The following is a 72,089-nucleotide window of genomic DNA, read 5'->3' as shown; positions in this document are numbered from 1 at the left end:
AAAAATAGAAAAAGTAGAAAAAAGTAGAAAAGTTGACATAAATCACTACATGACAGAAAAATATAAATAGTCAACAACAAATAGCATCTTTCGGATTGAAATCTATTAAGGAAACATACAGACAACTTTTAAAATAATTATCACAAATATCAAGAATACCTGAATCTATTAATTTGAATATATTAATTTGTGTGAAACGTTGTACGTATTTTGAATGGATTATCGTACTAATCAAGTTAAGCATAATATGCTGCTTAAGCTGGAGAAAAATCTTTAAATTATATTATTATTTATCGATACCTGTGCCGATATGAAATATCTTTCATAAGATATTCACTTTGAAATTGCTGCTTTTGTTTTAAAATATTAAAGTAAAAACACTAGATTTGTCTTACCTTTACATAAAATGCCATAGACATTCCGTGAAGTCTTATCACAAACTATTTTTAAATTCTTTGCTGTGATGACTTGGATTATCCTTCCTTTTGCTCACTGGTCATAAGTCCATTTATTAAGTTTTAAGAAATATATGTGGCAGGCTGAAAACAAGCTTTATCAAATTATAGAAAATTCTTCCATCTTAATAAAATGTTTAAACACAACTCAGATTTGGATCACTTATCATCATTTCAAACTAAATTATTTTCTTTTATGTGTTGCATAACCTGGTTCTTATGATCATGAAGTTTTAGTATCGCATGATAGCTTGTAAAGGAGGGATGAAAGATACCAAAGGGACAGTCAAACTAAAAGATCAAAAATAAACTGGTAGTTACGACATAAGGAACATATCCGATATCATCTGTTAATTTACGCTCAATCCCGACCGTATGGTGTTCTCTTTTTTATCAACCACCCCCTTTCCATCTCAATCAGTACACAGTTATAACGTATATTACTATATGAACGTTTTGCTCCTCCGCTTAGCAAGAATAAATACGGAGAAGGATATCTCCAGAAAAACTAATCTAACCCTGCATCATATGTAATCGTGTCTGTCCTTAGTCATAAGCCTAGTCTGTTTACTATCACATATCATACATGTAAAGTTGGGTGTTTGTTATATTTATATTTGGTGTTGATGATAGATCTTTGATATATGTTGTTCGATTAATGCACATATTTTTTTGGCTTCATATTTCAAAGATTTAGATATTGACATATGTTATTGACCTGTATATGTGTGTCCCGAATGCACATGTCATATGCAACTTAATTTTTTTTTAACATAAAAACTTAATTATTGCATTTCTTATAATTCTAAATAAAGATCATCCTAAATTATATGTCTACTCGTAGTATAAAAAAAACTTCTTATAAAAACGATCGGGTTTTTACTCTGAATAGATAAAGGTAACAGTAGAAAAACCGCTGTTCAAAAGTCTTACTAGCATATCGATTGAGACAAACATATCGGGGTTACAAAAAAAACCAAGGAAACACATCAACTATAAGATGAAAACAACGGAACAACATAAACACTGAAGTGCAACAAAAATAAAGCGCCAATGCAACATACATAGAAACGAATTATTTGATAACAACTGCCATATTTCTGACAGAGAAATACATGATAAGTCATTCAACAGAACATGTCGACATGTTAACCTCATAATAACAACGAAAATCTCAATTCAAATTACAGTACACTAAAACAGTGTAATCGAATTACGAACTGTACGTCATACGAAAGTATCAACGCCACAAATAGTGATACGTCATATTCAAATCTCTAAAAATTGTATATAAATAGGGATTAAATTTGTAATGGTATTATTTGGTGTATCTTAAAACAGTTATAAGAATATCAATAAAGAATTGTATAAGAAAAGTGTAATTACTTGTATTATATAACTATAGATATAAGAAGTGGTATGAGTGCCAATTAGACAACTATCCATCCATCACAATTTGTAAAAGTAAACCATTATAGGTCAAAGTAATTCAAAAAGAGGCATTTTACCCACCAAACAGCAAGCCATAAAGGGCTCCAAAGTTATTACTAGTATAAAACCTTTCAAACGGGACTACCAACGGTCTGATATATTATAAAAAAAAAACAGAAAACACTTACAAACCACATCAATAAACGTCATCTACTGAACATCAATATTCTGATATAAAACTGGTGCAAACAAATAGAAAGACTAGATTTAAACTAAAAAAGTAAACATAAGGTAAATAACAGCATTACAAATTGCATCAAACAGGTCAAATTAAGACGAAATTACGATTTGAGAGTACTCAAAGTTACTGAAAGCTATTCAAAAACCAGAAACAGTGAATGATAAAAAAAAAATCATGAACCAAAGACTAAAATCAACTTAAACACATTCCAGGGTTTTGGTATTCTAATGTCATGGACAGTGAAAGAATACATTACTTGTGCAATGCCGAAATAAAAAGCATCGATAAGTAGTAGCATAGATATGAGTTAACCTTTATATAAAAAAAAATGAACTAAATACATGAATGTCATGTCTTATAGTAATGCGAATTCACAAACAGTAATATTCTGATATAGGTCATGTTCAGTTCTTAAAAGACCAGACGACGTAGATGGTAAACCACAATTGAAAACGTGGTAAAAATGTCCTTAGTTAGTTTTTACAGATACATTGTATAGTTCGTTCAATTTGTGACGGTATCCATATAATTTACGGAGTGTCATTTTTAATATTCCATCCACATAACTTTGTTGAATCAGTTTCTGCGCACTCCTGTACATGAAGTCCGTATAGAGTGAACATGAACGATCATAACGCATCATCTGAGATATGTAAGCAACATACGATGGGGCAATTGGTATGTTACTGCTGAAAAATATTGATACCATTCCGTTTGTCATGTATATTAGTGTGAAGTCGTCATTACAAAAAAGAAGAAAAATCACTCCGACAATCTTCGAATCCTTTTGAAACAAATTTGTTTTATAATACCAACCAAATCATTCAATTCATACAGTGACATATGGTTTTTTGCTTTAGTCATAGTGTTGCACTGATATCATTCAAAGAATATGCCTTTTCTGCCTGTAGGTGTATCATATTTATCTTTTCTAATAGTTTAAATTAAAAATTGTTTTGCTATAACAAAGCTGATATACGCTTGATGAAGTACGTGCTGATTTACACTATTTAATTATTGCAAATGCGTATGTATTATTCAGCGATTGAGTGTTTCACTAAGTATTGATGAATTATTTGGTATTACAATCAATGCAATATTAATTTCAATAAATTAACAATTGATTAATCCATCGCGTTTAATATTTTATAGTGTTTGAAAAGTGATATAGACATATCTGCCTGGAGTTTTAATTAGTTTTTGAAATTTTAAGCTATAAAATCATCGATTTCATCCATGTTCATTCGACTTTGGATATAGGATATTTTAACATGGAATCGATATCAAATGTGCGTAAATTGAAACATGATGCCAGCTGCCATATATAAAAACTTGAGCTGAATTCAACATTTCCTTAAAACGCTGTATTCAGGAACTTACTTCCTAAATGTATCCATAAAGTATGGTAATGAAACCTGACACATATTACGTAATTATATATTTCATGTAGTTCAACACCATTAGTCTTTTCTTTTTTTTTTTGTTAGAAAATATGCTTGTACGATTAAATCTATGCAGTGTTGATATTGATATCAACGGAAATAAACTCATATTATTCCCCTTAACAACATATTCTGCTCTGTTAAGGATGTCCTGTTTGGTCTACTGTAGACGAAACGCACATATCATGCACAAAATTATAAGCCCTAATACTTAATGAGTTTAAGTTTGCAATTAACAATTCAAGTTTTATGAGTTTGTTGAGTATATTCGGATAGTGTAGTCGACATATAAAACAGTTGGTGCTGGGATGCACCTGTGTTACTTAGTGCATCCGAGAGAGGAAACATATTAAAAGGCTTTCAAAATCACAAGTCGAAAAAAGACTGACAACATCAAGGCTAAATAGGAAAATGACAAACAGACAAACCACGTTACACAAAACACATTGCAGAGAACTCTAAACTGAGCAAAACGAACATCACCATAAACTGAATAAAAATAGTTAGAAAAGAGGACACTTCAAAGCACAAAAGAATACTCTTTTAGTATATTTTGCCTCTCTTATGCATTAGGTAACACAATTAAAAATCTGCTATTTACGACTTCAAATATCATTGGATTGCGATGGAAATTTGAATGACAGAAACACATATGGTGTACACGATAGAAGAACATACCTACACTATAGATTAAACAATTGTTTAAAATGAACATAAATAACACATATCCTTTTGTATTGACTATAATGCAGTCGGTTATAAGGTCAGTTACCGTTTACCTCTCATTTTTTCTTTAGTCTTGAAACTGACAGTAAGGATGGTTGCCTTCGAATATCCTCTTTTGAACTATTTGTATTCAACACTTTTATCAGCGCTGCAGTATATATATCTCTTAGATGGTATCCTAGAGCTTATGTTTTTCTATCAGGTGTTTATTATCACGTCTTAATGTTAAATCTTTTGAATTAAACAGACGTCTTCATGACTATTGACATTTGTTGAATATCTGTGTCACATATTCCCACAGATATCTGTTTCAGTTATTGGTAGTTAACATGATTTTCCAGACAACACAAATCATTTGTGGTTCTATCTTAAAACTACTATATTCATCTTAATCTATATAAGCTTTCTCAAGATGTAATATCACATTTCTATACTGTATTCTTATAGTATGGTAACTGAATATTGAAACAATAATAATAGTTCTTTGCATAAAGCTCGAAAGCAATCATGTATGTCATTATCTTTCGGACAACCATTTGATTTTCAGGGGGATAAATGAATATATTGGAAAATAAAGCAGTGACAAGTTCAGAAAATAAAGAATCTTAAATAAAAAAAGGAAAATGAATATTCTGCAACACAAAATGCAGGAATCAATTGTGTACAAAGTTCAAATTATTTTTCGCTATTGGAAAAAATGAACATGCGTATATACGTAGCAACAGATGAAAATGTATAGTCAATCTGCAATACAAAAAACATTCCTTCTTCTCCACAAAAAACATAAAAATAAATTATTGTTCCCTTATGAGCTATCACCAAATAAAACTTATTCAAAGAATCATGTTCCTCATAAATATCTGTGTAGGAACTGCTTGCTCATTTGGAAGGATTCTTGTTTCATTAATGTTCTTTGTCTGTTGTTTTTCTATTTTTTCGTCAAATTTTTAACTGGCCGATTACTGCTTTTGATTTCTTTTCCTGATAGACTGTTTGTGAAAACTAATTCTCAGCTTCTAAAACTCAAAATGTGTGTTTCTTGCTACAGTCCATTCAAATATTTTTTTTTATTTAGAAAAAATGTTTCGGATTAACAAATGTTGGTATTTTGTTGTTGATCTAATATTTTTATTTACCATTTGTAAAAGAAGAGAGGGACGAAAGATACCAAAGGGACAGTCAAACTCATAAATCCAAAACTAACTGACAACGTCATGGCTAAAAATGAAAAAGACAAACAGAAAAACAATAGTACACATGACACAACATAGAAAACTAAAGAATAAACAACACGAACCCCAACAAAAACTAAAGGTGATCTCAGGTTCTCTGGAAGGGTAAGCAGATCCTGCTCCACATGTGGCACCCGTCGTGTTGCTTATGTGATTACAAATCCGGTAAATAGTCTAATTCGGTAGGTGTAAAATAAGAAGGGACAAATAAAAGTACGCAAAACAAACATATATAAAAAAAAAATGGCTCAGAAACAAGAAAACTTCCAAAAACATAATAAAAATAAATCAAAAAGAGGATACTCCAAGGCATACAAGAATCTTCATTTGGTATAGTTTGCCTGTATACTGCACAAGGTAAGGCAACTAAAAAAACGGCTTTTCACGATTGCGTTTGCTTTGTGTTGCGGTGGCAACCGGAATGACAAACACACACATATACTGTTCACGATCGAACACCATACTCATGTTTGACACCATTCTATTTCTGATTTGAATTTACTTCTGACTAGCACCCTGGAATCCTGCAAAAGTTGCATATCCATTACAAGAATCCACAACAACTAATTAAATTACTTAAGCCAATTTCCTTTTGAATGTAATGTTATTATAGACTTTTTTTCTTTATTTATATGAATTTTGATCAAGTTTATATGTACATAGCACACACGTTCTGGAAGGTTTTACACTCTTTCCTGGGAGTGTACTTCCGCATTCGGAAGAAGAAGAAAAAGAAGCTAACAAAACATATACATAACTTTATTGTAGAAAGTTCTATTAAATCATTATCAATTATAGAATTTTTTTTCTATTATCCATAAATATTCTTATAGTTTTAACACAATTTGGTCTGGCTAAATAGCACTAGCTGGTTAGACGTTTTAAGAAACCAAGTTAAAATCTCAATTGATCGGATATATCTTAAAGATAATTATAAAATCAAAGAAGAAAAAAAATTCAAAAAACAACAAAAGTACACGACCAATAAAAGGCGTATATGTAATGGTATTGATCATCATTGCGGATTTCCCGGACAAACTATTAAAAACAACCTTGTTTGTGTAATCGACTTTCTTTCTGAAATTGTTTGGTGATCAGACTAACAGCTAAGTAAATATATAACGGATGATTAAGGTACTGTGGTTGAAGGTGAAGAACAAACATTAGAAAATAGTATGGTCGAGGAAGCTAATATTGATTCAAATTAGAATAGTTTCAAGATCTGAGCAACAAATGAAGTTAACTGTGTATAACAATGCGTTTAATTTGTGTCAACATTGCTTGCTGGTTTTCAAATCAAATCTTACTTCCTCGTAAAGACAGATGTTATACTTTAAATCGAAAAAAGGATACCATGGTTTGAATTGATTCATAACATGGAAATAAACTAATTTTATTAGAATGTAAGGTCGATAAAATGATTTTACCAATGAGCAAATTGTATAGATTGTGTGAGAATTATACTTTGACACGAAAAGCGGAAAGTATACCATACGAAAACTTAACCGGGATAATTTTCGAAAACGTTACCGAAATGTACGAGAATACAACCTCAACAGAAAAAGAGGGAGACTTAGGAGCTGTGTCTTATATAATAGTTGTTTTACTTTTCTATTCAACAGGAATAATAGTTATGATAATAAAGTATTCAAAAACAAGTTCAAAAGAGGTGGAAGAAGAATTGGCTTTGGATATTTTCTTTAAAGGGATGCCTATGGGTAAAAGTACTAAGGAGCACAATGTTAATAATGTTGCCATACGTGCTTTCAATGCTCTGACTGTGGTGGATTATAATCATAAAAATGGCATACTACCTCGGACTATTCTAGAAACGGACGTTTGAGATGAAAGTAGATGTTTTAGTTGACATTTTTTAGTACTTTTTGAAATTTACTCAACAGTAAGTAATGCAATTGTTATATCACGTTTATTATTGTATGTTTGCAGCGCCAAGTCCTATTGTATCTTCATTAATGTTTTGTCATGATTGCAAAGTATTTTTCACTTTTTACATCTAGTTTAATTTCTTTGAGATGTATAAAAAATGTTATTTATTTATAATGTTAGTCTTATCTTTCATAAGTTAGCATTAGTTTATCAATTGGAATCTCAAGGAAAACCATCACGCTTTTATCTAATTTCAATGTTGCTTACCATATCGCGCATTTGTAAGGTTATGTACTACATGGCAAAATACTGATTTGTCTTTTAAAACACTACAGGCGTTGCAAGTCATGCATTAGTCGTCAGTTTTGCATTTAAATATGCCTTGGTAAATTTGGAAATTTTTTCTATAAAACACAATGTACTTTCTGACACAGCCCTTTTAATAATCCGGCATACATATTGGAAACTCGTTATAAAAGTTTGATAAACATAAATTGAAATATGGCAGAAGATTCCCGATTGGCAATGCTCGGGTGAATACGCCACTCTCCTTCTAAGGTACGGAATTGGCCGAGTTGTGAAAAATGGGAAGCTACCAAAAGGACATTCGGAAATCGTAAGTGGGAGGGAAACGCCATTGCAAAAATCGAGAGACGACGAAAATACAAACAAGTTCACAAAACAGTAACATAAAAACTAAAAACAGAGCAACACGATACCATTCAAAAACTTAGTGATTTCCTGTGTTTTTTTTAGTACACATTGAGTGATAAGTCTTATTCAGTAGTTTCACAATCTAGGAAAGAGGACATCATTGTGGTGGTTACGACAATGGGAACACATTGTGGAAGATACTAGTATATAACGTTCAACCAACTCTAGATAGCTTCATTGAAACAAGAGATAACTTGTTTATATGACTGTTTGAAGATAAGATGACTCATATTGTTCTCAAAATTATTTGACAACCTACTGCAGTGTTTGCTACTTATTTTCATTGTATAGTGTATAACTGAATAGGTTTGTGAAATCTTTAGTTGTCATAATTTCTTACTTTGAAACAAACTCGAATAAGTGAATGAAAATGAATCACTGAGGGAAGTATACATCCAAAAACTGTCACATACACAACTTTTTAATGAAATGCAAGAGAAAGGAGATCTGGAAGTGGAGCTTTGGTGGATTCCAGCTACACATTGTATGGATGTTAAACTCAAGTCTTAATTTAAAAACAGGAAATGCGGTCACGTTTTTGAAGTATTTATCAAATCTGCAAAAACCGAACCTAAAAAACTTTACTTAAAACTTATAATCCATAACATTGTGTACAAATCAATTATTATCGTTCGGAAACCTTATGTTACACAGACTGACGCATACAAGAATGCAAACGCAAAAAGTATAACCACCAAAAATACTGAACTCCGAGGAAAATTCAAAACGAAAAATGCCTAATCAAATAGCAAAGTCCAAAACGCTCATCATTCAAAACGGAAAGTCCCTAATCAAATGGCAAAATCCAAAGCTCAAAATTCAAAACGGAAAGTTCCTATTCAAATGGGAAAAATCAAAAGCTCAAACTTCTAAACGGAAAGTTCTTTATCAAAAGGCAAATGGACATGGCGACCACTGTTATCTTATGAAAAGGAGTGTTCAAATTTATATACAAGTTTTTTTTTTTTTTACCAAGAGCTGATTTTTAATAACTTTAACATTTAGTGTCAGCTAATATCGCAAAATTTAAAAAAAAATTGTATCTTGAAGAAAATATAGAATTTAAAATCAAAGAACCCATCAAAAATTAAAATAGTATCATGAAACCAATAGATAATATATCAAATAAACGGATACACAAGTTCATTGATCTTTATTCCTGGATTTCCTGGACAAACTATATACAACCTTGTGTGTGTAATCGACTTTCTATCTGAAATTGTTTGGTGATCAGGCTAACAGCTAAGTAAATATATAACGGAAAAATAATTAAGGTACTGAGGATAAAGGTGGAAAGCAAACACTTAATAAATAACATGGTTGAGGAAGCTTGTATTGATCCAAATTACACTAGTTTTAAAAACTAAGCAACAAATGATTTTAGTTGTTTGGAAAATTGTGTTTAATTTGTGTCAACCTTGTTTGCTGGTTGTATAATCCAATTTCATTGGCTTGAAAAGACAGATGGTTTGCATCACATTGAAATTATTTAGTGTAGACTGACTTCAAGAATGGAATATATAATAATCATTTTTGGATTGGAAAGTAAATAAAATGTTTTTACCGATGAAGATTTTTTATAAATTGTGTGAGAATTATACTTTAAACCTAAAAGCGGAAAGTTTTCCATACGAAAACGTAACTGGGATAATTTTAGAAAACGTAACCGAAATGTACGAAAACACAACTTCTACAGAAAAAGAGGGAGATTTAGGAGCTGTTTCATATATAATAGTTGTTTTACTGTTTTATTCAACAGGAATAATAGTTATGATATTGAAATATTCTAAAACAAGTTCGAAAGAGGTGGAAGAAGAAATGGCTTTAGATATTTTCTTTAAAGGAATGCCTATGGGCAAAAGTGCCGAAGAACACAATGTTAATAATGTTGCCATACGTGCTTTCAATGCGTTGACTGTTGTGGATTACAATCATAAAAATGGGATACTGCCTCGGACTGTACTAGAAACTGATGTTTGAGATAATATTGGTATTTTTACTTAGATATTTTTAGCACTTTTCGTAATTGACTCAAAAGTCAGGAATGCAATTGTTATATCACCTTTTACCATTATTCATATTTTTGCAGCGCCTTATTCTATTGTAGTTTTAATAAATGTTTGTCATATGAAATCAAAGTAAATATTTTCCACATTTTACATCTAGCTTGATTACTTTAAAATCGATGAATATAATATATTCTGTTTTTGTTTTATATTATCGCTTAAGGACGAATAGTTTAATATTTACCTTTGCGTGGATATATTGAAGTTATTTTTTCAATAACGCAAAACTACACAACTTATGAGTTTTCTCAATTTAAGGTACAATTAGAAGTCACATGTGCAAAATCAATGCTAACAAGAAAAGTAAGACGCTTACAATTGCATTTCATTGCTCTCCATCGGTTTTGCAAATCCATCTTCTCCCCCTTTTGAAAGGTAAATGACTGACGATCATTGCAAAACATGTTTTACTTAAAATTGGTAATAATCCTTAAAAAGCCATACAATTTAACAGGAGGGTACATTTTGCCTGTTCTAAGATCTTAAGTATTTGGGTTTTTATTACTTTTACTTTCTTAGTATCGGGAACGAAACACTATGAATGCATGAAATTGAATAATTTAACATACGAAACAATGGACTAAGAAAAATATGATGGCTTTGTTTGGGGGAAAACACCGAAATGTCTACTGGAACTATTCTTTATCACGCTACGCTAAACGAAAATGAAGCATGATTGCTCGGTTTGGAATCTAGATAACGCAAGACTTTCAACTTAATAAATACATAGTTCAGTTCTATTTAAAAAAAAAGAATGTTGGAAAAAATGAATGCAATAGGTCATCGTTGTCAGGTCAAACCGGACTTTCAATATTGTATTGTGCAGTTACCATTTAGGAGTAAAAACAAAAGTTGCATGATTCTAAATTAACTGAAAATTTCAGGAAAGTGCGAATTGACATCACCGGTCTATTATATTTACCAAGGACACTACAACGTGAAAGTTTTAAGTCAGTGTGTAGATGTAAACGCACTTCTTTTATCATATAATCGATCTTATCATCCATGTAAGACTCACCACTGAACATTCTTATATCAGTCATCAATAAATTTGATTAAACTTCATACCACCACTATATCAAGCCTGTGAACTGATTTGATTGCCTGGAAACATGCTAAGAGACTAATGTATCAAACCGAACTCATTTTACAACGATTAAAAAGTTGTTTATATCTTCATGTATGCATGTCAAACTTTGTATTATATTAACAGATAATACTGATAATATGAGACTATTCGAGTTCATTTGATAAACGTTATCTATTAAAATATAATATAAATTAAAGTCTATCTGTTTTAAAAAAAAATCTACTTAACTACCATTCGAGCTAAGCTCCAGAAGCTTCATAAGCCTTAAAACTATGCCGTTGAAATTACATTCAAGCTATGCCACATAAAACAGAAAATAAATATCTCGAAAAATTTATTTGAGTTAAAGTCCATAACGCTGATTAAATATAGGGAATTGATCATCGAGGACCTCCGACAACAATGTATACCCAATTTAAAAATACCATTGAAAGTTATTTAAATTCCAATTTGAATGGGTTTCTATCGTAGTTAATTAACTGACAGATTTTGATATGTTCTTTCGAGCTCGCTGGATACAGAATGTATCTAATTTTTTTTCCTTTAAATCTCAGAACTCATTGGCCAAGGGCATATAAAGTTTTCTATGATGTATCATATATTTGAAGAGATATGTTTTCAAGACAGTACATTTTCTAGAATTATTATCACGATCGCTAAATAAATAATTGTAGTATAGTCATCATAAGATAAATAACGAAAGCAGGTACAGTTAGCGGTAATTATAAGATTGGTTTGTCGCTAAAGATGACGAAATGCTTTTTCATATTTCTTATTAATGCAAAAAAAAGTTGCAAGCTTTAGATGAGGAATACGATGTTCATTCCAAAAGATACCAGATTCTTCCAGTCAAACTCTGGTGACAGATGGACACAATTAACACAAATAAAAATAATTTCTGGCATTTTGCCAAACGATAACCTTCTTGTACTGTCCAGCAGAAATGATTTGTTTTATTAAAGACATCAGCCTAACTTTATAAGTTCTTTATTAGAAAACATTGATTGATAAAGCCTTCGTTGACCGAAATGTTTACGATACTGTATTTGGTGGCTAACATCTCTCTTTCATACGAACGTCAATCATTTAACTGATCTTCTCATTTAGCAACAAGATGATATAATATGTCTGTAGACTAAATCAATAGGGAGTATGGATGATTATATCTTCAAAAACATTGATGAGATTCTAAAATCTAATCCTCGACGAAAACGACTGTAAATTTCAACGGGGTTTTAATGTTATAGAACCTTCATACATCTGTCGGATGAACAAACTATGCCAATCCTTTTAAGAGAATTCCGAGAGACGAACCTAATTAAATGACCACATAAGTACCGTCAATGTTTTGTAGAATGTCATGGAATTGCTATTTTGTCTGTCCCTTCAATCTCCTTAATTACAACTAAATAGTAAATAGATCATTTGAAGATGCTGATATTATTTGAATGTTACATCATGATCAATAAGAAAGACAACATTCTCTGCCAAAGCAGTGTATCACACAACGATGAGGAGACACCTAAGTCTTTAACATAACTAAGGGACGAAAATCTTCAACTGATAATGTCAAAACCAACAAATGTTTAAATTGATCTGTATGTATCTAACAATATTTTGAAAAAAAATTTGTACAGGCCATAAAGAAACCATTATCCGAAAAAACCCTATTTGAGCTATTTAGATGCACAGGATAAGGTCCGGAAAGCAATTGAAAAAGATTTATTAAGGATTTAGAGAGTAACAGAAGTCAAAGACTTATTGAAAGGGTTTGAGCAAACAGATTTTCAGAAAAAAATCACTCCGACCAAACGTGATTCTATTTTTCAACATCACATAAATTATGACCAAAGGATGCTCGTTCTGTATATTTCTAAATGCTAGTAGGAAAAATACGACAGACCATATTTTGTGTATTCCCAATCAACATACATGGTACACAAAAATACCCTACTGCTAGTTATTATTTACAGATTTTATTTTGTTATTACAACGAAGTATTGATTATATAATCACATTTATGTTCTGAAACAAATTTTTATTATGAACATAATACTTTCATCGTTATTAAGCCTATATTAACTTTATGACCAGATCGTGTCCAATTAGATAATGTTTCCACGTAGTTAGATGTTTTTGTACGAAGTGTAGCTTTAATGTTTGGTTAACTGATGATTAACTGAAAGCAGGCAGCAAAGATTTTGATCAAGCCAATTAAATCATTAGCCTTCTACAGATCAATCGAATCTCTCTGTAAAGGATAAGTTATACGACTAGTTATAACGAGAATTTGTTATGAACATATGTTCAATTAAACTTGAATTGATTTCGATTTTTTTTTCTCTTTTTCTCAGTTTACTCTGAAATAAAAATTAAAAAAAAAGAAGAAAGAAATGGTGTTTTCTAAATAATCCTCATCACATGTTTTCTTGTGGTAATCATATAACAGTATTTCTGACAAGTCATAATTGCAACAGTGCCTTTTGGACCATCTTTGGGCTGACACCGACATCCTGTGCAGTTGCAACAGAAGATTGCATATTAGTCCTTTCGTGCAACATCTTCATCATCTTTCTAGTTTAAAGAGCCATGGTTAATTTACAAGAATATTTGTTATGCTTATATGATAAGTATGCGCTAATTTACGGTATAAACAAAGCCTTCTTGACCTTAAGTCATAAAATTAATACAGTCACGTTTCACAATGTTCGGTATAAACATATGTTCGATTTAACTACAATTCGTTGGCTTCGTTTTGTTTACAGTTAACAATTTAAAAAACAAAGTCTCAAGCACAAATATATTTCTAAGATTTAGTTATATACTTATAATATTCTTAATCACATATCTTCTTGTGATAACAATATTCTAGAACTTTTGAAATCGCAGGATTGGAATAGTGTTTATTTGACCACCTAGTAGATACTAGTGCTGATGTCGGCATCCTGGTCAGTTTTAACAAAAGGATCTGTATAAGCGCCCTCGTGCAACATCCTCATTCGCTCTTTTTTAGTTGAGAGAGCAATGTTTAATTTACTAGAGTTATCTACTGCCTACAAAGAACATTTTAATGTCATCCCTTCGATAATAGTACGCACACCTTCAAAAGTTACACAAGGTACTAGTTGACCATTGTGACATATCTGTGTCACATCAACATGGATAACGTAACCACATTTATTGACAATTCCGTTGACTTTTCGTGGTGTAAATAATGCATACCCCATCAGAATAACATCCTCAGAGAATATATGTGATACTCTTTGGTAGTGTTCGGTGATCGTCATCAAATTTGTATTACAGCTTATGATGATCGACACTAGACTACTCAAATTTATTTCTAAGTACTTCAGTTTCAGTGATTTAATTATTGTAAAATGTTGCGTTGAAATGACATTGGAAATATCTCTTTGATTTCCACTTAGAATGATCATGTTACAACGATTAGAAAATTAATAATTCAGAAGGTTATCTATAAAGTTTTCAAAGCTTTATTAAATGTACATATTTGTTTAAGAGTAGCAATTGGTATGTTCAATATTGATAGTTGACCGGATTACACGAAATATGACTGATTCCAAGAAGTGGACTAATAAAAATGAAGACAATAAAATAAATTAAGCAACCTGCTATGAAAACTGTTTTTGTTGTTGTTAAACGAACTGAAATATTTATTTATTTTTTGACAATGTGTACTGGTATTCATTGTTATTAATCTAATTGACCCAAGATGTCATTATTTTTATTATAATGGTAAGACCTTTATAAGTCATATCGCTAGGTCTCTTACCTTTACTATAAAAGTGTTGACATTCAATTTGTGTAACTTGTAACATTTTCGATAACATCGTACGACTAAAACGAAGACATGTCTAAGTCTCAAGATACTTTCGTAAACCAGGCTCTTAGTTCTCGCGTCATAGTGTGTTAAACTTGACAAAACAAATTCGATATAGGAAAGATTAATAACAGTTAAATGTAGATATCACGGCCAAACAAAATACACAAGTCGAATGAAACCAGCATGACCAAAAATGACAACTTAAAAAAACTAAAAAGTTCACAGAAAATTTCTTATTAAGCAACACAAAAAAAAAGGTTTTTTTAATCATCTTCCAAGCGTTTTTATTTTTCTGTCTTTGACTTTTTATTGCACATAAATATTAACCTGATAGATGTTTAAAAATGATATTATTTGCTGTAAGGTGGAAGCATTCCATACAGCATGCATATATAGAACGTCACGAAACAACCATAAATAAAGGACAAGGCGAACGGAAAGAAGCTTGAAAATGACAAAATCAAATAATATTCGAGTTAAATGAGAGTGAGTAAATCCAGAAACAATTTTAATTCTAGACAAATATAGGCTATCAACATCAATGCATCCATCTGTCACGATGTAGCTTTGAAATAAGATAATTATTAGATCACCTAGCATCAACGTTAACCTTTCTTTGAATAAGGTTTGCTTGACCATTCCTTTAATATGAAACAGTAATTTTATTTTAAGTGTGACAGTATCATTAGCATTGTTCCAACATCAAGCATTTCTAATCTGTGTTGGAGATAGTTGATTGTATAAGAGAGCCGTGGTGTAGTGGTTAGTGCATCGGACTACGAACACAAAGGTTCCTGGTTCGATTCCCATTTGGGATGAAAATTTCAGGAACTCAATTTTCGGCTCTCCCTTGACACCATTTGCAATTATGGTCTTGAGGAAACGATGATAGTCCGTCGGACGGGGACGATAAATGGCCGACCCGTGTTAAGAGACAGCCACATCTCTTGCACGTTAAAGACACCCTTGTAGATTTCGAAAAAGAGTAGGCTAATATGCCGCTACAAGGCAGCACTCGCACCCGCAAAGTGGAGAGAGATTAATATAAGTTGCAAAACTTGTTTCCCAATCCACTATAAATAAATATGTTTAAACTAAAAGTTGCAATATAAGTACACATCAGGTACTATTCATAGATTATAATAACAAAATAAGAGTACATGTAAAAAAAGAAACAGTAGTTAACTAGTTTTGAAACGACATCGATCAAAATAAACAATAAGCCACCCGAAATTGTTTTACATATTTAATCCACCATTTTTATCTGTAATAAAATTAACAGTACCAAATTTTCTTGCATCAGATGCGCATTTCGACAATACATGTAACAAGTCCGGATTATGACAGTGGTTTTTTTTTCTATTTGTTTGATGTGTTTGAGCTATTGAATTTTGCAAGATAATAAAGAACTTTTTGTAATGAATTTCCTTGGAATTCGGTTCTTTTGATATATTCACCTTCCTATCATATAAACATTCTCTATTCTACATCTCGAGATATTTGAGCCTAGGATGATATAACTTATACTAGGAAGATTAATACATTATCATTTATCAATATTTTTATAACACTTCGGATATGTACTGTGTAAGACCCTCATGTAGAGTCATGGTTTTTAAAAACCTAAAGTAAGATAATTTACCACCACCTCATAGTAAGTCGGTTTCTTGTTTCTTGTTGTTTTATTGTTGCTGCAAGTTCCTCTCTGTACTAGTATATTGTACTTTTTTCTGGTGTTCATTATTAAAAGTAAATCACAAAAATACCCAGGGAATTCAAAATGGAAATTCCATGATCAAATGGCAAAATCAAAAGCTCAAATAAAGGCAACAGTAGTATACCGCTGTTTGAAAGTCATAAATCGATAGAGAGAAAACAAATCCAGGTGACAATTTAAAACAACAGGATACACATCAACTATAAGAGGGAAAATCACGAAGCAACAGACACACATCAAACGAATAGATCACAACTGTCATATTCATGACCAGGTATTGACATAATTTCTTGTGTAGAAAAAATTGTGGATAAAACCTGGTTTTGTGGCTAGCTTAACCTCTCACTGTAGTAAAGCAAATTATCTCAAACAATTAATCATACAACATGTTATTTGTGTGCCTTTCATCTAACTTTTAAGTCATGTCTGAATGTTTTTACCTTTGTTTCAAGGATAAAATATTGGTGGGCTGTTAATGTTGAAAAGGTTGTTACGATGTAAATGCATGTTTAGACTTGTCACGATTTAAACCTGACATAAATTGTGTACACTAAGTGACATATCAAATATTAAAAACTTTCAAATGTCTTTCGGCTTTTTGACTTACAAAAAAAATCTTATATTCTGGAAATATGAGGGTAAAAAACACTTTATATGTTACACCTTTGAAGAGCTATTCTGAATCTACCTTCATCAAGAAGCTCAAAGCCGATTTATTGTTTTACTTGTTGATATAAGTGGAAGATTTGTATTAATTGTGCCGACAAAATTATTAAACCATAATTCTAAGATTGAACAATAAATTTCCTATTCATAAGGCAGGAATTAAAAATGCATCGCCCAATACTTAACATTTGATTAAACAAAGCATGAAAACCAAATGTTTACTGTTGTTTTGAATATTAGATCTAACAAACGTGGATTTAATCGTAAATGGTAGTATCGTGCATGCTGTTACGGTCATGATGTCTCTTAAAAATCGACCGTTTTTAGCTCACCTGGCCCGAATGGATAAGTGAGCTTATGCCATCACTTGGCGTCCGTCGTCGTCGTCTGTCGTCGTAAACTATTTCAAGAATCTTCTCCTCTGAAACTACTAGGCCAAATACTTCCAAACTTTAACTGAATGTTCCTTCTAGTATCTAGTTTATGAATTGTATCCGAAGTTTTGATCTATCAACAAACATGGTCGCCATTGCTAAAAATAGTACATAGGGGTCAAATGCAGTTTTTGGCTTATATCTCAAAAACGAAAGCATTTAAAGCAAATCTGATATTTTTTCACAATTTGTTCATCATGTTGACTTACTTTAAAAAATCTTCTCCTTTGAAACTGATGTATCAATTTCAGCCAAACTTAGGCTAAATGAGTTTCAGAGTATCTAGTATAAATTTTGTATTCCATTTCTTTGTATGTTAAGAAACATAGCTCCTATGGCTAAAATAGAACATAGGAGAAAATGTTGTGTTTTTTGCTTTTGAAGAAAATAGGACGATTCAAAGAACATTTAAATAAATTGAAAAGCCAAAATAATCATTGATGAGAGATTAAACCAAAAAGAATAAGGTGAGCGATTCAGGCTCTTGAGAGCCTCTTGTTTCATTACTGTATACCCTTATATCGGCCTGGGTCGATGCCACTGCTGGTGGACGTTTCGTCCCCGAGGGTATCACCAGCCCAGTAGTCAACACTTCGGTGTTGACATGAATATAAAAAATGCGGTCATTTTAATAAATTTCCTGTTACAAAACTTTGAATTTTTCGAAAAACTAAAGATTTTCTTATCCCAGGCATAGATTACTTAGCCGTATTTGGCACAACTTTTTGGAATTTTGGATCCTCAATGCTCTTAACCTTTGTACTTGTTTGGCTTTATAAATATTTTGATATGAGCGTCACTGATGAGTCTTATGTAGACGAAACGCGCGTCCGACGTACTAAATTATTATCCTGGTACCTTTGATAACTATTTACACCACTGGGTCGATGCCATTGCTGGTGGACGTTTCGTCCCCGAGGGTATCACCAGCCCAGTATTCAACACTTCGGTGTTGACATGAATATAAAAAATGTGGTCATTTTAATAAATTTCCTGTTACAAAACTTTGAATTTTTCGAAAAACGAAGGATTTTCTTATCCCAGGCATAGATTACCTTAGCCGTTTTGGCACAACTTTATGGAATTTTGGATCCTCAATGCTCTTCAATTATGTACTTGATTGGCTTTATAAATATTTTGAAAGAGCGTCAGTGATGAGTGTTATGTAGACGAAACGCGCGTCTGGCGTACTAAATTATAATCATGGTACCTTTGATAAATATTTACACCACTGGGTCGATGCCACTGCTGGTGGACGTTTCGTCCCCGAGGGTATCACCAGCCAAGTAGTCAACACTTCGGATTTGACTTGAATATCAATAATGTGGTCATTTTAATTCCTGTTACAAAACTTTGAATTTTTCGAAAAACTAAGGATTTTCTTATCCCAGGCATAGATTACGGCAGTCAAAAGTTGTGTTGAAAAGACATCGAGTACAAATATTTGAAATACCTTTTGCAATTTTGGATCCTCAATGCTCTTCAACTTTGTACTTGTTTGTCTTTATAATTATTTTGATATGAGCGTCACTGATGAGTCTTATGTAGACGAAACGCGCGTCTGGTGTACTAAATTATAATCCTGGTACTTTTCATAACTATTTACAGCATATGCTATAACTTGAGTTAGCATTTTAAAAAATGTCATTCGAGGCAATGTTTTAATTTAGTTATTCCAAATCGCATTGATTAAAGTACAAAATGTAATCCTGGCATCTATGATAAGTTAATTTACAATCACTGGATCGATGCAACTGCTGGTGGAGTTTTAAATCCCCAATGGTATCAACAGCCCAGTAGTCAGCACTTCTGTGATGACATGAATTATCATTGATATGGTCATATTTATAAATTTACTGTTTACAAAACATTTGAATTTTCTACCTCAAGAATAGATAACCTTATCTGTATTTGGCAAATCTTTTAGGAATGTTGGTTCTTAATGCTCTTCAACTTCGTACTTCATTTGGCCTTTTTAACATTTTGGATTCGAGCGTCACTGATGAGTCTTTTGAAGATGAAACGCGCTACTGGCGTATATATTAAATTTAATCCTGGTATCTATGATGAGTTTATTGATAATGCCAGAAATACATATACTCAGTGAACTTGATGTTAAAAAAATAATCTGTCTTTTTTTCATAGTATGGTGTCTGTGTCACATCATCATTGGTAGACAACTGTTTTGGAAGTCGGATGATTTTTAGACGCGGCCGCATTTGCATCGTTAAAACAATATACAGTTTACTAAAATAATAACCTCTATGTATTTTGTTTTTGTTACTGACTTGCTGTATGTTTTCCACATTATTATAGCTTACCCATATCCATCCTTTCATTTGTATGAAATGTCTTTTGTGGCCTTTAATTCCAATATTGGTACTCTTTTACACACACACACACATACGCCTCAACTGTTCCAAAAAGAGGTGTCAAATCAATTATATGATTCCGAGTCCACAGAAGTGACAATGACATATTATGTAATATAGTTAGTTCTTTGATAACGACTTCAAAAATGGATTGTGACACCTTGTAATGGTTTTGTCCTTTCGAATGAAAGTGTGCTCAATTTAACATTTACGTAAAACAGCTGAGTCTCAAATTGATGTATAGATAACTCGAAATATATTTTACTTCAAAGCAGAATTAATATCAATATGGCTTATGTTCTCGGTATTTATTATTTGGAAAACCATTTAAATTCAAACTATTTAGTATACTGATCAAATATCAAAGATGCATCCTTACAAGGCTTTGTTTAGCATATCGAGAGGAATATAAACACTTTAAGTTTAATGACAGAATGTATTCACTTTTTGATTTTAAGCGAAGGAAAGAAATACAAACGATGCAAACAAAAATTTGTTGAAGATGACCTAAATAGTCCGTTAAAACAGCCTGGTAATAACAATGCAATATTGCCATCAATCTGCATTCAATAGTAATTTTCATAATTCTTAATGAATTTCTCTCATAAGTTATAAATCTCATTTTGCTCAAGAACCATTATAAGGAATAAATATACGTTGACAAGTTCAGCTAGGTGTTTGCTTAAAACTCCATGCACTGTGACCATCGAAAACCCCTGAATGCTGATTGCCGTTTAATTCAGTCAAGATTGACACTTTATACATTTTAAGCCTCCGACGCGCATTTTATGTATTAAAATTGACCCATTAAGAAAGGTCAAAGCCAAACTATCTGACACCAAAATCCAAAATGCACAAAGAGCTATATAGGGTCATAAAAATATAGCCAAATTTGCAAGTTGCTGTGTAATATATTTCATTTATTTTCAGACTGAAAACAAATTGAAATAAAGTGACCAGAAGAATAATATAAAATTACATTTTTTATGTTAGGCGAGTGAGAGTAGAAAAGTTTGCATTATTAATGATTTCCAACAAATTCCTCAGCAAGTTCTTGCAAGCTATATTTCTTCTATCTCCACTTCATGTTGCAAGCTAAATGATTAATAGACCAAACGTGACCTCGTATTCATACAAACAAAATAACCAGTGATGCCCCCTAAAGCATTCTTTTAAAATTAGAACAGAAAAAGTCAGAAAAGTGTTTATTTTACATGACACATCCTTCGGGTGCATATAGGTATGATATCTATATCTATATTGAATTTCAGCGAATGTGTATTGATTAGAAAAAAACATTTATGTTCTGAGGCAAATTATAACCACGATTAGTATATTTTGTAACTGGAATTTTTTAATTAGACTGCATTAACATTTATGTTTAGATCGTGAAAAATTAAATACTGTTTCTTGTAATTTATTGGAGATTTAATGTTTTGTGAATTGATGATGTGCATAGTTCGGGACATTCCAGTATAATCATATCCTTTCACGGGAACAATCTGATCATTCTGTAATAGATAAAACGCTAGAATAAGGATGTCAACGATGGTGTTTATCCATGACTGCGAGAAAAGATGTGCACAATTAAGCTGATTGGTGTTTTTATAAATATTAATTCGTTGTAAAAGATATAAAACATTTATAATAACTTTATCAATGATATATTTAACACTATCGTTTTTCAATATCGAATATTCGTATTTCAGACAATGTTTTCTTGGAATGTGGTATATGTTTGCTGTTTTGTTTGTTTGTGTGTTTGTCTGTCTGTTTGAAAGCTGCTGAGTCGGTGCTATAACGAATAGAATCATCCAACCATGAACTGAATGAAAACGTTTTGGGGTTAAAATAACTTGGTAGAAATGTTCTTAGCAAGACGAAAAGAACTGCAACAACACCAAAAACACAATATTGTGTTTTCTATATGTTTTTATGAACTGTATAACAAAGGGTTGTGTGTCTGCGTCAAAGAGTAGCTTTAAACACATTTATCACATTTACAAGCTAGCTGGAATGAGGAAAAGATATAACACCAATACCATCACTTTTTCTTATTTGGAACCATAGGTTATCGCAGTTCTCAGTTCTTGAACCTATCAGTCTTCGTTTTGTTTACGAAAAAAAAGTTGCAAGTTGAGTATCATAGTTGTGTGTGTTTTCGATAATGAAAACTCGCATTGAAAGATTTTTTAATGCTCATTATAAGAAAAGCTTTAATAAACAATGTTATGTGTATTGTTTTCTATGTTTTATTCTTATATATGTCCGCACTTATGTTTGTGAAGCCTTCTTTTCATTTCAGTGACATATACCAATTCATAAAGGTTACAGTATAATCATTTAATAACATTTAGTGATTTGCAATTTCACGGGTGTCATTCGGTTTATCGAGAGAAATCGGCGTGAAAGAATATCGAACGGCGGTCAAGTATTGAGAGACGATCGTGAAAGTTCTGGTAGCGGATCGTGAAAGGCATTTAATGTACATTCTAGTTCAGAATCTTTGAAAAAATCGCTTAATTTTTAAAACGCGGAACAAATCCGAACAAAAAAATATGTCTGTCAAAATGGTTTAACTTCCTCAACATAACTGTGAAAGAAGATAAAGGAAATATGAAGCACTTTTTGAAAAAACACAAAAGGCGGAATGCGTGTCTATGAAATTAATTAAAAATAACATGCTTTGTGTACCTATAATGGTCATATTTCAGAATATCATGATATATTTGAAATTTAATTTTTGGTGTATCTGATAGTACAGTAAAATTAAAGTATGTGCTTCCATTAAAAGCGTTAATTTGTTTATGAAAACCTTGAATTTGTTCAATTTCCATCAAACTTGATCGTGAAAGATCAGGCAACGTATTTTTTTCGATCGTGAAAGAAAATGCCTGACCAGACTTAATACTAGTAATCATAAATCAGTTTTTCTATTACCATTTGATAAATCTGCAAGTGGTTGAAGCCTGTAACTATTTTGATAAGGATGAACATTAAAGCTATTATCTTTTTTTTCTATTCAACACTTTTCCTCAAAAGTTAAAAAAAAAACAAACTAATAACGTGTCTAAATAAGTGTGAAAGATTCAGCTCTGTGAATCAGTCTAGTGCACTTCAGGCACACCGACACTAGTTAGCCTATAATATGGATAGTATGCAACGTTTAAACCAAAATGTTATCCATCAAACAACAAATCATAGCAAAAACAGCACATTTCATGTGTAGTTTTGGATTGAACGATAACCAACATTGTGTGCAACAGAACTTTCTAGGTTCTTTATAAACAACGCAGATAAGGATTGATTTAACTATATACTTACATATTATAGAATACCAAAGCGCAAATGTTGTAATGTCCTGTTTGCTTTACTTATGATAGTATATGTGTTGAACGTCTATTATATCAAGGATTTTACTAGAAGTGTCAAATGCGCTTAAGATTATCAATGTTTCATAAAAAAAAAAGGCCATGGTTAGATGATCCATGCCATACAGATCTCTACAAATATCCCGTACACCAAATAAATGTGTTCCGATCCTTGCAGTGCCTTAGAAACTGACAAATGTAAAAGTTATGCTTGGCCAATTAATTCGAAACATAAGTTCAAAAGTATATAAACCCTGACCGACAGCCAGACATAGACATTTTTCTATCATTTTATAAATCAAACACAATTGAATCATCATGGTCATATAAGAAACATGCAGACAGACATGTACACCATACACGAAACACCTTGTCGTTATTGCATACATGTATATATTCAAAAGGCCAAACAACATAAAACAAACATTGCCGAATGATGCATGATAATGAGTTCAATGTTAGTTGAAACCTTGCACAAGTCGAAAATATACACCTTACAATCATAACAATAGACAGTTATCCTAAAGCTTAACGAATCTGCGATACGGACTTGACCACTAAAATGAATCTTCATCCATGAAATGAGGCAAATTCAGAGTCAGGTGAATCCTGTTTGACGGACATTTAGTTTATAGGATCCAATATACAAAATATGGGTATCCTATAACACATGATAAGTGAGTACTTCACATGACGATAAAAAAAAACTTCATCCTACAATCATCCAACTATTTTACAAACAACATGTTCACGAATGCCCAAATAATAATTTTAATGTTTTGTGTTGCGACCAAAACTTTTCTGTATGTTTGCCAAACCAGTCGGAGAAATTTGCAGGCGACATGGGATGTCTTACCATTCATACGCTGACGACACGCAAGTGTATCAAGTCATTAAACCTCTTGGAGACTGGTCATACCTCTCCAATCGTCTTGAGAACTGTTTGTCGGATATCAGTGCATGGATGAGTATCAACATGCTTAAATTAAACCAAGACAAAACCGAATTAATTGTGTTTGCACCAAAACAACAACTAAAGCAACTATCCAGTTTCCAACTAATATTCGATGGAACTATATTGACTGATGCTTCTTGTGTGAAAAATCTTGAATTTTATTTTGACAAAACACTCAGCATGGAACAACAAGCTAGTGCAACGACAAAAGCATGTTTTCATCAGATACGAAATATTGGTCGCATTAGATCCATAATTACAGATGAGGCATGTAAGACTCTAGTGTGCTCACTCGTTACATCACGACTAGATTATGGTAATGCGCTGTTATATGGAACAAATAGCTGTGTAATAACAAAACTACAGCGTGTGCAAAATACAGCAGCACGGCTAATAACGTGCAGGAGAAAATACGATTCAATAACACCTGTTCTCATTTCATTGCACTGGTTACCGGTTCATTTTCGTTGTCAGTACAAACTCCTGCTGTACATTTTTAAAGCAATTCATGGCAAGGCACCATCATACCTACAGGAGTTAGTTGAACATTACAAACCTGGTAGAGCCTTGCGATCGGAGAAAAGCATGCTGTTACGACTACCAAACGATGTTAGGACAAAACGCTATGGTGAACGACGGTTCGATATTGCCGCACCAACTCTTTGGAACAGCTTACCTTCATCCTTAAGAAATGAACAATCTCTTGACGTTTTTAAAAAGGATCTTAAGACATATTTTTTCCGAAGTGCTTTCATTGATTTTTTGTAAATTTTGAAATTTATTACAATTTGTTTTACCAGTTGATTGTATTGTGAACTTTTACTTAATAAATTTTAATACTTGAGTCACTGTGGTTTAATGATAATCATTATTTTAAATTTATACAGAGGAAATTTTACATTTTTCTTAACTCATTTTTATTTTTTTTTAACTTTTTACTTTTCTTTCATTTTGATTAATTTTAAATTTTTGATATTTTTTGTGTGGTTTGTACATTCTGTTATATTATTCTATTTAACCGACAATCAATGTTTTCATTTTACACGCCACTGCTCAGAAATTGTATTTATGTGATTGTATATTTTGCTTTTACCTTATGTATCTTATTTTTTTGTTTATTCATGTTAAGCGCTTAGGGTAATTTTTCAAATTATATAATGCGCTATATAAATATTGTATAATAATAATAATAATAATAATAATGTATTTGCGCGTCTTGCGTACAAAATTATAATTCTAGTACCTTTTATAAATAATTTACGCAACTAGGTCGATGCCATTGCTGGTGGACGTTTCGTCCCCGAGGGTATCACCAGCCCCGTATTCAACACTTCGGTGATGACATGAATATCAATAATGTGGTCATTTGATACACATTTCTTGATTACAAAACTTTGAATATATCGAAAACTAAAAGATTACCAAAGTCGTATTTGGTACAACTTTTAGGAATTTTGTATCCTCCATGCTCTTCAACTTTTTACTTGTTTGTCTTAATAAATATTTTGATATGAGCATCATTGATGAGTCTTGTGTAGATGAAACGTACGTCTGGCGTACTGAATTATAATCCTGGTACCTTTGCTAACTATTTGTACTTATACAAATTAAAATTTCCTGTTACCCCGCTTATATCCCGAGAAAGCGATGATATGAATTGTTTTTATGTGCAGCAGTTCATTTTAGTTCCTCTTTGAGATCTAAACAAAAGTTTTAAGTGCCGAGTGTAACAACTTGCAGTATACACTAACATACATTGGTGGATAATATAAAATTTACTTTTTTGGCGACTGCACTACGTCCTACAGTGACATCGGAAGTTACGTGGCACCAAATCAACATTACATTAACTATATCATTTCAAAATATAAAATTGAGCCAATTCTGATGGTCTTTAGATAAGAAAATAAACTATTGTATGGAATAATGCTAGCCATAAATAAATATTAAACGTTTGATTTTATATTTCGCGCTTCATTCTGAAACACGCACTGTCAGCAACATGAACGTCTTCGTAGCATCAGATCTTTCACGATCCTTTTCACGATCTTCAAAAATGCGGTACGTGATCTTTCACGATCCAAAAAATCTATTTTGTGTGAATAGTTCTTTATTTACCAAGTTTCAGATTATATTTAAACAAAATAACTATGAGAACCGTTTAATTAATTCAAATACAATGCCCTTATTTCGATAAACGTAGTTTATTTAGTCAAATTTGTGAAAAAATCGTGTTTGTTTACATTTTTTATGTCATTGAAATGTCGAGAAGCAATCTGCCTTTTGTCGTTTTGTAAAAACTGTGTACTTTTGAAACTGGATATTCTGACATACTGATCATAATGTTGAACCATTTTGACAGACAGTTTTATTTTGTCGTAAATGTGTCTGTGTAATTAATTAAATTAGAATATTTACTGATCTTTCATATGTCTTCTCGATTAAATGTCTTTCACGATCCGTTACCAGAACTTTCACGATCGTCTCTCAATACTTGACCGCCGTTAGATATTCTTTCACGCCCATTTCTCTCGATAAACCGAATGACACCCGTGAATTTAGGTCATAGTTATCCATGGTTCAGTCGTACTGTTTTAGTTAAATAGATAAACTTCATCGGACTGACGACCTTAGAGGTAGAGTTAATAGTTTTCGGTTCTATACAGTCAATTTAATAATTTTTTACCAAGATAGCTTACGAGTTTTAACTCTGGAATTCACTTTTTTTTTCTTTTCAAGTACTTCATTTTCAGTAATAAGTTGATTGAGAAATAAGGCAATGAAATGTGAACTCAATCATTCTCTGATTTCCACTTAGTCTAATATTGTTATTACGATTATGAAAATGATATTTCAAGAGGCTTCATAAATGTATTCATGGACATGATTTTTTTTATTAACGATAAATATAATGATTAATGACCGTATAACAACAACAAAACATGGTTGTCCCAGAAGAGAGGTACAAAACGAGGGTAAATCAAATTTATAAAATTTGCTCTGAAATGGAAATGGCATTATCTTGATTTACCATATTTCTTCATAAGTAATTTGTTTTTCACAGAAGTTTATGTAAATGTAAAACTTGGATCGTTTTTGCTGAATTTATTGACAACCTGTCCTGTCGTATGTGCGGATGATATTAAGATCGTTACCCATTTTTTGTGCTATTTCATCTTCAAAACCATAGGATAATTTCAAGATGTTAACTCATGTTTTGGGCCAATTTTTCGCTATCCCTCTTTTTGCTTGTAAGCGATATCTTTATAAGGGACGTTACTCTCACTATAGGGACACTTTCATATAATTAAGTCTGAAACGGTGTGAAACTGATTTCCGAGGAAGTTTCGACTGTTTGTCATCAGCTGTGAAAGGGACAAATGATTTTTCTTTCCAGTTCTTTGAAAACTTCTTATTAATGCTTTAATGAATTGCGACACCTTGTCGATGTTTTTCGAATGCAGATGTACATATTCTATACTTTTAACTAGAAACAGCTGAGTTGCAAATACCATTAACAATGGTACAAAGCAGTTTTACAGCAATGTGGTTATGTTATTAATATGTTTAATTTCTAGAAACGGTTGCAATTGTATATGTTGAACATCATGATCAAATATCAAAGGTACCTCCTTAAGGTTGCATATAAAATACAGAAATCGTAAAACTCAAAGTACTTTTGTTGTAGAATACATGTCTTTTCAAATTAATTCGAGCTTCGAACGATAATCATTCAGCAATAAACAAACCTAATAGCACTTTATATATATCATAAAATCAGATAGTATGTAAAAGGCAGCTGCATAACAACATTGTAATATAATCTACATTCAAATGAGAAACTGATCTGGAATAATTTGAAACTATCGTATTAAGCTACACATTCAGCTACATAAATGTTTAGTATTTTCGTTGAGTTTAAAATTCAAATCGTTTAAAACTGCTTTGTTGTTGGTAGCAGAACCAAATCTTAAGTATTTGCAAGTACCAGTAATTCAAGCATGGATCGTAAAACTGTTTATTATTTTTGTTTAAAAAACAATAATATCTTTTTTATTAATTTATTTTTTTATGTCAGTATTCACCTCGGAAACTAACAAAACCTTTGAATAGACTTATTTAGAAGGGATATAGTTACGATACTGTTGTAGGTTATTAAAGATTGCACATTTTGGCGTTAATATTGATTTACTTATAGGGTATTTGCGTCGGAACTAAACACATTTATTAAAAAAACAGTTGTTGGCATGACACGGGTTATGTTATCCTTAATATTTTATGATGGTATGATACTAAACCTCTAACGGGAAGGATTGTGCCTGATGCTCATATGATGAAATCATAATCTTTCAGCCAGTTTAATTGAAGTCTGGAGCTGGCATGTCAGTTAACTGCTAGTAGTCTGTTGTTATTTATGTATTATTGACATTTTGTTTATTTTCTTTGGTTACTTCTTCTGACATCAGACTCGGACTTCTCTTGAACTGAGTTTTAATGTGCATATTGTTATGCGTTTACTTTCTACATTGGGTAGATGTATGGGGGGAGGGTTGAGATCTCACAAACATGTTTAACCCCGCCGCATTTTTGCGCCTGTTCCAAGTCAGAAGCCTCTGGCCTTTGTTAGTCTTGTATTATTTTAATTTTAGTTTCTTGTGTACAATTTGGAAATTAGTATGGCGTTCATTATCACTGAACTAGTATATATTTGTTTAGGGGCCAGCTGGGTGCGGGAATTTCTCGCTTCATTGGAGACCCGTTGGTGACCTTCTGCTGTTGTTTTTTTTTCTACGGTCGGGTTAATGTCTCTTTGACACATTCCCCATTTCCATTCTCAATTTTATGTATTGCTACCTCTGTATCGATATCTATATGTAGATAAATGATTTTTTTTAATACTGTCGACAAGAATATTAAGCGAGCCTGGCTTTTGCAACGTTTTTGAATTAAGCGTCACTGACCAGTCTTTGTGTAAAAGAAAAGGTGCGTCTTGCGTTTAAAGTTTTCATCCTGGTAACCATAATGAGTTTATTTAGAACTATAATTATTTTGTCTAAATGCATGTTTTTAACTATTTTAAGTGAAGATTCAAATCGAAAATATTGAAAATCAGGTGCCCTACCGAATATTACTGTCAAATCATTACTATTTGTTGTACACCAATTCGGATATAAAGAAACCACAAAATGTACAACGAAATACAAATTTTATGTAGACTTATTTACAAACTTTGCAAAAACGACTTATTAAAAAATGTCAAAAATGCAAGTTTTCGCCAATCTACGTAAATTGGTACACACTAAAATGAATGAGTCCATAGCATTTCATAACTCCATTTACGTGCATTCGAACAATAAACATGTAATTGTAAATCATTGTTGGAATAATAGTATAACGAATAATTTGGAAGAAGGGTGACAATGCCAGTAATTCGCCTTTTGTTATTCTTATGAAATCTTTTTAGGAACTGTCAGTGTGCCTACAGTACATGTACCTTTTGTAAAATGTGCAATGTAACTGAACATGACATATGAGTAATTATGTAACATTATATTCGAAAATGATGTACAATTGTTACAAAAATTGACTTCCTTTAAACTGGAACGACTGAAATGAATACACCTGAAATACAAGAAGGCTATTATTGTAATTTTCTATCGAAAACAAATAACTTCGTTCAAGAATATTTTATCGACAACATGCTTTGATTGCATAATGTTTGTCGAAGATAAATTTAGTAATGTGCATTTGTTCAAGCGTAGTTAAACATGATGTATTTCAGAAAACAACCGGAAATCTGTAATTTCTCAATGACACTGACAATCAATACTTTTAAAGACATCGTTAGAAATATCTTCAATAGACACCCTAATATCGTACATTTTGTCTCAAAAGAACTATCTGGTGAATTTCATGTCTTTTAGTTATTTATAAATATATTAATTTTATCTCTGGTGACTGCTTACAAGAGCAATAATTAAAAGTTTCTAAATCACATTGATAATGTTAAGAACTATGATTTTAATATTCCGTATTGAATATGTATTTACAATTTTATCCCTTTACATGAATCAAGTAAAAGATCTTTATCTTTGTAGGCAATTTTTCAATATCCCAGACATTTTACTTATGTAACAATGACCAGGCGTCGAACAAATAAAAATAAAAGAAGCAAAATTCCTTAATTCTCAATTCTTATTGTAAGCTTTAATAATTATGTCATCTAATGATTTTTATTTTTACCTTTATCCTTGATAAACATTTAATAAAGTCCGTGTTCTATCTTGGTCATGAAGAAAGTCAGGTTAAATGAAGGTTACTTCAATTCTCTTCAACTTTATGCTTGTTTGGCTTTCTTAGAATTTTGATCTGAGCGTCCTTGGTTTATAGTCTTATGTAGACGAAATACGCGTCCATCGTATCTAATCATAAGCCTGGTATCTTTGATAACTATTTACCTGAAGACACAATGATTTATGCATTAAGACCTGTAAAGAAAGAATATTCAGAAAGCGCTTTCCAAAATATGCACTTATCATTTCTTAATCCTGGATTTAAACCTATAGAAATCAAATGTAATGGACAAATTGATAAACTAGACGATAAGAAACCAAAAGTAATCAGTTGTATGAAATGTGAGTCTATTCTAAGTCTTGTTTATATCCAAGTCTTCAACTTTCAGAACATCTGAGTTTGAACTGAATATAGATTTAATCAATTATCTTAGTAAATATATGAGATCGAAGTCAAACGAATTGCACATAAAACATAAACAGCTATTGGGATTTCATCAATAAATAGGCACAATCGCATAACTTAAGTATTTTTTTTTAATTAAGAATATCTGCACGACCTGCTTTATTGTTGTCTCACTGTGATACAAAGACGGCCAAGTCGTTGATCGGTTTACATAGATTACTATTACTATTGGAAACTTACTTATGTACTTGCACTACCGTTTTCTTTAAATCAATTAATCTTCTTCAATATCAAATGTATCTATTCATCATTCAAAAGTATAAAGACATATCTAGTGTAACAGTAAATGGCTAACAAATTCATCCGAACATGGTATTCCTCGCGAATTGTTGGGATCAATCACAATAATGGTGCTACGCTCGAGTTTACCCAACATCCGTACAAATTGTATTCCATAAACCGTATTCAGATCTAAAAGTATATGAAGCATTCAAAGATTAAAACAGATTATGTGCAATACTATTTGAAGTTATTAAACTTTCGTTTTGGTGTGTTTTAGCTTTTGGTTTTGAAAGGAGTATGTCCGGTAAGGACCTATTTTAACCTCAAATTTCAGGTTCATCTAACGAAAGATTTTGGACACTTTTTAAACACTTAAGTGTCTATTTCAATTAATTCAATTAGTATATGTGAAAGATTTTAGCTGATTAAGTCATTAAAAACCCTCCGATTCAAGCAAAATATGAAAAATCTATCAAATATGCAAAAAAAACGTCACTTTTCAGATGGCTTTTGTCAAAAATGAAAGTGGCCGCAATCGTGTTCATCCTCAACCTTTATATATGTCATGTATTATCATTAAATACAACTTGCATTTCAATATAATGAATGAACACGAATGCGGCCACTTTCTTTTGAGACGGAAACCGTCTTAAATTTAATCAAAATGCTAGAATTGTGAAGATTTCAGTAATTTAGCATGACTTAATGATGTTAGTACCCGATATATGTGCATTGTATTGTAAAAAAGACATATTTGTGTAGCAGAAGCATTCTACTTTCCAATAAATAGCTAAAGGATTACATGTTCACATTTTTGCAAAACTGCTATATTTTGGGGCCAAAATGAGGTCTTACTGAACTACTCCTTTGATAAACGATTGATTTTCCGTTCAAATTTTCCTTGGAGTTCGATACTTTTGCTATTTACTTTGTATTTAGAATAAGCTTTTTATACAGGTTTTTCTTTTTACGCTTTTAAATTGGAACTCCTACAAAAAGTAAAATTGTAAAAAAAACATTCGTTATACTCCAATTATAATACTTTACAACTAAAAGTAAACGAGATTTTACACCACAGAGGACTTTGATGGGAAATGCAAAAAACGCACAAACTGAAACAGAGACAACTTAACTCGACACTTTGATCATCATGTTTCAAATGTACCATGATGCATCATTGAATTCGTCATTCTTAGATTACAGTATAATAAACACTTAATTCGGTTCTTGAATAACCTGACTTAGCATAAAACAATATTTTTTGGTGTCATGTATATATATGGCTTCTATTGTAACAATTTCGAATACCGTTACTATTTCTAAATGCCTGCCATGTATCCAGATAACATTTAAAATCAAATGAAGTTATGCGAAACATTATTTACACTCAAAAACTGCATGATTCAGAGTTGTTTCAAAGTGTTTTTTTCTGACTGCGAAAATACATCCATGTATAGCAGAAAACAAAAATGTCACAGTGACGCCATGATTATGTCATCAATAACAAAAACTGACATTTTTCTAAATAGTTCCTATAAAACAAACAATAGCATCGATTCAATCTTTCTTGAAAAGATTTATTAATCACATCTATATCTCAGAAAATAACATTTTGTTGTAAATTACAATCTATAGTAAGTCTGCTGCACATGACGTTTACAAATGAAATGACAAAACGAGACAATATTTGTTGACTTGAAAGAAGACTATTATAAATATAATTATATAACAAAATAACGCACTTTAATAATGTACGACACTTTTTTTTATTTCTCCGAAAGTCCAAATGTGCCAGTATTTAAATAATAATCATTTTCAGTGAAGCTGTCTTAATTTTTTTTATAGAAAGCAGTTGTTTCTTTGGGAACATTTCCGTATTCCCAACCGTTACACTAATTCAAAAATCTGAATTGTTACACTTATTCAAAAATCTGAATTGTCGAGATACTCAATAAAATTACCAAATCGTTATAGTAAACAACTCAATTAAACGATGATCTGCTCTGAACTTTCATTGATTTCACTGTATTTCTTTCCACGTCAATAATAAATACTTCATGCGTTCAATTAGAATACTAACCAACAGCGAAAACATTATTTGCACAGATGACCCTTCTAACCTTTGCCTGATTGGATGAATTTGATAACTATTTTATTTCTTTATTGGACATCTTAATGGCACTTTCATTGCAATCAGATAAGAAATTTGCATCCTCTTTGGTCAATTTCAATACCTTACTGACAATAGACTGGCTTGCTTATTTAACAGTTGTGTTTTAGATATATGAGAAAAAGGTTTTCCGCAAAATAGTCCATCATCATTAGTTTTAATTGGCTCAGAAATCTTAATTTTCTGTAGAAATATTATTACGTAATAATTTGTGAAATGGAGTCATTTGCAGACACAACGTTCGCAATATCCATGCACAGAACATTTTTGGTAAAATTTCTATTTGAAATTCGACTTGAAAAGATTGTCACTTAAAGCATAAACTTAACGTTTTGGTTCGTAGGTCCTCAATATGTCATTAAATCAAGAACGGATTTGAATCAGAAGTTAACCGGTACTTGTTTTCCTTCAAAGTTCGTCAACAGCTCGTGCTTATTTATATGAGAACATTCAAGTCATCAACTTCTTCTCATTGATCCGTACCTTTGTACAATCATGATTTCCACAGATAATTTTATTTTAAATACTAATTGTTAGACGGGTTTAACTGCTTGAGTTTTATGCCACTTTATAAACAATGCAGAAAGGACATATGTTACCATCAAATATGGAATAAAGAAAAGTCTGTTTAATATGGACAAAAGACATTTAAGTAATTTTGAAGAAGAACATAACAATTTTTGCGCTAACAACATGACTAAAAAAGAAACAAAAATCACCAAACTACAAAAACACATAAAATGCAACCAGATATCACCATATAAGTTACGAGCATCATTGAAGAGACATGTATTGTCGAAATGCGCATCTGGTGCAAGAAAATTGGTACCGTTAATTTTATTACTACCACTGGGTCGATGCCTCTGCTGGTGGACTATTAGTTTCCGAGGGTATCACCACCCCAGTAGCCAGGACTATTCAATCGTCCGGAGCCGTGACCAGTAATATATTCATCAAACAGAGACAACCAATGAGCTGTCATTCACACCAAATTCCTTAAATGAAAAAAAACCACGTAAAGAAACCACAAGACATGCAATCATTGACGAGTTTCCTCTCTCTTGACATGAAAAGTAACAATAATGAAGTAATCTTCATTTTAATATTTCGGCTACGTTTTAATCCCAATCATCTTCGCTAGCCAAGGGTTACGATCCACTCCTGTTCTTCGTGAAGAGAACGGGAGTATATCGTATCCATTGGCTAGCGAAGATGAATCCCAATCTGTGAAATATAAAAAAATATATAAAGAGCCACAATGGAAATAAATAGTGAGTGTAAAAACTTAACTTTGCAATACCGGAATGATAACAATCTATCCTGCAGATATAGGCACCATAACATCATACACTCTGAACTCAGCGACTGTACTTCGAAAAAGGTTTTTTGCAACTTTATAAACAATGCAGAAAGGATATATGTTAGCATCAAATATCAAAAGTCTGCTTAATTTTGAACAAAAGATATAGAGGTATATATGAGGAAGAACAATTATTTTATCTATAGATTTCCTTCACTAGAATCCTGTACAAATTCTATGTGGGCAGTAATTATTCTATTTGTACGATTGTAGAGTTTTATATTAAATTGTATTAAACTGTTCTATGAGCAGAGGACATTCTGATATTAATTGATTATGTAGAACGATGTTAGATGACTGATATTGAGGGGTTTCCGTCTGAGGGACTTTGATATTAAAACGTCTTTGCAAAATTAAAAAAAACAAGTTCATTCTGAAACTTATTTTATATTTGAAATAACTGAAAAGTAAAACAATAATTTAGAAATCTTTATCGTCAATTAGTTAGAGAAATTAACAATTTGCGGTATTTTTACAGTATTGTGTTACATAATAAACCAGAGTAAATAAAGTATCACATGAAGTTCTTTTGTTATAAATTTAAAAAATAGTTTCACACGTTGAATTTAATCATTAACAGCGTTTTTGAAAACATTGTGAACATTATCATTAGTTACACTAAATTGACAAAACTGGAAACATTAGAATCGAATAATGATTATTTTTCATGCACATGTGGTCGTTAACTTCCGTAAATGTATTGTATGCACTCTCTGATCTGTGTTGTGTTAGTCTTGTTGACTCGCGATCGTTGGTTTCTTTTAATTGGTTCCCTATAATGTCCGTCTCGTTGGTATTTTGGCTCCAGAATGCAAATAAATGTTAGTTGAAGAAAGATGTTAAAGCTCAAAAATATCTTAACCCCGTCGAATTCTTTATACCAGACCCAAGTCAGGAGTATGTATTTCAGATGATGTAATTAGTTGTTGTCTTTAAAATTTATTTTTTTGTTTTTAGATTTAGTATTAATACGCGGTTTGTCTTCCTCTTTCAAGTGTTTCACATTTGTCATTTCTGCGCTTGTTATATCTCACTATATATGGTATGAGTTTGTTTATACTGTTGCAGTCCGTACATAGAACTTTGATACCTTTGGTATCTGGTATATACTTGTTTTGATAACAATATACTAGCTCTCTTAATGTTTATATGTTAAAATGTTCTATTATTTATTGTCTCGAGAGAAAAAGACAATGCCCATCCCTTTCTCCACAAGATAAGCGGTTGATGTTTAATATGTTTCATTATATATATTTTAAATAACTTTACAAGTACTAGTGCATTTAAAGACAATTTTGGAGAAATTCTTTCATTCATAATGTTTCAGTATAATTAGATTGAATCAAGTCTCCATCCATAAGACACAATAAATCACTTGTCCCAAAAGTATCATACATCATAATTAACACAGAAGATGGTAATGAGAGACTCTGTTATTCTGTCACATTAAGTTATGATATCATACCGAGGGTGTAATACAATTAATTCTACTTCCTTCGATATCTATTATTAACATCTGCAACCATAATGGATTCCCCAGATATTTCATTTTATATTCCCTTCAACGATGTTCAGATATGACAACTTTTATTACGATATGTCTGTAATGATAAAACAAAATCTTACAGTGTGTACTTTCCTAAACTAACTATCCAAAAACAAAATTGTATGACAATATAACTGTCGTTATGTAACAAATTTAGTGTGTACTTTCAGAAACTAACCATCCAAAACAAGACGTGCTTGCAAAATTGAATGAGTTGAAAATAACCCTGTATTTTTATTGCATACGAATTAGCTTTTCTGGATTATCTCACGTCCAAAAAACTTAGGACTGAACATTAGTAAACCAGGGATTATACTACTAGTATATGAAGATGTTATAGTTATATAATCAAAGGACATAACCCGGATATCCAAAACTATCTACGGTCAACGTTGCTTGAAAAAGTTGGAACTTTAAATATAATAATAAAGTTATCAACGGATAGTTCAAGAAAAGGAACTGACAACTGTTGTGTGATAATCTCGAAAAACAATAGTCCACCAGCGGCGGTATCGAAAGTTGAAATAAATGAAATAAATGAAATAAATGAAATAAATGAAATAAATGCAACTGAAGCATTCTTCTAGATTTTCCATTTACATGAATAATCAAATCAACATTTGAAACCAGGAATGTATAAATATTAACAAATTGAATAATACCGTCTACGGTCAATTTTAGTTGTAAAAGTAAAACAACTGTAATGCTGAATTAAAATTTTAAACAATTTGTTTTTCGAAACTCGGATTAAAATGCTAATTTTTCTGTATTCCACGGGAGATAGGCGAAATCGTGTAATTTCTAAAATTCTATATGACTAAGTTACAGAACAACAATTACAAAACTGCACGTTTCGATGAATTCATATTGAATATTTATTTTATTGATAAATAAACCTACTTTACAGTCTTAAGAGAAGGGACATTTTTAGAAGAAAAAACGACAAGTCTGACCATCTTGGGACATTCATGGGGAAATATTACGATCGTTTTATCATAACACAAAATAATATAGTGGTCCTTATTAAATGTATTCTGAGATGTCAACATGTTACGTATTCTTTTAGATGCAGTACTACACATCTTGCTGTCGTCCATGTTCTTCTGATAATCACAAACCGCATTGAAGGATTTTTTTTCACTAGAGAGAGTCCGGCCTTGCCTTTCCCTCTAATGACTACACTGAGAACCAATTTACTTTAAGAAAAGCGACAATATAGTATATATGGATGTTTACTGATAAAAGAAATATATTGTTGAAAATGACATTATCCAAATGGACGTATCAAAAACAATTTTATAGTGGTTTTCTTTTCTAGAGTGCTTCTAATCTTGGTCATTATTAGGAGAAGCATCTGCTCAGTAGTCATTTATAAATTGATATTTTATTAAATGAAACAAAACTTTCAACACCCTCAGCAAAAAATTAACATAGATGAAGGTGACTATATTCAAATTCTCTTTTTTGATACATAGTTCCTCAAGTTTATCGATATTTATACTGCACGGCTTCCATTTATTTTGGTTTCAGATTTTCCGATTAAGCTAAATCCATCAAAGCGCTTCGGATGAACAAAATGTCTTCGCGTTATTTTCATTTACAATCACATACCAAAGATCATGGGCTGTTAGTCACTGGGGACATCATCATCCCAGCAGTCAGTGTTTCAGTACCTGATTTGTATTTGTATTTATATATTTCTCTATCCTGAGTGTTCTTGTATTTATTTGTACTGTATTCTGTCATGTAATGCTGTTGTTTTCAACATTGTCATTAAGCGCGAGAATTGACCAGCAATAATTCAGGTTCAACCTACATTTTTGTCTTAAAATGTCTTGTACCAAGTCAGGAATATGGCAGTTTTCTCTCAATCGATTTATGACTACTGTTGCCTTTATTTTTACATATCTATTATTAAATTCAAAGTTAATGTTGATAAATTGTGATTTTACAAAGAAACAAAGTCTCCAACGCACTCATGCAAAGTGTATCTTAGATAATTTTGGGTATTATTTTTATGTCCATTTTGACATATATCCAATACCGTTTCTACAAATTAATATACCGCTGGCTTTCAAATGATAGGAACGGAACGTTCAAGATGAAAGTACACAACAGCGATTCGATGTACAAAATAAATACATTGTGGATTCGTAAGGGAGGTGGTGCAAGAATAGATGGAGACGCTTACCCTGTTGACGCATCCAAGTCAATTAATTTGTCATTGAAAAGTTAAAAGACGGGGTGGGCTAAGAAAAAAGTAAACTATTCATGTTTTCCTGTGACACACAAATGTCTAGATGTGAATTTAAGGCTCTGAATATTAAAACAATCTATTTTTTTATTATGAATACAGCATGGCAAAAATCAATAAAAAGATAATAAAATGCCCGTTATAAAAATAGGTTAACAATAAACTTTTAACAATATAATAATGCCATGTATCACTAGAATCAGCGTAGGGTTTTCTTTATATTGTTCAGTTTAACCCACATTATTCTGAACGTTTGGCTGTAGAATGAGTTTTCGTATGTCATTCAAATATATTCTTTACTGTTATAACGACACCATTTCTGATGGTGTTACATTCCCCCCTGTCACAAATACAACAATTTTCTTTCCCTCAATATCTGGAACGTGTCCCCCTAACAAAGCCGCCATTGCTGCACAACCTGATGGCTCCACCACAAGTCCTCTTTTATAAAACTGTTGCATAGTATCCAGAAGTTCTTGATCTGATACAAGTATGACATCCTTCACATATTTCTTACAATGTTGGAAAGTTTTTGTACCTGTAATTATATAATATTGTAATTGTGTTTGTTTTTAAACTATAAAGGTATACCATTGTTATTATAGGAAGCAGTGTAACTGTTCATTCTTTTCTTTAGTCGGAAACATAATAATATATATGGAGTAATAAAGGTTCATTTAACTATAACTTACGTTATGCAATAGATTTAACAGAAATTAAAAGTATATCAATGTTTGGTCACGGTAGTATATCCTTTAGGGTTGATTCAGCGTAAAAAACAGCAAAGTATTGATTAATTCATATTTGGTTTTTAACAGCACTATCATGAAATTAAGTTTGTGAATGTATGGATAACTACAAACACAGAGAGAAGATAAAGTTTTGACAAACATAGCAACTGTCACCTATACATGGTGATAACAACTGATAACCCCAAATGAACAAGACAATAGAAGTAATAAAATTGATAATGGAAATTGGGAATGTATCAAAGAGACAACAACCCGACCATAGAAAAAACAACAGCAGAAGGTCACCAACAGGTCTTCAATGAAACGAGAAATATGCTGTCATCCTGCAAGCATGCTGTCATCAACAATTAACGGATGCTGTATAATGATATATTTATATAAACGAGTCTAAATTGAAAACTACGTTCAAACCTATGATTGCGTTGGATAAAACCCGCATTTTTTATACGTGTGCATTTAAAACTGTCTAAAAACAGCACTAACAACATTTTCCAAAAGACCAAAAAAGTGAAAAAAGTATATTTAAACAAAACTCATTTGACTAACAGGTCGAACAACTGATGTTCTTTAACTCTCATGACTGTCATTGGCGATTGCCAAAATAAATTGATCACAAGATGTAACAAAATGGATCTTAATATAAATTTAATACTAAACAGAAAACAAATTTTAACTTGTGGCCACGATGTTATGCCACAAACATACGTTGTCAATATATATATAATAAGTTAGCAACTATTCATTATCCGGATTATAATAAAGTGGTGGGTGACTAAATTTAGCAAAGGCTGTTAAAGATTTGTGCTGATCACCAAATTCCTCAAATTACATGAGCAACAATTGATGACACGTTTGACAGATAAACAACCATTTCACAGGCTTCAGCCTCGTTTACAGAGAAAAAACAAAAACAAGTATAGGATTTGTGTTGAACGTTGATCAATATGCTTATTCATTATTGTTAATATCACTGAAGGAACAGGTAAGTGTTTGTAAAAAGTAAAAACGATAACAAGAGAGTAACATACCAGCAAAGGGAGGTGATAAACCTCCAGCTATCGATTTAACTCTCATTGTAACAGGACTTCCTTTTTTATAACTTTCATACATGGTTGGTGCTGAAATGAAAAAAAGATTATTTGCAGTAATGAATGTGCATCATACTCTAGCATTCTATTGGATGAATTTTGTTCTGGTACATTATAATAAACGGAAATATAAGAAATAGCGAATGTTTAGAAAATAACTGTGAAAAATGTTCCCCCTTTAGCTGCAGATAAAACACAAATACTTTATATAATTAAATTATAAGAGAAATCAAAATCAGATACATACACCCTTGGGGCTCAACAGCGTATATCCGACAGTCTTTCAGTCCTGAAAGTTTGAAACCAGTAGCTACCCCTGATACTAGACCTCCGCCTCCACAACATACCAATACAATATCGGGCTTGACATTCTCTTCCAATATCTCAAGACTTGCGCTGTTAAGAAAAGTATTACGGTTTATTTGGTAATTTTAACATAAATGCCAATTTTTCCATTTCAGTATTTTAAGAGATCATAACAGGAATCCAACATGAACTTTTTTGAGAAGATATTCACATAAAAAATTTAAAGGTATGCATATATAAAATTTTGTAAGTAGCAACCACAATTAAAACCAAAGAGGGTGGTGTTTGTCTTAAATGTTTTCTCAAAATCAGGCAAATATTCTGTGGATTACTCGATATTCGTTGGATACATTTTTTTCGAGGATATAGTGGGTCAAATCGGTTTAAATTTGAATCGTGTACAAATTATCCATGGGTGTACGCAGACTAAGGTCAAAGCATGAAATCAAATATCAACGAATATAATATGCCTCCTTAACCGTGAAAAATGGTTTCCAGGAAAATAAATGAATCCACATTCTAATATGACGTGCTCCTTTCGCTTTGTAAACAACACTGTGATAAAATTCTCGATATATCTATACTTAGCGCAGACTCCGTGGTGTACATAATAATGGCTGTTACAATATACTTCCCACGTAAATCCACATGTATTGAAACCTATTTGCAAACCCTTTGTCGATTTAATTGTTTTAAAAATTGCAATTCAGAAAAGACAAAATCACTTTTATTCTTATTCAGATGCACAATAAAAAGAAGTAATGCATAAGAGCTCGGAGAAACCAACAAAATAAAAATTAAATAAAATTCCGCGAAAGACTATTAATGTTTTTGGCGCATTGAAGTCATTTCAAAACATGACGTCATACAAATGAAAACTCTAGAGTTGAACGTTTTCTGTTACGTAACTATTGATATGTCGTTTACAATTGTATTAAAATTGATTATCAAGGTAGGTTATGTTTGATTTTCTATTCTATTGCATTATTCGCATATGTACTGATTTCAGCAAGTCAACATGGCGGCTCATTGGTTACGAAATGTCAACTTTGGATTTGACGGTAGCTCACGGGAAAATACATATAAATCAACATGACAATTGTTGGTTTTGAGAATGAAACATATTTTTTTTCAGCGGTTGTTCACGAAATAATCCGTGCAAGCTACGGATCTATTAAAATGATGAGCTTTATCTAACAGGGAGTAAAAAAGAACAGCCATACACACAGATTTACCCACCCTCGCTTCAGTTTTTTTAATGATCGTATTTGTCCTATTAGAATCGAAATAATTCATGGAAGCCATAGATTATTGGAAATTTACACATGGCCTGGGCCGTGATATTCGTTGATTTTATCCCTCGCTAACGCTCAGGATAAAATTCGAATATCACGGCCCAGGCCATGTGTAAATTTCCAATAATCTATGGCTTCCATGAATTATTTCTTAAGTATACCATGATATAAAATACTACTAAAAATGCATTGCCTTATTATAAATTGGGGTGTGGTTATACTTGTTTCTAATCATTCTTTAATACATGTAGATAAATATTTAATGATTTGTCTTGTCCATAATTGACTTACAAATTTTCTAAGAAACAAAATTTCCCTTTGTTTCATATTACATCTGTCCATCAACTAAAGACAATGAAAGTTCTATCAAACTCAAAGAGAGGAGAAGTGTTGAAAATGGATGTTTATATTTACAACTTATTGGTATATTCCTACGGTTTATATAAATCAAAACTATTCTTACATAAAAACTTAGGTAGTGAATTGAAATATTTAAATATAACGTGTATTACCCAAATATTTAGATTTCAAATTAAAAAGAAGTTAATAGAATTTGCTTCCGACAGTTGTATACCGCACAAGTACATAAGTTTTTATTTTCACTTCATTATTAAAGCAAGATGAATGGAATGTTGCAACACGTTCATACAACATATACAACTTATTTAAAGAGAAGAAATATTAAGTTAATAAATTGATCAAACAGTATAAGCTAAATAAAAATATAAAAACTTGGGAAGATCAAAGTTTCATACAACATGTACATCTTACAAGACCATGGTATTATTGTCATGTTTTACCTGGCATATCCTGCTATAAGATCTTTATCGTCAAATGAATGCAATACATGGTAACCATGTGTTTGTTCATAACGTTTCATTGTATGCCTGATTTCACTGTGTAGGTATGTCTCAACCACACAGCCAAGATTCTGTTGAAAACAAATGGCACTGATATGAAATATCTGAGAATTTCCTCCAGACAATATGACCCCTTCAGATTAAACTATATTATCACTAGCAGAAAGGGTGCTATATACCTATATTCATAGGAGGGTTTGAAAGATTTGTAGTTGATGGTTCCTACAAAAGGAACTTCGCAGAACAACCTTGCAAGAAAGATAGCAGAATAAATAGTGTTTTACAACCCAGTGAATATAACAAAGCTTCCGAAAATTCCAATTGATAAAATCCAAACAATTTATTTCTGCATTTTTTCAGAAAAATCTAGTCATATCAAAGTTCATTCTGAACAATGTGCACTTCCACACTTCATATTCAAATGAGAGAAGAATCAACAGTACAGTTCTAAATCATCAATAGCTCTCATTGTTTGAAATATTGTAGATCATGTAAATGACACTTTGAATAGATTAAACACAGGTGTTTTAATAATACTTTTCCGTGCTGGTCTACATGGTCGCTATTTAAACCTTATCTAATATCTTCGATTTACCAATTTCAATCAAATCGTGTGATTAAAAAAATGATATCAGTGACCACAAAAACTAAGAATTAGATACGGACGTTTATGGATAACATTTTGACTTCACAACTGATACTTCTTAAGACTAGCAGAAAAGGAAGCAAAGAATATACAGCTATATTTTAGAAAGCTATAGAACTAAATTTATTTTTGTTCAGTAATGAAAATATCTTTACTACATAGGCGTGCCATGGGTAGAGAATTTACAAGAAAGCAAAGGCAATGAATCTATCCACACATTAAATACTATTTCACATTACAGATATATGTGTCTGGTGAAGATATTGTTTAACAACATAGCAAATTATTATCTCAATAATTGATAGAATCAGATTTTCAAGTTCGGATCTTCTCCCTGGATACTGGCAGGTGATATGGTGACGACATTATCAAACGAAAAATCCTGATCTGGTTAGTAAATAACAATCTAAATCAAATTTACATGCAAACTATACAAACTCAAGCTATGAAACACCATTCAAAACAATCAACTTATTCTAAGTTATAATAAGAGATAAAAAAAAAAACATGAATCATGCGGGTCAGCATCACTGTCTGTTGTAGTTACCAAGAATGTTAGTCACAGTGATTCCCAGTTATTTACCTTCCATAGCCTGCAATTAGATCTAAATCATCAAAAGAATGAAGAAAGATGTAATTTTTCTCCTTAACATATTCATCAACTGAAGCCTGCAGCTGGGATGATGTTGATTGTTCTACTTTAGTTCCATATCCCTAAAAACAGAAAATCAGTCTCTTTATCCTTGATATCTGAAATATAGAGAAAGAAAGAAAGGAAATGATTTGAATTAAAGGCTACACTAATGCTTATAGTTCTAGTAAATCGTAGGAAGGAAAAGGAAATGTTAAACTGACTACAGTGAAACAGGAGAAGCATTAACTATACTGCATGGAAATGTTTATGACCACTCTTCTCAAAATAAAGTATTTGTTGATAATGAAAATTATAGAAACAAAATTAAGATCGTGCATGGAATCCCTTTAACATATATATCTTGTGAAGTTTAATCTTTAATCAAAATGAATAAACCATAAGGTTACCAGCTGAGAGGTGAGTCACTGATTAAAACACTTCACAGTCCATTCTCCTTACTAGTATTATCTTGGGGTATACAATAAATGGAATCCTCTTAAGTGTATTTGATTCAAATGAATATATCATTGAAAGAAAAGACTATTAGGGTGGGGTTGGGTGGGGTAGGGGTAGGTGATCTGAATTCTATCCTGGCACTGAAAAGGACAAACATAATGCTGCAATCCAATACAAATGAAAACAAACATGTTAGAAAATTAATTGAATATAGTGGATAATACCAGAAGTCAGATGCATGAATATGCAAAAAACATTAAAATATATTCATTTTACTAGAAACCATTATACAAACAAACAAAAACACAATACAGCACCATCTTTGAGATGTTACAAGCATTATTCATCAATCACCATATCAAGTATCATTAAAAGAGAAATATACTGTCATAATTCCCATCTGGTGTAGTAAAATTTAAACCGTTTAGGTCATCAAAATCAACAATTTTGAAATTTTTCAGCTTGAAAAGGCACATTTCAGATCTCTGCTTAAAAAAATTATCTATACAATATTGGACTTAACTTACTGTCTCAGAACTAAAAGCTAAATATCCAATAAAATAAAAGACAAAGTGATGTCTTTTGTTGGATATTATAGTATACTGTCATAAATCTATAAATCAAAGTGAAATATTGCTTTTATATAAATTACATCTTCATGTTACTAGATGTTTTCCATACACTGCACTTGATTAGGAAAGTTATTCAATGATGAAAAATATATATGCAAGAAGATTTTATTTAATAAAAGATGCTCTCAACAAATTTCTTCCCAAGATTGCAGCTTGAGAATGAACTGAAAATGTATTTTGAGTGCTAAAAGTATTGTTAAAAAGGATTTTATCATCTTTCTATGATCCTTTTAATCTTTTTGATGAGTTAATTATCTTTCCAGATGGTAATTCTAATATATTGCCAAATAAAACAAAGAATACCATGCTATCATGATGTATGCTGTTGAAATGTAGTGCATTTTAATTATCATTCAAAATTGCAAATCAAGCACTTATTAAATCAAAGCGCTTGTAAACACAGAAGGGTAAAGATTGTGTTAATTTATCAGTGAGAATAAACATTTTAAAAATATTGCGTTGTCAATAAAGCAACGGTTGTAGTTGATTCAACTACAGTTCTGTGCAATAGGAGATAACTCAATTTTTTTTAGATGACTTTAACAATGCCATCATCAAATCAGCATCAAATATTACCTTGATTAATTCCACTCTACTTTGTGGTGCTGTAATTGGCATTAAACATAATCCTGATAATTTATGTTTTTGCAAAGCATAAGCAAAGGCTTTCCCATAATTCCCTGCTGACATTGTTATTAATTTCCTTTCCCCATTTTTGACATCATCTGGTAAGAATTTCATTTGATTAGCAACTCCTCTTATTTTAAATGACCCTAAAATGGGAAAAATATATGTTCTAGTTAACCTCATTCCAAAAAAATTGAACTCATAGAAGAATATATAAATTGTATGTACTTATTGGAAAAGCAGCTTAGTTCTTTCATATTACTGATTGACCAATATATTTTCCCAAAATGCAGATTGAAACCATATCTTCAAACTGATCAAATGGTGATCATTTTTCTTTCAAAGGCAAAGGATGTTTGTTAGTATTTATCAAAAGCAGTGTTATTAAACAAATCCTTACCATCCAGTTTCAGTCATTATTGACTTTCTGTTTTCTTCAATTCAAAAAGGTTGGAAGAATTGAAAACTTAGTTTTCAGGAAAATTTATTACTAAAACAAGTTTTAATATGCAAATTTGCTTCATAGTACATGTAACAATTTATAAGTAATTAAAAGTGTTGTTTCACATAGCACCCAACTTCACAATAATAAGTTACATCTTCTGACATCAGACTCAGACTTCTCTTGAACTGAATTTTAATGTGCGTATTGTTATGTGTTTACTTTTCTACATTGGCTAGAGGTATAGGGGAGGATTGAGATCTCACAAACATGTTTAACCCTGCTGCATTTTTGCGCCTGTCCCAAGTCAGGAGCCTCTGGCCTTTGTTAGTCTTGTATTATTTTAATTTTAGTTTCTTGTGTACAATTTGGAAATTAGTATGGCGTTCATTATCACTGAACTAGTATATATTTGTTTAGGGGCCAGCTGAAGGACGCCTCCGGGTGTGGGAATTTCTCGCTACATTGAAGACCTGTTGGTGACCTTCTGCTGTTGTTTGTTTTTCTTTGGTCGAGTTGTTGTCTCTTTGACACATTCCTCATTTCCATTCTCAATTTTATTAACTAAGTTGATCATTCTGTGTTTCAGGAATGTAGATACATGCATTTGATACAAATGTATGTGATCATGAGTGACAATCATGTTCCTGGGAAACCCTACCTGTACATCAGGTTCGTTCATTGAGACCAAAAGTTTTGCAAGTCAATGACATAAAATAGTTTGAAGGAACAAAACCAAATGCTGCTTACTGTACAGACAACTTTACCAGAAATATTTGCTATCTCTTGGCCAACTGAATAGATGTTTTTTGTTAGGCTTAATTTTCATGTTTTGTATAAATCTATGGTATAAAGTAAGAGAATTTTCCGGTACTGACTTTTATGATGGATTATTCTTTGTATCACTGGACTTATTACCTGTTGTTTGTGTATTTTCCAATTTTAGATATAAATCTACTGATTTAGGCAGCTGTGGAAACATTCCAGTAACATGCTTCAGCAATGGAGTTTTGATGATGCCTAGATCACTTTCTGCTAAGTTCTTCCTTGCACCTTCAATTTCTCTTAAAGTTATTAGTCCATCTCCAGAAGGCATTATGTTGTAATTCTACTGAAAACAAATCATTAATAATATTAAAATTTTATTATGAAATGATAACAAAAAAGGTCAAACACTAAGGAATTTTCAAATTCATAAGTTCAACAGAAACAGCCAATGGCATCGCACAAATGTTGCAAAAAAACTATAGATCTTTAACAGTATCCAGTAATATTTTGCTAGCATAAACACATACTGGAGGTATAGACCTGTTTGATTCTATTAATTATTATTTTTTTAGTTCAATAAATTTGATAGGTGATGATAACTAGATTTGATTTATAAATGTTAACTTACACTATTCTTTGATTCTGTTTTGAATCACAATGAATACATTGAATTAGTCTATTATTGCTATGTTTGAAATGAGCAGGATTGAAATAATCTGGATTTAATTGGATTGATGACTCAGATTTATTTATTTGTGGATTTTTAAATGTGTGCCTTATTAAAGGTTTTGAAACAGTGGGAAAGTGAACAAACAACACAATAAAATGAGTATAGTCAATGTAAAAGACATATTGATGTCAATATACAAGTCATCTTAAGGGCGATGAACAGCTTCCGTCAATAAACATGTGTCAATTCATAATTGATAATTATCACATATTTTCTACTGAGGTACAAAAATGTATGGATAAATGTTTTAATACAGAATAGAAAATAATGGGCAAAAATACAAAAGAATTAGTAAACACATCTTGAGGTTAATGTAAAAGACATCTATACTGTTGGTCAGTGAACAGTCTATAACATCATGACAATAAATGAGTGTTAAATCATAATTAATAATTATCCTATAAACATTATGGTGTGAATGGGAGATTACAGAAGAGAGAATAATGAGCAAAAAATACAATAGAATAAGTAAAGGCATCTTGAGGTCACTGTACAAGGCATCTAGAGGTCAATGAACTGTCTTCAGCAATAAACATTAGTGTCCATTCTTAATTAATAATTATCCCATATATGATTTACATAAGGGTGTTGATGGGTGTTTACAGAAAAGAGAATAATAGGCAAAACATACAAAAGAATAAGTACAGACTTCTGGAGGTTAATGGGCAGTCTTCAACAATAAACTTTATGGTGTCAATTCATAATTCATAATTATCCCATTAATATACATGAAGGTGTGGAAGGGGGTTTACAAAATAGAGAATAATGGGCTGGCAAAAATAAATACAATAGAATTAGTAAAGGCATCTAGAGAGGTTAATGTACAAGGCATCTTAAAGTTAATGAATTACAGTCTTCAACAATGTACATGTACTTTAACCTATATTGGTTTACTTTTTAAATTGTTATTTGGATGGAGAGTTGTCTCATTGGTACTCACACCACATCTTCCTATATCTATATACAAGTGTCAAATCCAAATTATTAATTATCCCAAACATGTATGATACAATTTATGCAGAAAATCTAAAAATATCATGCATATCTGCTTAATTCAAATTCACTCAGGTCATCTTGTTATCAGGGAAATAATAGGATTACCAAGGAACTTAGTACAGGTGAACATAACACCTCTAACTGTTACTTGTTAATTAATTATAAATATAACAGGCCCTTTGATATGATAATAAAAGATTTTGTTGACGATTAATAAATTTCAAAAACAGTTGTATTCAAATTTCACACTTAATGTTGGTTCAACTAATATTGCATAAATTTACAAAAACCAAGTAGGAAAATTTGAACTTATAATAATATTAAAAATTTGTAAAATTGCACTATTTAAAGTTCATTAACGTGTTGAAGGCCCTGAGCATATTTGATTGTTTTAAAAAAAAAACATAAATTTACCATTGAAGTCATTTGAAGACATTCTTTAGCTAGATTATCATGTACCTCAACCTGTACATTAAAATCATAAAAATTTACAGAATTCATTTTTCTGATCTTGGTTCAACTTCTCAAATTAGTTAATGCAAAAATTAACTATTACATAGCAATGTGTAGACTTTTTGCATTGTCCTTCCCATTGGGAATTTATAAATAACATACATGTTTAAAATAGTTTCTTTTTGTACATTTTTTTGGCAATGAATTCCCTGAAATTTGTCAACACAGGTGCAATATTAATTAAGGTAGATCAAGTGTCTTCCATCATCTTGGATGGATTGTAAAATAGCAAAAATCTTTAATTAAAAGTGCAAATTTTTATATACGAGTTTAGTACAGTTGTTAGGCATTTCAAATAAATGAGAAAAAAAATATAAGTTTAATGATATCTTTCCAACAGTTTTTAACAAATAACTTATTTTTTTAGATTTGATTCAATTTGTTTTTATATACGAGTTTAGTACAGTTGTTAGGCATTTCAAATAAATGAGAAAAAAAATATAAGTTTAATGATATCTTTCCAACAGTTTTTAACAAATAACTTACTTTTTTAGATTTGATTCAATTTGTTTAAACTTTGACCAAAAAGGGGACATAAATTTAATAATGTTACTTTTATAAAGGAGGTATAATGAATTTAAATTATTTGTTTTATTGCAAGAAAATAATTCCTGTGACCCCAATTTTTCTAATTGTTTTGTAAAAGTAGGCATTATAACAGCTATCTGCTGATATTTTATCTAAAAATTCTATTGTTTATTTTTCTTTATAGGAGAGGGGATAGGACCTTTATCAGGACCTCAGGATCAGGAGTTTTTAAGCTCTGGATTTCAGGATTGACCCTTTCAGGATCAAGGAATTCAATTTTCCAATTTCGGGATATCAGGATTTACATATATATTTAAATTCAGGACATCAAAACTTCCAGTATTCAATTAAACTGTTAAACCCTGGATTTCGGTATCAGGACCCTTCCTACCGGTCCCCCCTCTTTTATTGCACAATTTATGGGTTTTCATAATAATTTTGCACAACTCTTTACTTTTTTAAAATCTGTTTGGCCCATAACCATAACAATTTTTATGAAAATCAAATAAAAAAATATTTGAAAAAATTCTAGACCATCTTTTGACATGATAAAAGCTAGTTGTTTATTCAACATTAATAACAAAATTTACAAAAGGCCATTGTAAATTTCAATGGTATCTTTTGATAAGTCTATGGCCAGAGACATTTCACAATTTTTTTTTACAATCATAATGTTGACCCTAATTTTTGACTCTCATGATAAGAACTTTTGAACAGTTGAACTTTATATAATAACACTCATATATCTTTCAGTAGTATTTTTTTTATGTTGTAAACTTTAAATACACTAAATTACTTAATTCAATAGCAATCTGCATTTAAAAAGCTATGAAGTTTAATTTTTATAAAACTTACTGAACGTCTACCGATGCTCCACTGACACTGTTATTGAATTGTCCTATATTTTGAACTGCATACGTCACTGATTAAAGGTACATGATCGGAATCATACGACACAATTTTTCACCTTCTCTTCATTTCTTCTCTAGATTCTTCATCAACCCCGAGAATATCGAAAATTAACAACCATGGCCGAATTATTGCTTGATCCAGACATTAGATTTTGGGTATTTTTACCTATAGTGGTGATCACATTTTTTACAGGAATCATTCGTCATTATGTAACTATATTGCTGACATCAGAGAAGAAGACAGAACTCCAGCAAGTGACGGATAGGTAGTTTGTTTATGCATTAAATGATGGCCCTAAAAAAATAAATTCTATTGCATCAAAATTTTAATTTATATACAAATTACGATATTTACAAAATATGTAAAATATATACCACGCATCTCAGGTGGGATTTGGGGGGGGGGGGGGGGTTAAACTATGTTTTATCAACACAAATGTAAAATTATAGACATTTAATTTTTAGACATTTAGACTTTACTTTGGTGTCAAAATGTCCTCACAAAATTTTACTTATTTTTAAGAGTGCCAGGGGCTAACACTAGTTTCATCAAAGAAAAAAATCATTTGGACTGGTGTTTAAAATTAAAATAGCCATTTCAGATGTCATAATTATTTGGACAACTCAAACACTAAATCCTGGTGTGGTCATCCAAAGGCTGTTTTGCCAGAGAAGACAGGGCAATGGAAAGCTGGTCTCATATATCAAAAGGTTGATATTTGCATGTTCAAAATGGATGTCCAACTTCCTAGTTTCAGGAGTCGCTATGAAAGCTTACCAAATAATAGAAATAAAGAGTGGCAGGTAGATGAAACCTACATAAATGAAGATACATGTACATAAATTTGTGTAAATGAAAAATGAACAAATTAAGGCCTGATTTATTTGGTCGAAAATTGGTCCAAGTCTGTCAGTCAGTTGTAGATGCAACTAAGTGGTGCGTCCATTTTCAAAGGGCAAGAGTCCAAATTTATGTATGGGACAAGCTCTGACTTCACACAACTCTAGCTTGTACAATGTTCAGTGTTCCAGCTAGGTTTTCAAAAGGGCAGGGTGCCAATCCTGAAAAAGGGCATTTAAAGTGATAATACGAAAAGGGCATATTTTAATAAAAGATGTTAATCAAATATTTGTGTTTATTTGTTGAATCACAGGTTATACAAGAACAACATCATTAGCCCATATACATGTAGAACTCTATCTTTCTACTTTTAAGGCTGAAAAACTTGTCAAGCAGCTTGTCACACAAGTTTTTTTATCATTGCTTGGCACAGTTGAACTTTATATGGAGTTTGTTTTGAAAGGTGACCTGTTTCATACTGTTTCTATGGTCTGCCACATTTTACCAGTTTCACCTTTCTACCCCTGCTGTGCTTAATGGCAATACAGCACAAAACAGCTGTGCTCAGTAAATTTACAATTTTAGGATATAAAGCAACAGTGAAAAATTGTATCAAAAATAAAGAATACAGAAAAAGGTGTGCTCCTTCTTTGGAGGATTATAAACAGTACGTAAATATGATGTAAATATGATCACAATATGGCGGCCGATTTTGTTATTTTCGTATCCAAAAATGAAGGCAGTCAATGACAAATACGTCTGAATTTTCTGTTTATTTTATGGAAAACAAGTAAAACAATGTCTTCAACGAGTTTATTATGGTTTTCCAACTTTCTGTCATTACGCACAGTAGTGCCTGTGCATTACGTTTCCTCCATGAAACTACAGTACACATCGCAAATTGTGCCCAAGTTGTTGTGTGCACATTTCATCAAAGATAATTGCTGACTGACCGATTCTATTGGAATAAATTAATGTTGATGATCATTAATGACCCATCCGATAAACGGATTACCTATAACAACGGATTACCTATAACAACAGATTATGACACCAGTTGTAACCATTGATTAGCTTGGGGTCGTAAACAAAGTCATAAACTTTTCCCCAGGTAAAATTTAGTAATTAGCATATCATATCAATATGCACAAGAATTTAATATGCAATCGATCTTCAAAAAGGCAGGGCGCCCTGCAAACTGTTAAAAGGGCACAGGGCGCCACGCCCTCTGAAAACGGCCTAGCTTGAACACTGATGTTGTATGGCAAAACAGCCATTGGATGTCAGAGCAGTATCGGACAAGACAGGTGTTAAATGTACCTGATGAGATCATGAAGTATATACATTGATATAGGTGCAAATTTATTAAATCCTAAATGATTGGAAGTTGTTACAAATGTACCACCAGTTGAAACTGATCATGAATAGTATAATCACAACCTGAAAAGAATTATTCACTCTGCATGTAAATGTACATGTACTACTGTATATATATTTTTTACATAATTTGCAAACAGCATGAACAGTCTGCAGCGCTGGTACCCTTTATTTGACAATAGCTTGAAAAATATATTTACCCTAATATTTTTTTGTATTGTGACCAAATACATACTGTAACGAAAGTAAACATGCCTGTAATTTAGTGACTTTATAATGTTTATATATAGAAAAGAAGATGTGGTATGATTGCCAAGGAGACAACTGTCCACAAGTCACAGACATGGGGTCAATTACATTTGAAAGTAATTAATTACATTCAATTACAATTACAAAATCTTCAATTAAATTACACATTACATTTGACTTTTTTTACCAATGTAATTAATTACATTCCAATTACTTGGCAAATGTAATTAATTACTTCAATTACATTTGAAAGGAAAATTAAGATAAAACATTGAAAACATGCATTTATTCTATGATATGTACATAAGTATTATACATTGCTCTATAGTTATAACAATTAGACAGTGTTCAACTAGTATATACATTTTTGTATTGTGTCATATAACTTATTTAAGCATTTTCCCATTACATTTGACCATCATCAGCTTTTCAAATGTTCCATCAGCCAGTCTGCACCTTTGCAGTCGGATAAATGTAAATCATCAGACTGGTCATCTTCAATTTCTTTGTCTACATCATCAATTTCCTCATCAGAACTCTCATGATCTACCTTAAAGTCATCAAAGCCAGGAATTGAAAATGCTTTGACCATATTACTAGCATTGTCACTGACTATTGCAGCAATTTTAAAACCTATTTCAAATGAAGTAACAACTTCTTCATATTCACTCCTGATGGATTCTGCTGTGTGTCTACCTTTGAATCGTTTACAGCATATCATGACAGACTTCATAGCCCAGTCCAAAATAAAGTGGCCTGTGATTCCCAAAAATCCTCTCATTTGTCTACTAGACCAGAGATCAATGGTTAAACACACACTTTCAGCTCTTTTAAGAGTATTTACAAGGTTATTTTTTATTTCAACCGATTTTTCATGTAGAAGTTTCGAAGATAAATGCTTTCTGCTAGGCACTTGATACTTAGTGTCAGCTTTTTCCATCAAGTTTTTAAATTCTTCACTTTCGACAATAGAGAGTGGTAAAAGATCCCCAGCTATGAACATTATAAGAGCATTTGTCATTTCTAACTGTTTTGGATCAGACGGTGAATATTTTACACTTTTTTTTATGCATTGTGTCAATGTTGGTTGAATTTCTTTATTCTCAGAATGCAGAATGTACAAATCTCTGTGTTTTCTCTGAAAATTACAAAAGGCCTTATTTAATATCTTGAAAATATTAAATTGTTTTAATTTACCTATTAAATGATACAAAAAAAGAGCACTATTTTTTATTTTTTGAAATGATTTTCATTTTTATCCCAGCTTATTCAAATTATTTATCTTAAATAAGTGATTTAGAAATCTGACTACTTAAAACAAAAATAAACTTTAGTTTTAATCACAACTAATTAATTTAATAAACAAAATATTTTCCAAATTTAAATGTAAGCTATTAGAGGATATAAGATAAATGAAATCTGGTTAGAAATGAAAAAGAAGCATTATGAATTTATTAATTTTTAAAATTCTTATATAGTATTACCTTCATATGTGTAACAAAGTTGGATGTAACTTTATAACTTCCACTAATGAGGGTGCCACAATGCATACATTTTCCTTTGAAAGTATTTCCATTTTGGAAGTCATCAGGAACAGTAAAATGTTCCAGTACACTCTTGGAGCTCATTTTTATACGACTGCAAATTTTGAAAAAATTTTCGTCGTATATTGCTATCACGTTGGCGTCGTCGTCGTCGTCGTCCGAATACTTTTAGTTTTCGCACTCTAACTTTAGTAAAAGTGAATATAAATCTATTAAATTTTATCACAAGGTTTATGACCACAAAAGGAAGGTTGGTATTGATTTTGGGGGTTTTGGTCCCAACATTTTAGGAATTAGGGGCCAAAAAGGGCCCAAATAAGCATTTTTTTGGTTTTCGCACTATAACTTTAGTTTAAGTTAATAGAAATCTATGAAATTTTGACACAAGGTTTATGACCACAAAAGAAAGGTTGGTATTGATTTTGGGAGTTTTGGTTTCAACAGTTTAGGAATTAGGGGCCAAAAAAGGGCTCAAATAAGCATTATTCTTGGTTTTCGCACAATAACTTTAGTTTAAGTAAATAGAAATCAATGAAATTTAAACACAATGTTTATGACCACAAAAGGAAGGTTGGTATTGATTTTGGGAGTTTAGGTCCCAACAGTTTAGGAAAAAGGGGCCAAAAAGGGACCCAAATAAGCATTTTTCTTGGTTTTTGCACCATAACATTAGTATAAGTAAATAGAAATCTATGAAATTTAAACACAAGGTTTATGACTATAAAAGGAAGGTTGGTATTGATTTTTGGAGTTTTGGTCCCAACAGTTAAGGAAAAAGGGGCCCAAAGGGTCCAAAATTATACTTTGTTTGATTTCATCAAAATTGAATAATTGGGGTTCTTTAATATGCCGAATCTAACTGTGTATGTAGATTCTTAATTTTTGGTCCCGTTTTCAAATTGGTCTACATTAAGGTCCAAAGGGTCCAAAATTAAACTTAGTTTGATTTTAACAAAAATTGAAACCTTGGGGTTCTTTGATATGCTGAATCTAAAAATGTACTTAGATTTTTGATTATTGGCCCAGTTTTCAAGTTGGTCCAAATCGAGGTCCAAAATTAAACATTGTTTGATTTCATCAAAAATTGAATAATTGGGGTTCTTTGATATGCCAAATCTAACTGTGTATGTAGATGCTTAATTTTTGGTCCAGTTTTAAAATTGGTCTAAATTAAAGTGCAAAGGGTCCAAAATTAAACTAAGTTTGATTTTAACAAAAATTAAATTCTTGGGCCTCTTTGATATGCTGAATCTAAACATGTACTTAGATTTTTGATTATGGGCCCAGTTTTCAAGTTGGTCCAAATCAGGATCTAAAATTATTATATTAAGTATTGTGTAATAGCAAGTCTTTTCAATTGCACAGTATTGTGCAATGGCAAGAAATATCTAATTTCACAATATTGTGAAATAGCAAATTTTTTTTTAATTAAGAGTTATCTTTCTTTGTCCAGTATAGTAAGCAAGAAATATCTGCAAATTTTTTTTTAATTGGAGTTATCTTTCTTTGTCCAGAATTAACTTAAATCTTTGTTATATACAATATACAATGTATATTCACTTTTTACTACCAACTGATAAATTCAAATAATCTTTACCATTCAGTGATAAGAAGCAGTTTTTTTACATCTTAATATTTTATGATGTATTTAAATGAGTAGTAATTGTTGCAAACTCCATTAGAATATTTTTAATTGAAATTAGTTTTGGAATAAGGGAAAGGGGGATGTGATTAAAAAATTGGGTTCAATTTTTCTCATTTGAAATTTCATAAATAAAAAGAAAATTTCTTCAAACATTTTTTTGAGAGGATTAATATTCAACAGCATAGTGAATTGCTCTAAGAGAAAACAAAAATTTTAAGTTCATTTGAATACATTCATTCTGTGTCAGAAACCTATGCTGTGTCAACTATTTAATCACAATCCAAATTTAGAGCGGAATCCAGCTTGAATGTTGTGTCCATACTTGCCCCAACCGTTCAGGGTTCAACCTCTGCGGTCGTATAAAGCTACGCCCTGCGGAGCATCTGGTTAAATCTGATAAAATGTTTTCTTTCAACATTCATATATATAGTGAACAAATTTTGCAAGTGAGATTTTGTTATATGCATTATCCCTTCAAGAATTTAAACATGTACCTATAGGCCCTAGGGGTATATTTATCTCTCTCTAATTAGCCTTATATCTGTTGAACATAACTGTTATAAAAACAGTCATTATATAGTTTGTAATAAAACAAATAGCCAGAGGTTATATTTATTGGTTATTTAAGTCCTTGAATAAAGTTAATTATGTTAAATCAATGTCTTAAAATATCTATCTAAATCTACTAATTAAGGTCAAGACAGTGACTTCCTAGTGGTTTCTTTTAAAATTATGGCATGTGTCTACATTTTTTTTATCATTCATTACAAAATGAAGAATCTACCATGGTTGTGTTAATACAGAAAGTATACTGTGAAGGCTTTTCTTTGTCAGCTTACAACATTTGTTGAGATTATTGCTTTTAATAATTTTTTGAGAAAACACAAGATTTAATCTTTTGATCCAAAATTTCAAATGTAATTGACTTGTAATTGAAAAGTAATTGTCAATTACAGGCAATTTTGGCTATGTAATTAATTACATTCAATTACATGTAATTGAAAAAATGCTCAATTACACATTACATTCAATTACATGATAAATTGTAATTAATTACAGTCAATTACAATTACATATTTCAATTACCCCATGTCTGCCACAAGAGAACAAAATGACACAGACATTAACAACTATAGGTTACTGTACGGCCTTCAACAATGAGCAAAGCCCATACTGCATAGTCAGCTATAAAAGTCCCCGATAAGACAATGACGTAAAACAATTCAAACGAGAAAACTAAGGACCTTATTTTTTTTTTAAATGAATGAAAAACAAATATGTATTATGTAATACATAAACAAACAACATGCACAACCACTGAATTACAGGCTCTTGACATGGGACAGGCACTAACATAAATAATGTAACGGAGTTAAACATATTAGCAGGATCCCAACCCTCCCCTAACCTAGTACAGTGGTATAACAGAAGCCACTGTTTTCTCATGCATGTGTTGTAGATTTACAGTATATATTTTTAACCAGGTCGTCACTCAATTTTCCTGACAGTAACTTATAAAAAGGTAATTGTAAACAACACCTTTGAATTGACTAATATCCTTTCTGTCATTTTGAAGTTAACAGTAAAAGCCTAATGGACATGTATATACATGTACATGCCAGAAATTCGATAAGTGTACCCTCTGGTACTGAACTTCGAGTCATCTATAGATTTCATACCCCACTTCTTTATTTTGATATGCTGAAGGTCATACATGTATATGGTTTGTGTTATTCATCTTTACATTGGAATTTGAAGTTGATAAAATGGTTCTTATACCCTTTTGTAAGATTTTTATTTATATAACTCTTTTTTCTTTTAATTTTCAGCCATGCTTTAATAAGAAGCAGACTTTTGAGAGAAAATGGAAAATACATCCCTCAAAAAGTAAGTGAAAATAAAAAAAATTCTACAGATGAAAAATGTACATCATCGTCATGTATGTGAAACCAAAGTTATGTTACTCTTCTCATAAGCAGAGGAACATTTTAAATTATAAAAGAAAGCACATAAAGTAAATCAATGACCAATCTTTATTTAAAAGACTATATATATACATGTACATGTAGCTGAAGCGCAAAGAAGTATATTGTTTTATCTACCTGCAGTGAAAAGTATCCCCATTACATAAAGAATACAGGTGTAATACATTTTGTACCACCATTGATTTTTCCCTATAAGTCTTTGTTAAATTGGCACTTTGAAAAAAATTGTACAGTATTTACCTTTATTTCAACCAAAGAAATACTTTGCATATACAGGTATAAAGTTTGATCCTATCCAGTGATACAGTGAAAATTTCACACTACATTTCATTGCATATAAGAAAGTAACCACCACCGGAAGTAAGCAACCCAATGTTAACACTGGTTACCTGCTTTGGTAACTATGTAACCTTAACGTTCCAAAATATTTTATAAGACCATCAAATAAAAAAAGAATGATGCTTTCAGACATCCAACATACATATTTACGACTCAGAAAAATTTAAGTGCATTGAAATGCAGGGTTAATTTTCTACATCTGTCAAATTCAAGGGAATATTTTTTCAGGCCTACTTTCTTATGCAACCAGATGTAACGTACCATGATTTGGTGGTATTACACCTACAATTCTTGCCAGACTTTTATGAAATTTATATTTATTATAATTGATTTACATTAATTAAACATGTACAAAATACAAGTAACAGATAAGTTGAATGTTCAAAGTGCATATAACCATTACGCATTACGCAGTACAAGTCATTTACTTTTGCTTCATATTTAGCCAATCTCTAGCATTCAAAGAAGTCACTTCATATAGTCCAGTCAATCTAGCATAAATTTGACCCTAACCTGAAAGTAATTGCAACAGAAGATTTTTAAGTTTTAATCTTTAGCATTATACCCCAAATATACACAGAAAAAAGTCCCATAAAATCTAACTTGAGGTAAAGTAAAAATATCACCATTTAAAATTCCTATGGAGATTTGCATTGAAAAGGGAAATAACTCTAGCAAAAAAGGCAGAAATATCTATAAAAATTGATACAAAATTTTAACTTTGCCGCTTCTATTCATCAGAATGTATTGATTCTTGATTTTTAAACGGTCTTTAGAGCATAACAAACAACTCTAAAGGTGTTTTCATTTATTTTATCAAGCTATAATCTAGATTTCGTAATTTATTAGTTGACCATTTTATGAATTTTTCAACATCTCAAGGTAAAGAATCTCAAATTTAATAAAAATAATTAAGCATGTATTCTTCTTTTTGTAGTCTTAAGTTTCTTAAGATAAGTAAGTTGCTGAAAAAATATAATATACAGATATAAACAATACCAAATTTTCACATTGTTTTTTTTTAAATGGTTACAAAGCTTCAAATTTGCAATTTCTTCAATGAAAAATGTACGAAAAAAATAAAACTACCCATAACACTTCTGTTTTGTACATTTCATGAGCTGAAGATTATATAATTTAGTCAAATACAAACTTATAACCCCATCAAAGTATCATACTATACATAAATTTCAAGAAAAACAACCAAAAACTGACCAAAAAAGACTAATTTTTGCAAGAGTTATCTCCCCTGCCAATGTTAATTTGGAAATTTAAAATGCTGATTTTGAGTTTTCCTCAAGTTAGATTTTATGGGACTTTTTTTCTGTATTTAAAGGGCATAATACTATAGATAAGAACTAAAACATTTTCTGTTGCAATTAGTTTGAGGTTAAATCTTAGTTTGACTGGACTAATAATAAAGTAAAGACACTGTCTGTATAAGTGCTGTTTCTGGATGTGATATACATGCATGATGCAATCCATAACAATCTATATTCTACATTTTATACTCCCCCTTCCAAATAATCAGAAATACACATACATTATGTGAGAAGAAAAATTCATTTGGTCATGTTCTACATGTTCTATCTGTTTTTTATGTCCATCTTTGTAAAATTATGAATATATAAGTTTGTGTTTATTGTATTAAATCATAATAATGAAGAAAAAAACAATGATATTATTTGTATTTCAGAGTTTCTTGATGAGAAAGAACTTTTTTAATGATTCTAAGGAGGGATATTTTAAAAGAGAAAAAAGAGAAACAGCAACTAAAAATCCAATGACAGGTATATCCTAAGATTAACAATAATTTTTTTAAATGATTTTTATCGTGTTTGTGACGTCTCACAAGATTCTGAAAATCTTTGATAAAAATCATTAGAGAAACAGATTCCAATACTTTATTAACTCAAGTGTATTACCATGTTTCTCCCCTCTAGACAGTTACATTTTAATTATTTAAAAAGCTTGGAAGGCGCAGGCTTTAAATAATAAAATTTAACTGTCTGCAGTGGAGAAATATCGTAATACACTTGTTGCAGTGTAGGAATCTATACATACATATTGGAAAATGTTTATACACTTAACAGACATTTTGTTTTTAACAAAATAGTTGATATTACTTGACATACTTTTTTAAGCTGGCATCATTTATATGATGTGTTCTGTTTTGAAAGTAATACTGAAGGGGAGATAACAAGAAAAATCTTTTACATTTAGTTCTATAATAATAATGTTTCATGACCTTTAAACCAAAGGACAAATATAGATTCTTACATTGATACCAGTGGATTATCGGATTTATCCAATCGAGATAGTTAAATTATCAATTTTAAAGTTCGAGCCGCCTCTGCGAGTACTTTAAAATTTATAATTTAACTATCGAGATTGGATAAATCCGATAATCCACGAGTAACTATGTAAGAATCTGTTTCTCTAATGATTAAAAAGACATTTTCTTTTTTTGTTTACCGAAAATCCCCTTTGAGTGCCTTTCACATTGCACGAAGTTGTCAATTTCATTAACACCTGTTATCATATTTTGGTTCATCCAGTCAGCCAAAAAGGTCATGACCCTTAAAATCATCCAATGATCTTCTGAGATCACCAGCAACCACACGTTGATTAAATTTTTTTATATAATGGGTTCGAAAAGGGATAAATTTCCATAGAATTAGAGAAATATATATATCATTTGTATACATGTGACATATATAAAAGTAGTACTTTAAATGTTCTAAAAGCTATCATGAAGCAGAGATAAGAAAAATATCTTTCACATTTTGTTTTGTAATATTAATTTTTCATCACTTGATACAGGTGCCAACTGTGGTGTCCAGTAGAGGTTCTAAAAGTTTTTTTGGACCTCTGGTGATTTTGTTCAGTATTTGTTCAAGCTTTAAACATTACTGTTCCAGTCAGTGTTTTAGCTGTCTCTTACATTATGAGTATTACAAAATTCTTACATCTACATGTACCATGGTCATAGGATTTGGTCAAGTAATTGATATTGCTGGACTAAATAATTTATCACTGGACATTGCCACATGTGAGACAGACCTTGTGAATGAATGGTCCAATGAAGTATTGTCCCTGTAAATTCAATTCAAGCACAGTTCTTTGCTTAAGTACAGTTTATGGAATCACTGCATTCCTTTTACTGAGGATATATTTAGTATTTAGTTAACCAAATAAATTCATAGTTTAACTTCATCCACTAAAATTATGAAAATAAACACTCCAAAAATATTAATGAATCCACATTATTCACAATGAAGAAGAATGCTTCATATAAAGTAGCTGTTTTCTCATACATTTATTATTTGATATGATCATGACAGATGTATTTTGTTTTTCAACAGATCCCAGTATGATGACAGACATGTTGAAGGGAAATGTCACCAACGTTTTACCTATGATTGTTATTGGTGGATGGATCAACTGGGCTTTCTCTGGTTTTCTTACAAGTATGTAATTTAAAAAGGAAATATAATTTATAAGTACTGGTTCAATGGTTCTTTGCTAATTTGTTTTTGTCTCACTCTTTTCTTTAGCACATGCATTGTAATGATTGTAAAAATCAGATAATCTATATTTAAAAATAGAGTGGTGAATGATAGATGTGTGGTACATGTATATGTCAAAAAGATATAAGTCCAAATAAAAAAACATCTTTAGGTAAGTAAGTCCTAAACTAATTGTAGATAATGTCCAACATCATAAATTTGTTACACCTTTAATATTTTAATCAATATCTTACATTTAAGGTGGTACCTAACACTACGGGGAGATAACTCTGTAAAATCAGCTAAACATTTTAATTACATTGTGTTGTAAAAGAAATATTAAGCTTCTCAATGATCAAAATTGGTGTTTGTCAACTTGTAATATAACCAGTGTAATTTTTCTGACAAAATGGTTGGTTCAAAAATTTTTAAATTTTTATATTTTTGTTAAAGTGTCAACATGGGTCAACATAAATACTTTTGACAAAATTTTATGAAAATTAAACGAGCCAAATTGATTTTAGTGAAAGTGTTGGGTACCACCTTAAGAGAGGTGGAACTATCAAAGGTATGATTAAACTCATATATATTGTATACAAGTCTTTCAGAAACTAACAATGTTGTGGCAAAAAAAACAAAAAAGACAAACATTCTACAAACCATAACATAGAAAAAAAAAGTAAAGACTGAACCACATTAACCCTACTAAAGGTGATCTTAAGTGCTTTGAAAGGGTCACAGATCCTGCATCACATGACACCTGTCCTGCTGCTCATGTAATTGATCAAACATACTAAAATCATCAACATCAAAATAATCATTGTTGATAAAAGGCAGTAAAATAATTTTTACAAATATACCTTTTATAAAAAAAATAATATAAAATTTCAAATTTATTTTAAAATGTGTATGTGCTAATTAATGTAAGTTTTATATTTTTATTTCAGCAAAGGTACCATTTCCTTTAACTCTTCGATTTAAACCAATGTTACAGAGAGGAATAGAGTTGAATTCCTTAGATGCATCTTGGTTAGTATGCTATTTTTACGTATTAATCAATCTCTCCAATAAAAGAATGGCGCCATTATAGTAGAACATTTGTTCCTCTGTCCATTCCATCACTGTTACAACCTTAAGATTGTATTTGTGTAGACCCTTGCATGATCATGTTCAAGCATGGTTTGTGTTCAGGAAGATACAAAAGCACTGCATTTTTTGTTTAACAAGATTATCTCCCCTTATCTTTTTTGAAAAGGGGTATAACCACCTTAGTCTTTTCTTTATTGATATTTTTATGCCACACCAATGTCATTATGTTTTTCCATCAGACATCTGAATCAAAGTGGTTAAATTTATTGCTTGTCCATCCATGACTTATCAGAAATATGCAATATTCATTCTGTACCTCAATTCCTCCATTTGTCCATCTGTCCAACTTCATGTTAAAGTTTTTACCATTTTAGGTCAAGGTAGTTTTTGATGAAGTTCAAGTCCAATCAACTTGAAATTTAGTACACATGTTCCCTATGATATGATATTTCTAATTTTATTGCATAATTAGAGTTTTGACTCAAATTTTATGGTGGCCAGTGAACATAAAAAAAATGATAATGGGAGTGGGGCATACACATTCTTGTTTTTTATACCTTTTTTTAAAATTTAATCTTTAAAATATCAAGAAATACTTGGCATCGACTTTTCAAGTACATGTACAACAATTTAAATTGTACCATTTGATGCATAAAAGGAAACACACTTCACTGAACATAAACAAGACAATTTCTCAACTTTAATCTTTGTGTTTACTAGCATTAAATTCTAGGCATGTTTCCAAAATATTTTATTGGAGCACCAAATATAAGAAAAAGAATGGTGTCTAAAAAACACCATAGATATATGTTTATTACTCAGAAAAAAGTTTTTTCTTTTTTATCCAATTTAACATGAAACCAGATCTGACGCTCTAAGTTTGGTTGTATTTCATTTAATTGACAGGAAGATTATCTCCCTTCTGTAAAATTATGACTTGTTTATAGAACACATTTTATTTCTTCCTGTGCTTTTCCCTCATGTTTTTTGTTTATTTCTGACTGTCTTATGATGCATGGAATACAACAAGAAAGGGTCACAGTACAGAGTGAAATTAACTTAATTCAGGGTTTTTTCTTTCAAATGGATTTGGAAATGTTTGAAAGAAACTTTCAAAAAGTCATTCATACAGCAAACCACTTTGAATAACTCTGCATATCTCCAAATGACATATATTGTACAGTTGTGATTGAACTATGAATCATGTCCAATTAACCTATCAATTGTGAGGTATATACTCGCGCTGCTGTAATAGTGTTCTTATGTCAATTTTCTCTCTAAAGATATCTTCACTGTATTATAGAAAGAATGTGTCCGCTTTTGGATATACATGTACCTACTGTATTCTAAAGAATTTTGATCTCTTTAAAAAAAATATATTAAGAATACAATAGTTGACATAATAATGAAGGAGATAAAAACTTGCAGATACTTGAATTTTATTTATTTTAATAGGGTCAGTTCTGTATCCTGGTATTTCCTCAATGTCTTTGGTATCAGAAGTATGTACACACTTATACTTGGACAAGATAATGGTAAGTCAACATATATTAAATGTATAGGTGCAATATCTATAGTTTTAAAATGTGTAGTTATTATGCTTATAAGTGAGACAACTTTTTCAGTCAAAATATCCAGGTATTTACCCCCGACTCAAATAATAGCTGATAAGAATTTCAGCATGTTATTGTATCTATACTTGAATATTGAACTAGGTACAATTTGTAAGCTGGTATGACGTAAAAGGGACAAGTCAATGAATTCAACTTGACATATAACTTTATAAGACAATGGTGTTGATTTATAAGTTCTATTACCTTTCTGTTTGTGATATTTTTGATTAAACTGGTAATATTTTATCTTTTTCGTAATATGTACACTTTGGCATGTCAATAAGCATTGTCCCTTGGTGCCTCTTGCAGTTGTGTCACTTTAAATAGTACTGACTCCTCTGCACCAGGCACGAGAATGACATACCAGTTATGTGCAACTTCTTACAATATCTTACCATATCATTAATGTCCCAATAAACATTTTAATATGCACCCATCATGCCATATAGCACCGTCCCTTGGTGTCTCCTGCAGTTCAGCTAGATATATTCAGCCTTCTCAAAGTATTCTTTTCTGTAACTTTCTAGAGGTGTGTCTGATACCAAGGTTTTATGCATACTCCTATATATACATGTACATAACATAATAATATATGAAAACTGTTGTTTCTTATTTGTGTTTGTAACTATGTATACTGTATTGTTTATTATATTTGTAAAATAATAATATTATAATGATATTATATTATGCTCCTTGTGAGCCCATTTTATTGTAATAAAGCATCTTCTTCTTCTATAAGAATTAAACCATTCCAGACCCTTTTGTTTTCCACATAATTAATATTATCAATAATTAAAAAGCTCTAAGTGGAATCTGATATCAATACCAATAGTACCTGTTACCTAATTTGTACATTCCTCCTCTGTCAAGTTCACCACCAAAAGGTGTTATTGGTGTTTGCTATGATACATAGGTCTTTCAGCAACTCTGATGACATTTTCTAGTGTAAAGTGCCACAAATATTTTGATCAGAAATCAAAATGTCAAACACTTCATTGTGGGTCTCATTGGGGTCTAAGTGTGACGTGGGATTGCCGATTTTTTGTAAGCGTGAAACTTGAAAGTTAAATTATTGTGTCGTGAAAACGGGAAATGAGGTTTAGTGGGACCCGGGAAATGACAAAAAATGAGAATTGCTTACGTACATAGTGTAAGCGAGATACAGGAATCTGACAAAACAGTAAGGGCGATCCTGGATCAGAACCCCCAATAAGACCCCCTTCATTCAAAAGTAAAATCACAAAAATACTGAACTCCAATGAAAAATCAATAAAGAAGTCCACAATCAAATGGCAAAATCAAAAGGTCAAACTCATCAAAAGAATGTATAACAAATATAACAGAATACAACATTTGTTGGAAGTTTAATGTAAGTGGGTACTTTGGGGAAAAAATCAATGTATTTCTTTTTAATTTATCTGTTTATCTATAAAAAAGGTTTTTTTATTTAAGTACTTTTCAAATACCTGTGGTGATTGTAAAATATTTACTTGTGAATGTTAATATTGCTACTCCGTAAATTGTGAATTTGAATTTTGTATATTACAGCTGCAGACCAGACTAAGGCCATGCAGGAACAAATGTCTGGAGCAGGAATGATGACACCACCTGACCCCAATAAAGCATTTAAAGCTGAATGGGAGGCATTGGAGATTGTTCAACATAATTGGGTCATTCAGGGAGTAGAAGATGAACTGATTGATAGCCATATACAACCGGAAACAATTTATATCAAGAACAAATACGCATAATCTCATTTTTTTATACATTTTTGTATTATGTGTTCAGTGTATGTAATAAAATTGTAAATGAATTTTTTTTGTGTAAAATTTCATCTTTTTCCTTTATAGCTGACCTGGAACAAAAGGTGTTGACATCACATGGTATCAGGCTGTTACCTGTCATCTGCTGTTGTTTCAAATTTTCATCATCATCTTTGTGATACCTAGGCAACATTTAATCTAACCTGGTAATAATAATGTATTTAACATCCATTATTATGTCACCTGATAAAAAAAGCTGTATTAACACTTCTGTAGAAGTTGATTTGTCAATTTATAATGGTTTATGTTGCATCAGTTATCTATTTTACATAACCTCAATGTCATGGTATTCAATCCTGGTTAATGTAAATTGGGCAAAGTATTAGACTTAATTGCAAGAAAACAGCAGAATAATAAAAGTATGAAAAAGATTATAGGAATCACCAAATATATTGTACAACTGACCATACCATACCAACCACAAATGAGGCCCATCATGGCCATGGGTGTGTCTAAGGAATCACATAATCACAACGGTTTTTTTTGCCAATATATCGCATAATCATTAAAACAAATTCTGAACAAAATACCTTTAGATTCATTTATTTTATCGTGGATACTAAATTAAGTGAACCCAGGAAAAATTGTATTTTCAGGGATATAAAATGTCATGGTTTTGCCAAAGTGTGTATACAATATAAAAAAGAAGATGAGGTATGATTGCCAATGAGACAACTATCCACAAAAGACCAAAATGACACAAACATTAACAACTATAGGTCACTGTACGGCTTTCAACAATGAACAAAGCCCATATCGCATAGTCAGCTATAAAAGGCCCCGATAAGACAATGTAAAACAATTCAAACGAGAAAACTAACTAGTTTATAATGCTTCTAGTCTTTGCTGTTGATGGGTATAAGTATTATAACACTAAAAGTAATTTTGAATTTTTGTGCAGTTTTTTAGCTGCTCTGAAAATACAAAAATCAACAAACAAAGAACAGAAACCTACCCTAAAAAGGAACATGAAAATGTATTTCATACATAGCCAAAGGTGAATAAGGGGGGACAAAATAGAGTATTATTATTGTTTGTGGCATAACATCGTGACCACAAGTTATTTTTTTTTCTGTTTGGTATTAAATTTATATTAAGATCCATTTTGTTACATCTTGTGATCAATTTTATTTGGCAATCGCCAATGGCAGTCGGCAGGGTTTAAGAACATCAGTTGTTCGACCTAATAGTCAAATGCGTTATGTTTAAATATACTTTTTCACTTTTTTTGTCTTTTGGAAAATGTTGTTTGTGCTGTCTTTAGACCCTTCTACAACGAAATTTGTTTTACATGCACACGCATAAAAATTGCTGTTTTTATCCAACGCAATCATAGGTCTGAGCGTAGTTTTCAATGTAGACTTGTTTAAGGTAGCACTACAGTCAGAATTTTTTGACTCCAATCAACAGTCTGTAAAGATTAATTTCTCCAAAACTACTCAATGGATTTTTAAAATCTTTAACTCAGTTCAAAGCTGAAATATAACTCTTTCTTAATCTATATATAAATTCATGTTTGGTTTGATTAATCTCAAAATATAGCTCATTAATTGCCAAAAAAGTGGTCTTCCAACTTGCATGAAAATGGCTCATTCGTGTCAAATCGTAGTAAAATTTGTTTTCATCTCTTTAATCAACCATATACAATCTCAAAAACTGTGTCTTAGATTTTTTATATATGCCTCCAGTAAGAATATATATTGATGTAACTGCTGGGTGCCAAACCTCATTTATCCTTTCATCTTTGGAGACCTATAAATTCATTTAGAAACAAATTATCCAAAAACTAGGACACGGTATTGTAGAAAATACACCCTTTAATAATATATATCAAAGTCAAGCCAAAGGGGGTATCCATAAAGTTTCTATTTCCATTTTTTCCTTACAATTCTCATGAAAAAATGTTCTGAGAAATGACCTAAACACTGAATTCCACCCTTAGAACCCCTATTGAAGTCAATATAAATACAAACATTCCACTGGGAACACCCCAGGAGTGTTCTTGTACCATTACTTTATCAATAGAACCACATACTTTGTGTCTTTGATGCTATAATGCTGTAAATTTTGCATTATATGTGAACTGTCCAACACTAACTTGGCATTTGGCGGGAGTTTGACGTCACAGATTTGACCAACATCTGTGATGTAGTAATTAATAGAGACAAACGGCTCCGCCTCTTTCCAGACAGTCTACGATAAGAGAATAACATGATTGACCAGCTATTATTAAAGCTTAACATCCTTATTCTCTTTGTATAAAGAATAATTTTCATTTGAATTTTAAAAAAGAAATAGACTATGTCTGAAATTAGCTAGAACATTAAAAGTGTGTATCAAAAAAACATGTTCATAAAAAGATCAAGACAACCCTCTTTTTGAAAATACACTTATCCACATGGTTTTTTAATTTAATGGAACTGAAAAATAACACTTAATCTGAAAATTGGTTAAAATGCATTAAACTGTACATGAAGAAGACCAGAGAGAAGAAATTTATACAGGCAGTCAGAGATTTGAAAAATACTTTCCCACTCTTTTCCATAGAATTTTTCATTTTTGGTAGATTTTTCCTCTTTAGATTTTTTCTTTTTCTCTGTTCACTTCCATGTTATATGAATATTTTTTTGTTGCAAAACAATGAGATAAGACTACAATATTTATCTTGTGGTCAGGGATTAACAGCAGGACACTGGTACTAGCCCCTCCCAAATGCCTATATATTTAGATTAATTACCATGTGCTTTTATTTACATAATTTCATTATCAATTTACTCCCTGTTATGATATGATAATGACCTTGGGATTCTTACAAAATGTGCAGAATAATACTTACTTCCAAATTATGTGATAAAAAATATCTGCAAAAAATCATTGTTAGACTGTAGTGCTACCTATAAATACGTCGGAGTCAGTGACAACTCTACAACAGATTAATCCATCGGATCACCAGCAATGATGGTGATACATGGCTGTGTACATTATGTATATACAACTCGTCTAAAAATCAATCTAACAAAGTTAGATCTGTACATTTGCTTTTGCAATTTTTTTGTTCTTCCCTCGCCGAGATTCGAACCCATGCCACTAAGATATCGTGACACCAAAACGCCTGCATTGTAGCCGTCCCGCTAGACCACACGACCACCTGGGCTTTACAATAATAAAGCTAAAATCAGTGGCCGTGTAATACCTTTCCTCGTCAGTTTTAATCTAGCGGCGTACTACAGTACATGATATATAAGGCATTGAGATGTTATTGTTACAGACCTAATCTGGTTTGCGCTAATCCAGTTTTAATTAGCGTGGGGCACTGTCTTCCTGCGGATAAGTGTTCCAGTGTACTAGCACTCTAAAGTCCTGCAACTACGGCAGGCTAGCACAAAGCAGTCAAAATTTACATACACACTTTGGTTTTTTATTTATTTTTATTTTATTTTATTTCACTTTTCTTTTTTTTCTAGTACATACAAAACATCCCATTCTAAATTATTTAAATTACCACATGGTAAAAATATAAATTATTTAATGCCCAAAAAGGCGCAAGCCAGGGCTGTATAGCCAGTCACGGTCGTTAAAAACTTCCATTTGTTGTTGTTACAGACCAGCTCAATTATCTATAGGAAAGAATTCTACAAATTAATGCAAGATACAGTCACAGAAAATAATTATATTTATAAGTACCCCCGGAGTCAGTGACAACTCTACAACAGATTTATCCATCGGATCACCAGCAATGATGTTATTTTATAATTTATTATACCTTAGTATGTTTTTGTCGAGCCTTCGACTTTAGTCGAAAAAGCGAGACTAAGCGATCCTACATTCCGTCGGCGTCGGCGGCGTCGTCGGCGGCGTCAACAAATATTCACTCTGTGGTTAAAGTTTTTGAAATTTTAATAACTTTCTTAAACTATACTGGATTTCTACCAAACTTGGACAGAAGCTTGTTTATGATCTAAAGATAGTATCCAGAAGTAAATTTTGTAAAAATAAAATTTCTTTTTTTCCGTATTTTACTTATAAATGGACTTAGTTTTTCTGCAGGGAAACATTACATTCACTCTGTGGTTAAAGTTTTTAGAATTTTAATAACTTTCTTAAACTATCCTTGGTTTGTACCAGACTTGGACAGAAGCTTGTTTATGATCATAAGATAGTATCCAGAAGAAAATTTTGTAAAAAAATAAATTCATTTTTTCTGTATTTTACTTTTAAATGGACTTTGTTTTTCTGCGGGGAAACATAACATTCACTCTGTGGTTAAATTTTTAAAAATTTTAATAACTTTCTTAAACTATCCTTGGTTTGTACCAAACTTGGACAGAAGCTTATTTATGATCATAAAATAGTATCCAAAAGTAAATTTTGTAAAAAGATTTTCTTCCAGTTAACATAACATACAGTCGGCAGTTAAAGTTTTCAAATCATTTATTAAATTCATTAACTATCCTAGATTTTTACCAAACTTGTACAGAAGCTTTTTACAATCATAAGATTGTATCAAGAGGAATATTTTTATTGATTTTTTTCCTCAATTTTGTTGAGCCTGCGATTTACAGCAAAAGTAGGCGAGACACCGGGTTCTGCGGAACCCTTACAATTTTTTTCTATATAAAAAGTAATGAAATAATTGTGCTATTTCATTCCACAGAACCATTAGCCAGTCAATAGTTTCAATGACTATTGCCCTGGTGAATAGCTTCATAATCATCTTTCCCGTACTTTTTCATGCTTATTTTTTATTGGACGATAATGATGTCATTGACTACTCTGCTTGGTTATGTATGCTTTGCAACGTCAAACTCACTCTAATATTGTAAACGGTGAAAGATTGTTATTTCACTTACATGAAGCAATTATAAGAAAGAAAAAAAAATTCTTCACGGGAATTTTTTGAAGATCTAAAAGTACCTACTGGTATTCATAATATGGGTTCG

General features: G+C 31.3%; 3 protein-coding genes across 4 annotated transcripts; 1 reads left to right on the top strand and 2 right to left on the bottom strand.

Moving 5' to 3' along the window:
- Positions 1-39,030: 39,030 nt before the first annotated feature.
- Positions 39,031-51,123, bottom strand: LOC134683068 (L-threonine dehydratase catabolic TdcB-like). 2 transcript variants are annotated; one of them, XM_063542131.1, is made up of 7 exons: positions 51,080-51,123; positions 47,608-47,800; positions 46,197-46,393; positions 43,193-43,323; positions 41,039-41,187; positions 40,732-40,821; positions 39,031-39,489 (listed from the first exon to the last, which is right to left on the bottom strand). In XM_063542131.1, exons 2-7 carry the CDS (start codon positions 47,783-47,785, stop codon positions 39,254-39,256), a joined length of 981 nt encoding a protein of 326 aa, XP_063398201.1. In that variant the 5' UTR covers positions 47,786-47,800; positions 51,080-51,123; the 3' UTR covers positions 39,031-39,253. The 2 variants fall into 2 exon arrangements, with proteins under 2 accessions (XP_063398201.1, XP_063398192.1); XM_063542122.1 differs by lacking the exon at positions 43,193-43,323 and adding an exon at positions 44,482-44,612 and having other exon boundaries at positions 39,035-39,489.
- A 63-nt stretch (positions 51,124-51,186) lies between these two features.
- On the top strand, positions 51,187-67,139 carry LOC134683080 (ER membrane protein complex subunit 3-like). Its single transcript, XM_063542143.1, has 7 exons — positions 51,187-51,401; positions 58,621-58,678; positions 60,812-60,905; positions 62,481-62,585; positions 63,572-63,653; positions 65,169-65,248; positions 66,875-67,139. Exons 1-7 carry the CDS (start codon positions 51,253-51,255, stop codon positions 67,075-67,077), a joined length of 771 nt encoding a protein of 256 aa, XP_063398213.1. The 5' UTR covers positions 51,187-51,252; the 3' UTR covers positions 67,078-67,139.
- Positions 54,024-55,230, bottom strand: LOC134690809 (E3 SUMO-protein ligase ZBED1-like). The gene is made up of 2 exons (XM_063550884.1): positions 55,087-55,230; positions 54,024-54,740 (listed from the first exon to the last, which is right to left on the bottom strand). Exons 1-2 carry the CDS (start codon positions 55,228-55,230, stop codon positions 54,024-54,026), a joined length of 861 nt encoding a protein of 286 aa, XP_063406954.1.
- Positions 67,140-72,089: the final 4,950 nt, after the last annotated feature.

This window comes from Mytilus trossulus, chromosome 1, assembly GCF_036588685.1.
Source record: "Mytilus trossulus isolate FHL-02 chromosome 1, PNRI_Mtr1.1.1.hap1, whole genome shotgun sequence".
NCBI lineage: Eukaryota > Metazoa > Mollusca > Bivalvia > Mytilida > Mytilidae > Mytilus > Mytilus trossulus.
This window is presented reverse-complemented; position numbering and strand designations above follow the sequence as displayed.

Excerpts from the sequence above, each read along its gene's own strand:
- LOC134683068 (XM_063542131.1), bottom strand. The coding sequence starts at position 47,785 with ATGCCTTCTGGAGATGGACTAATAACTTTAAGAGAAATTGAAGGTGCA. Across the intron at positions 46,394-47,607 it reads GGAAAATACACAAACAACAG|GGTCATTTAAAATAAGAGGA; the intron begins GTAATAAGTCCA and ends TTCCCATTTTAG. Across the intron at positions 41,188-43,192 it reads CTTATAGCAGGATATGCCAG|CGCAAGTCTTGAGATATTGG; the intron begins GTAAAACATGAC and ends TTTTCTTAACAG.
- LOC134683080 (XM_063542143.1), top strand. The coding sequence starts at position 51,253 with ATGGCCGAATTATTGCTTGATCCAGACATTAGATTTTGGGTATTTTTA. Across the intron at positions 62,586-63,571 it reads TTTCTCTGGTTTTCTTACAA|CAAAGGTACCATTTCCTTTA; the intron begins GTATGTAATTTA and ends TTTTTATTTCAG. Across the intron at positions 65,249-66,874 it reads TATACTTGGACAAGATAATG|CTGCAGACCAGACTAAGGCC; the intron begins GTAAGTCAACAT and ends TGTATATTACAG.
- LOC134690809 (XM_063550884.1), bottom strand. The coding sequence starts at position 55,230 with ATGAGCTCCAAGAGTGTACTGGAACATTTTACTGTTCCTGATGACTTC. Across the intron at positions 54,741-55,086 it reads ACTTTGTTACACATATGAAG|AGAAAACACAGAGATTTGTA; the intron begins GTAATACTATAT and ends TGTAATTTTCAG.